Source organism: Gymnodraco acuticeps, unplaced genomic scaffold (genome assembly GCF_902827175.1).
Source record: "Gymnodraco acuticeps unplaced genomic scaffold, fGymAcu1.1, whole genome shotgun sequence".
NCBI classification, from domain to species: Eukaryota; Metazoa; Chordata; class Actinopteri; order Perciformes; family Bathydraconidae; genus Gymnodraco; species Gymnodraco acuticeps.
This window is the reverse complement of record NW_022990313.1, coordinates 4,047,440-4,119,528: the sequence shown is the minus strand read 5'-3', so window position 1 is coordinate 4,119,528 and position 72,089 is coordinate 4,047,440. Positions and strand designations below refer to the sequence as shown.

The window sequence follows — 72,089 nt, the reverse complement described above, 5'->3', positions numbered from 1 at the left end:
AGACGAGCCGCTGCATTCTGGATGAGCTGCAGAGGTCGGATGGCACATGCAGGTAGACCAGCCAGGAGGGAGTTGCAGTAGTCTAGGCGTGAGATGACGAGAGCCTGGACCAGAACCTGAGTCGCTTTCTGAGTCAGCTGGGGACGTATCTTCCTGATGTTGTAAACCGTGTATCTGCAGCAACGGGTTGTAGCAGCGATGTTTGCAGTGAAGGACAGGTTGTTATCTAGGGTCACACCCAGATTCCTTGCAGTCTGAGTCGGGGAAACAACTGAGGTGCCGATGTTGATTGTTAGGTCAAGAGTGGGACAATCTTTTCCCGGGAGGAAGAGCAGCTCAGTCTTGTCAAGGTTGAGCTTGAGGTGGTGAGCAGACATCCACTGAGAGATGTCAGCTAGACAAGCAGAGATGCGTGCAACGACCTGGGTCTCTGAGCGGGGAAAGGACAGAATTAATTGGGTGTCATCAGCGTAGCAGTGGTAAGAAAAACCATGCGGGCTAATGACTGATCCGAGCGAGTTTGTGTACACGGAGAAGAGGAGGGGACCAAGAACAGAGCCCTGCGGGACCCCCCGTAGTTAATTGACAAGGGTCGGACTCAGACCCTCTCCAAGTCACCCTGTAGGTACGGTCTTTCAGGTATGAGGTGAGGAGGGGAAGTGCAGAGCCTGAAACTCCAAGTTTTTGGAGAGTGCGAAGGAGGATCTGATGATTCACCGTGTCGAATGCGGCAGACAGGTCCAACAGGATGATGACAGAGGAGAGGGATGCAGTTTTGGCAGTGTGCAGTTCCTCCGTGACAGCAATGAGAGCAGTTTATGTGGAGTGACCTGCCTTGAAACCAGACTGGTGCGGATCCAGAAGGTTGTTCTGATTGAGATAACAGGAGAGTTGTTTAAAGACAGCGCGTTCAAGTGATTTAGACAGGAACGGGAGGAGAGAGACAGGCCTGTAGTTTATAACATCAGACGGGTTGAGAGTGGGTTTCTTTAGGAGATGGTTTACTCTTGCCTCCTTGAGACTGTTTGGAAAGTGACCAGAAGTTAGAGAAGTGTTGATGAAATGGGTGAGAAACGGTAGAATATCAGGAGCGATAGTCTGAAGGAGGTTTGAAGGGATAGGGTCCAGAGGACAGGTGGTAGGGCGGGCAGAGGTAATGAGGGTAAGAACCTCACTTGGAGAGAGAGGGGAAAAGGAGGTAAGTGTGTTGGTGGTCTGGTGACCCAGCGGTGAGTAAAGGTGAGTCAGAAAAAGAAGAGCGAATATCATCAACCTTTTTTTCAAAGTGGGTAACAAAGTCGCTTGACAGAAGTGAGGAGGGGGGAGGAGCTTTTGGAGGGTCCAAGAGGGTGGAGAAGATGGAAAATTGTTTTTTAGGATTGGAATAGGAAGATTGGATCTTATCTTGAAAGAAAGTGCTTTTTGCCTGAGAGATCAAAGCAGAGAAAGAGGAGAGGAGAGCTTGATAGGTTAGGAGGTCGTCACGGTGTTTGGATTTCCACCATTTCCGCTCTGCTGCCCTAAGGACGGTTCTATTAGCACGCAGTGCATCATTTAGCCAGGGAGCAGGAGGGGACTGACGAGCCTGCCGAGATGTGAGAGGACAGAGCGAGTCCAGAGTGGATGAGAGAGTAGAGAGGAGAGTTTCTGCAGCAGAGTTTGGAGGCAGGAGATGGAACGAATCAGAGGAAGGGAGGGCTGAGGTAAAGGTAGAGGGGGAGAGGGAGCGAAGGTTACGGCGGACAAGTGCAGGATGGGAAGAGATTAGTTTGTTATGTTTGGAAAGGGATAGAGAGAATGAAATGAAGAAGTGATCGGATGTGTGGAGCGGGTTTACAGAGAGGTTAGAAGTAGCGCAGTTCCTTGAGAATATGAGATCAAGGACATTGCCAGCTTTATGAGTCGGTGGGGACGGAGACAGTGAGAAAGCAAAGGCGGTTAACAGAGATGTTAGTTCGTCTATCTTCCCCGTCTGGAGGTTGAAGTCTCCGAGAAGTACAGCGGGAGGGCCAGTTTCAGGGATGAGTGAGAGGAGATTATCTAATTCCTCCAAGAAGTCCCCCAAGGCGCCTGGTGGACGGTAGAGAACAACAATGGTTAACTGTATAGGATGGGTTACTGTGACGGCATGGAATTCAAAGGTGAAAGGAATGAAGTTAGGTAGCTTGAAGAGGGAAAAGCTCCATTTGGGAGATAGCAGGAGACCAGTGCCACCTCCTCTGCCAGTGGGTCTGGGTGTATGGGAGAAGGAATATGCAGTGGAGAGAGCTGCTGGGGTGGATGTGTTGGATGGAGTAATCCAGGTCTCAGTGAGAGCAAGGAAATCCAGAGACTGCAGGGAGGCGTAGCCAGAGATGAAGTCAGCCTTGGGAACAGCTGACTGGCAATTCCACAGGCCACCAGAAACTAGATGTTGGATCTCAGTGGAGCACGTGGGATAGACGAGAGCAGGCCGGTTATATTGATTAGGAGATACACGGGGCCAGTGATAATTGCGAGAAGACACATGAACAGGAATGGAGAAAATACACATGATTATAGCATGAGGGGCTAGAAAACTAAAGAAAAGATAAATAAGACACCAGCTCAATCAGAGTAGGATTTGCCTCCTCTTTGCCTCCCTCGTGACTCCCGCAGGACTCCAATGTCTTTGTCAGTCTTACTCCCGCAGGACTCCAATGTCTTTGTCAGTCTTCGGCTGTCTGACGCTGAAGCTGACGCTCCAGGAAAGAGCTACCCAAAAATGGACGCCTGATTGCTCAGTTCACAGAGCTGTAGGGCCACGGCCCTCTAATTAGTTAACTATCTACAGCTGATGGGCGACAATAGACTGGCCGTGCCTATATTAATGCAGGCTTGAGTGCTGAGACCTGTAAAGCAGGTTTCACCTGAGCAGATCTGAGATTTAAAATCTCTCAAACGCGATTTAGCCGTTAAAGCTACAATAACAATTTATACAGAGTCGAATAAATGAAACAGAGAAGTCTAATTAAACAAGAATATAACTTACAGTGGTTGCTGCGTCAATAGGTAATGTCGTCACCGGGTCCAGATGCACACTGAGTTCATCAGATTTTAAATGCGGTATTTAAATGCTTTTTAAGGTACAAAATGACTGAGTCACGCGGTTGTACTTCACGCTATCAATAGACTGGCCGTGCCTATATTAATGCAGGCTTGAGTGCTGAGACCTGTAAAGCAGGTTTCGCCTGAGCAGATCTGAGATTTAAAATCTCTCAAACGCGATTTAGCCGTTAAAGCTACAATAACAATTTATACAGAGTCGAATAAATGAAACAGAGAAGTCTAATTAAACAAGAATATAACTTACAGTGGTTGCTGCGTCAATAGGTAATGTCGTCACCGGGTCCAGATGCACACAAACTACAAAACATGTCTGAGTATTATTGTTGCCAGAGTTGGGTTCATAATTTCCCTGTTATGAGAAAGACTAATAGCAACAACTTAAAAACATTGTTTGTTGACTTAGAACCTAACAACCAATTATTTGGTCATATAAATTGTAAAATAACCGTTTTTTACACCCAGAATAGACCACCCACAACCCAGAAACGTTAGCCCCTATCCTCCATTGTGTGAGACAGTGAAGTACATATGGCATGTTTGAAAGGAATGAGCAACTTTCTCTTTAGTGTTTTTCTTGTAAAAAGCACGGAATTAACTTTTTATTAAAACTTCCAGCTTCTACGAAACATGACAAGTGTACACTATGTTTAGCTAACCAGTCTAAATAAGGTACAACGTTTAATATAGTTTACCAAAGTTAACATAAATGAAGCATGTTACAAGTTGCCCCCACTCCGAATTCTTGTGGGCAAGAAAAAATCAATGGTGACAACTTGGGAAATAATGATGGAATCAACCATCTTTTGAAGTACTAGTTATATTATTTGTTGAGACAGAGAACATAGTCAAACCTTATTTATGAAAGACATGATGGCATAACTGTAAATAATCGTCAAAAACACATTTTCTGTTGGCTGAAAGTGACCACGAGAGGGGGGTTGGAAAACACTTTAAATCCCTCATGGATGCATCTCAACATATTAACATTTGGCAGCTACAGTCAAGCTTATGTGACATGCTTGTTCAAGAACAAAACTAATTAAATAATTCAAGGAAAACAAGATAATATCAAAACCAAGCCAAGTACACACATTAACACAAGAGGTCTGAGGTTAGGCTGATTATTAAATCCCTACCAATAAAACTGCAGGGAATGAAGAAACAAATATTATTTAAAACTAAAATTGTACCTCAGACGAAGTTGGCATGTTCTAGTCCTATGTATTCATCTTCCTTTTGAATGCCATGATTCTGATGTGAATGTAATATTTGATGGCAACCCAGTCCCTGTCTTTCAGAGCTACTGGCTCTGCCTTGAGACAGGAGTCACAGTCCTTTTTACCTGGTACTCTGCAGCTTGTTATGAAATGATACAAATGCCGCTCAATAGCCTTCACTTCATCACCTGTCCACTTGCTTTCATCTTCCCAGCTGTCATAAATGGAAACAAGACACAATGTATTTGAGAAATTGCTCTGTTAAAGTGAAAAATGGGGGATATGATAGAAAAAAGTATAGTTTGTAGTTAAATGATAGCATCATCAAATGTGTGTGAATGATGGCCTCTGTGATCAGTGTATGAATGGTAAAAAAATTGGCATACATTTGCATGTGAATGGGTAAATGTTGGCATGTACTGTAAAACGCATTAGTTGTACAAAAAACTAGAAATGTCCTTTAGAAATCCAGTTAAGATGAATTCATTTTCTAATAGAGTAATGTAAATACAAAATGCTTATTTACCTTGCATTCCATTGGAGCACTTTGAGGAAGCTTTGTTGAAGTGAAGTGTTGTGTTCTTCTGTGAATCTGAAAGGATAAATTAGAATATAATGCATGATAAAAGCACATACTGCCATTCCTTCGAAAGCAAGACTTAATAATTGTTTTCACCATAAGTATATTTACATCAAATATTGTGTTATTTGGGTTCCAATTTAGAAATAGTTTGAACTGTACAATATCTGCTACCAAACAATATGAGGACGATCTAACACACACACTCTCTACACTCGTTGGGTTGTACCATATGGGGACGTTCTCTGAAAAACATCATGACTACACAACCTAAAGACGTTATCTGCTACCCAAAAATATGAGGACGATGTAACACACACACTCTACGCTCGTTGGGTTGTACCATATGGGGACGTCCTCTGAAACACAATATGACTACACAACCTAAAACAAAATGAGGACATAACTGAAGTTACATAAAGTCAGTGTTCCTGACTTCTGAGTTGTGCTGTTGTTGTTAAAAAAAAACTGAAACCCCCATAGTAATAAGTATGGATCTACTTCCCTATTAATTAAATAATGTAATCTGATAACACATTAGGTTAAGTTGGAAAACACATTTGCAAAAGGAGAAAAAAAACTGAATTTAGGGGCAATAAAAATCATTTTCATGTTATAAGAGGTAGATACTGCTATCAATTGGTAGGGTATATCTTTCTACTATGCTATTTAGAAACAAGTAACAGTTATATTGAGATTCTACAATTATTAAACAATATATTAATTGTAATGAGGTAAACAGGCATTTTATGTAGGCATTGGACTTGATTGACACATGAATTTACCTTGTATAGAAATAGTCTACAGTAAATGTTTAATTACCTGTTGGAGGGATGAGGTGGATCTCTGGCTCGCTTCAGAGTCAGCTAAAGGCTGAGCCGTGGTCATGTCACTCAGTTTCTGCATTTTAAAATACAACAATAACGTGTCAGAAATCCATTGACTTTTCATGTAGGGGACACAGATTTTAGTAAAAACAATTCACATGAGGATCTGGGCTTGTAACTCAAGACTCTATAGAAATAGTTTGAACTGTACAATATCTGCTACCCAACAATATGAGGACCATGAAACACACACACTCTACACTCGTTGGGTTGTACCTAATGGGGACGTCCACCAAAACACATCATGACTACACAACCTAAAGACGACATATTCTACCCAACAATATGAGGACGATGTAACACACACACTCTACACTCGTTGGGTTGTACCATATGGGGACGTTCTCTGAAACACATCAAGACTACACAACCTAAAACAAAATGAGGTCATGACGACTGAAGTTACATAAAGTCAGTGTTCCTGACTTCTGAGTTGTGCTGTTGTTGTTAAAAAAACCTGAAACCCCCATAGTAATAAGTATGGATCTACTTCCCTATTAATTAAATCATGTAAACTGATACACATTAGGTTAAGTTGGAAAACACATTTGCAAAAGGAGAAAAAACACAGAATTTAGGGGCAATAAAGATCATTTTCATGTTATAAGAGGTAGATACTGCTATCAATTGGTAGGGTATATCTTTCTACTATGCTATTTAGAAACAAGTAACAGTTATATTGAGATTCTACATTTATTAAACAATATATTAATTGTAATGAGGTAAACAGGCCTTTTATGTAGGCATTGGACTTGATTGACACATGAATTTACCTTGTATAGAAATAGTCTACAGTAAATGTTTAATTACCTGTTGGAGGGATGAGGTGGATCTCTGGCTCGCTTCAGAGTCAGCTAAAGGCTGAGCCGTGATCATGTCACTCAGTTTCTGCATTTTAAAATACAACAATAACATGTCAGAAATCTATTGACTTTTCATGTAGGTGACACCGATTTTAGTAAAAACAATTCACATGAGGATCTGGGCTTGTAACTCAAGAGTCTATAGAAATAGTTTGAACTGTACAATATCTACTACCCAACAACATGAGGACGATGAAACACACAAACTCTACACTCGTTGGGTTGTACCTAATGGGGACGTCCACCAAAACACATCATGACTATACCACCTAAAGACAATATCTACTACCTAACAATATGAGGACGATGAAACACACACACTCTACATTTGTTGGGTTGTACCTAATGGGGACGTCCACCAAAACACATCATGACTACACAACCTAAAGACAATATCTACTACCCAACAATATGAGGACGATGTAACACACACACTCTACACTCGTTGGGTTGTTCCATATGGGGACGTTCTCTGAAACACATTAAGACTACACAACCTAAAACAAAATGAGGACATGACGACTGAAGTTACATAAAGTCAGTGTTCCTGACTTCTGAGGTGTGCTGTTGGTGTTAAAAAAAACCTGAAACCCCCATAGTAATAAGTATGGATCTACTTCCCTATTAATTAAATCATGTAAACTGATAACACATTAGGTTAAATTGGAAAACACATTTGCAAAAGGAGAAAAAAAACTGAATTTAGGGGCAATAAAGATCATTTTCATGTTATAAGAGGTAGATACTGCTATCAATTGGTAGGGTATATCTTTCTACTATGCTATTTAGAAACAAGTAACAGTTATATTGAGATTCTACATTTATTAAACAATATATTAATTGTAATGAGGTAAACAGGCATTTTATGTAGGCATTGGACTTGATTGACACATGAATTTACCTTGTATAGAAATAGTCCACAGTAAATATTTAATTAACCCTTATGTTGTGTTCGGGTCTCCCGTGACCCGTTTCATATTCAAATGATATAATAACTACGCTCTAGTTTTTTTTTGTATCGGAAAAAGGCTTCATGATATCCTCCACAGCAGCTATATAAACACTACAAAACTGATTTTGACAATTTTAGCCAAGTCTGAATGTCTCTAAAAAAAAAGTGTATAATTTGGTATTCGGGTCTGGGTAGACCGAGCAGAATTGTTGTGGATGACTCGGAGTCAAATTTGGCCCAATCAAGATTCATCTTTGACTTTAGACACCCCACCCCCACCATCCACTGTAACAATATTTTTTTTGCAACATGCACCTGGTCTCCCATCCCTCTGGCCCCCCTCCCCCCACGGGAACTTGACCTTTCACAAAGAATATGTACACTAACATTTGAACCTGAACGGGTGCAATATGTTGTGTAATGTGTTTTAGGGCCATTCAACAAAATTACAACAGGATTTTACGGTTATGAATTCATTAGAAGTGAGTTATGATGTAGTTAAAACAATATTGGATGATAGTCATTATTTGTGAGTGTTTTGGACTGAGATAAATCATGGGTCAAAATTGACCCACGAACACCATGAAGGGTAACAGCTTTCGAACACAACACAAGGGTTAATTACCTGTTGGAGGGATGAGGTGGATCTCTGGCTCGCTTCAGAGTCAGCTAAAGGCTGAGCCGTGATCATGTCACTCAGTTTCTGCATTTTAAAATACAACAATAACGTGTCAGAAATCCATTGAATTTTCATGTAGGGGACACAGATTTTAGTAAAAACAATTCACATGAGGATCTGGGCTTGTAACTCAAGACTCTATAGAAATAGTTTGAACTGTACAATATCTGGTACCCAACAATATGAGGACCATGAAACACACACACTCTACACTCGTTGGGTTGTACCTAATGGGGACGTCCACCAAAACACATCATGACTACACAACCTAAAGACAACATATTCTACCCAACAATATGAGGACGATGTAACACACACACTCTACACTCGTTGGGTTGTACCAAATGGGGACGTCCACCAAAACACATCATGACTACACAACCTAAAGACGATATCTACGACCCAACAATATGAGGACGATGTAACACACACACTCTACACTCGTTGGGATGTACCATATGGGGACGTTCTCTGAAACACATCATGACTACACAACCTACAACAAAATGAGGACATGACGACTGAAGATACATAAAGTCAGCATTCCTGACTTCTGAGGTGTGCTGTTGTTGTTCTACTATGATATTTAGAAACAAGTAACAGTTATATTGGGATTCTACTTGTATTTCACAATATATTAATTTGAATGAGGTAAAAAGGCATTTTATGTAGGCATTGGACTTGATTGACACATGAATTTACCTTGTATAGAAATAGTCTACAGTAAATGTTTAATTACCTGTTGGAGGGATGAGGTGGATCTCTGGCTCGCTTCAGAGTCAGCTAAAGGCTGAGCCGTGATCATGTCACTCAGTTTCTGCATTTTAAAATACAACAATAACGTGTCAGAAATCCATTGACTTTTCATGTAGGGGACACAGATTTTAGTAAAAACAATTCACATGAGGATCTGGGCTTTCAACTCAAGAATCTATAGAAATAGTTTGAACTGTACAATATCTGCTACCCAACAATATGAGGACGATGTAACACACACACTCTACACTCACCATGTGTTCCTCAATTAGCAAACATCTACATGGAAGAATGACAAAAGGTCAACAAGAACAAATACAAAATACATTAAAAAAAATTCAAATTTATTTGTATCAATTGTGTTTTATAAAATGGTATTATTTATTCTTTAATTATAACTTACTAACACATGTTCTCACTAATGCACGATCACATTAGCTTGATAAGCTAACTTTTCAGTGCAAACCCTGGGCAACTGCAGTTAGAATTGTGTAACTTCAAGTTACTTTAACACCTCAACAAATAATGTTACAAGAGCACAGACAAAGCGTCTTCAAAGGTAAATACTGTTATAAAATTACTAAAACACGGTAAGCTCCACAAATAACATGACTTACTAGGTCTACTGATTATCTATGAATTTGGTGTTGAATTGGAAACCACTGTTACAATTCACATTTTAAAATAATATCTTGTGCTTCAGTAACAACATCTTAGAAAAAGTAATGAATTACCTCAATTTAGTGTGCAATCCTTCCAGTTCTGTTGAGAGAATCTTCCATGTGGCAGGGGTCCTTTGCATGCAGTTAGCTACGTTAAGCTAATAAGCTAACATTAGCTCATCTGGCTATTCGATGTAAATAAAAGTAATGATGGAATAACTAGTTCTCTAGATTAGAAGGCAGGTGACTAAAATCAGCAGTAATTAATTGTTGATGATTTTAGTTGTCTCTGAGTCCATGGAAATAGATATATATTGCAGTAATACTAAAACCAGCTTAAAACGTTGGAGTGTGTTTGAACCTGACAAATATGAGATTTATGAGGACCTTTTGAGTCATGTGACTAAAGTGTGTGAAAAGTGTGTTAAGTTCCAGAAGTGACCACTAGTTGGCGTATTCATAGATGAGCAAAATCCATAAACACACTCACACACTTCATGTCATGAAATTGTGATATTTTAGGACGTTGAAGATATTTGGTGTAGGGACATTTGGGGGAGTTTAAAACACTGTAGTGAGTTCAGAAAAATGAGGACGCCAAAAATGTCCTCATTTTTCCGAGTGTCCTGATAGTGAAGGTGTGTTATCATAAAATTGTCGTTATTTGTCATGAAAACAAGTGCACACACACACACACACACACACACACACACACACACACACACACACACACACACACACACACACACACACACACACACACACACACACACACACACACACACACACACACACACACACACACACACACACACACACACACACACACACACACACACACACCATTTTTATTGTATTAGGTTCCAGGTTGAATTGAGGCGAATATTTGTAATGTTCAGAAGTTGTGTTTAATATTCATGAGAATATTTGTCATTGTTCAAATGATAATAAACATTAGCATAAAGCATATTTGTCCACTCATATATTGATAAGAGTATTAAAAACTTGAAAAATATTCCTCTAAGGTACATTTAAAACAGATCAAAAATGTGCGATTAATTTGCGATTAACTATGGAATCATGTGATTAATCGCGATTAAATATTTTAATCGACTGACAGCCCTAATTATAACAAATCCTAGGAGATATAATGTTTTAGCTTGATCGATGTTCCTGTTTATGAGTGAAGTGCAGTGTTTCCGCCAGACCAGGACGGAGAGGGCGTCTACCGCGAAAGCGGGGGGTGGGGGGGGTGGTGACGTCCAGGGGCGGATCTACCGGGGTGGCATGGGGTGGCAACTGCCACCCTAAACAATAGCCTTGCCACCCAGCTGCCACCCCAGTTGGCATCTTTGTTTTGAAAGAAAAGTTGTGGCTCATCGGACATTTATGAGAGAACGTCTCTAATGTCCGAGTGCAAGTGAATGCAGCACAAGATGCACGTCATGTAACCCCTCCCCCGGTCCTGGCGCGAGAGTGGAAATATGATTGGTGGCGAATTCACTTGAACGGGGGGACGGCGCAAAACGAGAAGCCTTTCGGACCCAAGCACTGAAGGAATGAGGTAGTTGCGGTCTACACTGACAGAGAAGAGACTGTCAAGTTTGGCTGTACTCAGTTTTGAATCAAAACGCACTACAGCTGTTGATCTTAATACGTTTGTGAGGCGTTTTGCTGAACAAAATAGTAATCGCCGCATTCAGCTGTAATAGACAACTTGATGCTCTGCTCACGGATGACTCGATGAGAATAACAAACTGTTAAGATGATGACCTTGTATGCGTGTATATATTGTTTTCTTTGAGGGGGTCTGCCCCCAAAACACAGTTTTAAGTCCTGAGAAAGTAAAATAAGACGGTGTGTAAAACTACACTGCCCAGCCAACAGAAAGTAACCACTTTGATTTAACAAGGCCAGTAGGTAAGGACCTTCCACTGGATAATAACTGCAGCGATGTTTTAGCTGAATACACGTTTAATCCTAACTGATGCAGTTAGTCACTTCTTTAATGTTTTTTCTTTCTGATGTAAAGTCAAGGTTGTAACTGTATATCAATAATGATATAATTACTTGTTTTTCAACTTTGAAGGAGGGTGAGCAAGCATCTTGATGAACATTCATCATTAACTCCTCCAAAAAATATAGTTTATTCAATAATAAATGAATATGTGAATCATAACAGTTCTTCACTATATCTGTAAAGCGTCTTTGAGCACCTGTAAAAGCGCTAACAAATTAAATCTATTATTATTATTATTATTTATTAACAGTGATTGACAGCTGATAGGAATAATACGATTGTTAATAGTATCATATTCATTCAGACAAACATCGATGAGACAGTTAATTAATGTACTTATTGCAGCAGTCTGCATAGATTTGGTTCCCCTGCTGGTCTAAGAGTGAGACAAACTCATTCAGTTATTGTTCAGTTAAAATTCATTAAATTACGTCTGCCACCTTGTAAGGCTTTACTGATGTGCCACAATAATATCACCTATGTGATTGAGTTAAAATATGAATATTGTGGCTTTCCAAGTTAACATTGATTGTAGGGGTGTAACGGTTCACAAACATTTAGGTTCGGTACGTACCTCGGTTTTTATGTCACGGTTCGGTTCGGTACATTTTCGGTACAGCAGAACAAATTATCACAAAACATTAAATATTTTTTATTTTTAATTATTATTAAACTGTGACTAATGTATTTAAATAAATACAAAATATAGTAAAATAAACATTAAGGTGCAGCATTTCGATCAACTGAAATAATCTGTATTTGAACTGTACTAGTACCTAAGCAGCCAGCTTGACATTAGGACTTGCTTGTCATTGTATTTTCATGTTGTTTAAAGAAAGATGAACTTGTCCACATTGCTTGCTGAAATGGCAGATCTGCTGGCACTAACAATGTCTCCTGCTGTGGAGAACACCCTCTATAGGGACAGAGGTAGCACAGCCAGGTAGCGCTTTGCTAACATGGCAACATAAGGATATTTGGCGTTTGTAATAGCTTTGGCTCGGTCTGAACTCTCTGCGAGTGGTGGAGGCTTACATGCCAGTGGGAGTTGGGTTTGCACTTCAGTCTTTTTTCTTTTGGTACCGGTGATATTCACATTCGGATGGTGCCTTTTCAAATGATTGTGATGTATTGCCAGCCGCGTAACCAATGTTAGTTGAACAATGCCGACAAACAGCTTTGGTTCGGTCCACCTGTCTTTGTCTGTCATCCTTGTACGTAACTGCAAAACCAAAATGTTCCCAAACCGGAGACTTCAATGATGCTGGAGGATTTTCAGCTCAACTTTATCTGCGTTCGCCATTTCGACAGTTCCTCTGACTACATTTAAACGCATCCCTGTGACCAGCTCTCATAGTATGCCTCTCGTCCAATGAAATGACTTGGTCGCTCTATGATATATACCTGAGATTACTTCCAGAAAGTTGTTCATGTTCTCAATTTTGTACGTTTAACGCTATATTCGTTCGGTACACACGTGTACCGAACCGAAGGGCCCGTACCGAATAATTTCAGTACGGGTACGTGTACCGTTACACCCCTAATTGATTGATATGATTGCGATTTAAATCAGCATATACTTCTGTCAGGGGATGCCACCCCTCAAAATCTCCTGCCACCCTCTTGCCACCCCATGAATATTTGTCTAGATCCGCCCGTCACGTTGTGACACGTGACTTGAATTTTGAATTGAGCCGTCCCTTTATAGATACTATCTCTTTACGTATTAGTGATGGGAATTCCGGATCATTTGGCTCGGCTCTCTAAAGAAGAGCCGGCTCTTTCGGCTCCCAAACAGCTCTTCATGTTACCACAGTTTACCACGGAGCCTCAGTTTCTCCGCTGCGAGGCTCCGGAGCTCACAGTTCACGCGCGTGCTCCACTAGCACCCCCCGTCAAGGCTCGCCGGCAGTACACTTTCCATCACAGGAACACGCTTTGCTGGCGGCGAAAATAATCCCACCAGACTCCTTTGCCCCTCCAACAGCGGGATGTCCTTGTCCTTTTTCCTTTTCGTCATTTCAAGCGATAAAAACTCGATCTTCTCTCGAATTATTAATTTTTCAAATGACGGCAAGACGCCCCCCTGGCGGAAACGCTGGTTAAGTGTATGGCAGGATTTGTCCAACTAATAAATACGGTTATGAAAGGCGCTATATAAATTCAAGTTATTATTATTATTACTGTTGTCCACTTTAATGATTGTTGTAATTCTTGTGTTATGTTTTTATGTAGCCCTGCTGCCATTATTTCCATTTTTTCCATATTAATTTTACAACCCAGGACAATACTCTTTTACCACCCAGAAGCCCAACTGGCAAATAATATATCTTTAGTTCTGTGACTATCAATTCTGATCAAAAGGTGACCCAGTGATCTTTGTTGTGTCTCACGGGCTAATTTTGTTTTCATATTGAATTTTGCACAACAAAACCTTTCTTTACGAAGTGCTTTGAAATATAAAATAATAGTAACTAATCAATGTAACAAGTGAAAAACATATACATATATCCTCCTGGGACCCAGCCCATTGACAAATGTCCACTGTAGTGGACTCTTTTGAGCTACTCTACCAATCTCTACTGCACTGTACAGAGGACATCCTGGTCTTTCCAGTGATATGTCATTGGTTAAAATTGCATGATGGGAAGTTCCTCTTTCTTTTCATGCAAAATGGCTGGCATACCAAAAACAACATGTTATAGAAGCAGGAGAAGTCAAATATTGTTGAATAATTGTTCTTGTTAACATGAAAATCAAATATGTTCTTTTTATTAACATGTGAGGAACTATATGATTAGGTCGGAAAGCAATTCAATCATTCAAGTTTTGAAAGAACATTTTATAAATGTCCATTCTAGTGGACGTCAGGACTATCTTCATGGACTTTATGACTCAATATTGTTGCAGGAGACGGAACTGAAGCAGATATATTCTGTACCAGGTAGTTCAGGGAGATTCAGGTTTTGAGCTCTCAGATGATGAGAGAGATGAGGCTTTCACACCTGGGATAGAAGAGGGTCAAGAAGAAGGGGGGGAAAGATGCAGGAGGCTCCATGAGCGCACAGATAGATACATAGAGACAGATAGGGACGAGCGGTGTAGTGAAAGATTTGTATGTATTCATGTTAGCAAACTATGGATAAGCTTAAAATGGGAATAATTTGGGTAAAACTGTGAGCTGGATTTGGGGCCTGTTGACATGTGTTTTTGAGGACAAAGAAAGATGGGGGAAGGTGAGAGCATGTCTTGATTTGCATTCAACTTATCTAGCTACAGTGGTTGGGGAAACCTAAGGTCGGAGGTGTCTGTGATATTTGGGCTGCCAATCAATGAGCTCCAAATGGGAGGATCTGATAACTCCTCCCATTGTCAAAGAGTATAAACACAGACACACACGCGGTGTTCAGCCTCTTTCCTCTGGCTGGCTCACGTGCAGGTAAATTCGGGATCCCAAAGATTAACTGTATTGAATTTGTACTGTATTGATTGTATTGTATTGTCATATTACCATTAAAGTAGATTAACGGTTACTTGGTAGCTCTGGATTTCTTCCTGTATTAACCAGCTTGATAGGGACGCGCAGAGATTTGAAAAGCGGACCAGATATCCCTTTGAATCTCTAACAGCGGGAAAGACATGGCATTATTTTAAGTGGAGCCATGAAAAATGAGAATTGCCTCAGGAATGCCAAGTTTGTTTCTATGAGCAGGTCAACTGGAGACCACAAGATGACCCTGTAGGGTCATATATTGAGCAGAGCATATTGAGACCAAAACTCATATACAACAACTGCCTTACTTGCAATAAATAAGCACTAATTAGAGGGTTATTGAGGAAAAACTCTCAACTAATGGCTTATTACTTGTAGAATATGGTCATGTAGAATAAGGCATTAATAAGTGTTTTATAATGACTAACAAAGAGCCAATATACTGCTAATATGCATGTTAATTAACCACTAGTTGATGTTTAATTTGTGTACCTTAATATAAAGTGTTAGCAAAAGTGAGGATTCATTCAGGGGAGTGAAGGCCTACTGGCTGGGGAGGGGGGCTGTAGCCTTGTCTCAATACACATGATATACTGGAGTCAGCAAAAAGAAATCAAGCTAACTATGGGCTTATTGCAGGTGCATTTGTAGCGGATTTCCACTGGCCTGCTACATAGAAAGAGCAAAACACGCCCACTGTCTTCAGTCTATTCATTCTGAGATTGACTAGGTTTTATTTTTTCCATATGAATAAACCTCTATGCATCAAACTCTTATCCCATTTCTTGGTAGCGCGCATGTTCCAACTTAACATGCAGCCTGTGGCAGTTGATCCTGTTAGCTTTCTTATTTGAGCCAACTTGTTATATTTATGTTAATATATTCTAATAGTAACTTATCAAGCTGTGCCATCTCAGAATGTTCTTGTAGAAAGGGTTCTATTCGCCATTGTTGCCTGCATGGGCGTCGCCTGGGGTAGGCATCCGGGGCTTTAGTTTCTGAAGATGGACATTAGACATTTTTTAAATAAAAAATACGGCAATTCTCAAGTGGTGGCTCACACAACAACCCCAGAGCCACCACCTGAGCCAGGTGAACAAGGTATGTAAATGTCAGTAAACTTACAAGTTATGCAAACATGTAAGCAAAGCATAAATTACAGCTACGTTGACGTTACTTTGAATCGCGCGGGTAAGCTAAACCGTTAGCAAGTAGCTATAGCTAGCCAGATATATTAAATAAACACGTTGTCATACAATCTAAATGTTGTGTTTTTTAGCGTTACCTGGTGATTTCAAAGAAAGCTCTCTGGGAAATGTTGACTTACTGTCAGTGTTCGACATGAAGCTAGAAGCTACCTTACAGTACACAGTTGATCCTGAGTCCTGTCAGTTAAAGTGTTTCATAGTTAGCTTAGCTAAGCATCAACCTAGCACTGAAATATATGGATGTTATGTTACGGTATTTCTGAGGAAGAGTCAGCTGAAATGGTGGCATAGTTGCCACTGCTTTACGTGTCAACAGCATGTTTGAACGTATTTGCAGCAGTAAATGTGGCTGTTTGGCCACTGACGTTGCCATAACAACACCTGCATTTAAATGTACAACCTCTTTTTGCGACAGATTTTTGCATGAAATTATAATTCTTCTGATTGATATTCCTATTGACAGCTAGTTTATATGTGAACATTATGAGATGGACAACCAGCTAACAAGCTTTTTATACAAATATTTCAGATCAAAGCTAATCCAGTGGGGCTCCTGAAAGGGGGCAAGGGACACTATGCTCCCAAATATTAAGCCTTGACCCCCATCTTAAAATTGATATGATCAAAAAATGATCTGCATTGTCGGAGCCCTTTTTTCCTCATTATCATGTCAAATTGTACAGCTTTCCTTAGTGTTGAATGCAGGAAGATGACTATATTAGAGTATTAAGTGAAAATGACTATATTAAAGTGTTAAGTGAATATATTAAGTGAATTACTCAAACTGCATTTGTATAGGAATGATTCTGTCCTATTGGCAGATAACTACTCTTAACAGTGATATCTACAAGAGGTTTCCAATGTAAATTTAACTATTTTCAATTGGTTAGTATTACATTTTGTGACACTCATTTTAATGAAGACAAATTTAATTTAATTATCTTGAAATTCATTTATTTGACAGAGCTGGAAACTGATTGACTTACATACTTGTTTGTGTTTACCTACACAGTCATCACAGATGAGCCAAACAGAGTAGAGGATGAAGAAAGGAGAACAGGAGAAAGGGACACACAAGAAGGAGATACAACAGACAAGAACGACAATGGAGACAACAATGAACAGGAACACCAGAACAGACAAGAGTCAATGAGTAACATGACTGATTTAGGGACTGCAGATACAGGGCCAAGGCAAGTGAGACATCACTGCTTTCCATCCAGCATGTTTGGCCAGCAAAAGAGATCATTTCAACCGCAAACAGCAAGTGATGAGGGATTATTATTTCCTCCTTCCATCCCTTTTTTCTGTTTAATCTGATTACTAACAACTTCTAATAATTTGACATAGTTTATGATTTAATTGGAAAATGAAGTGTTTTTAAATAATAAACCCGTTTCTGATTCTGATTCTTTGATTTATTTTTTACATATGGGTGTTGAGAGATGTATCCATATCTCTTAATGTTGCTCTCAAAGTGCACAAGATTGATGCTTTTAACCTCAATATTTAAAAAAAGTCTTCCTGGGGGACCCCAGAGGAGGTGAGTTCCCCCCAAAATAGCACTTTATCTCTGCTTATGTAACTCCGGTGTAGTGTCCCCTCGGCAACAGATCACTCAGCGCTGGTGATTACTTTCCTGCATTTCAATGGACAGCATATAAAAAGGACACGTGAGCTGCATTGCTTAAGAGATCCTCTCATGCTATCTCTTTTACAAAATAAGTGTCCAGTCAACAACAAAACATCAGCGATCGTATAGTGGTAGTATATTTTTCACAAGCAATGTGAAACATTAAACTTATACAAACTGGTGTACAAAACTCACATACCTGCGTTGATCTCCTGGAGTGTCTCTACTCTTCTTCTCCACATCTCTTGTCCACCATCAGAGATTGCAAACATTTCAGAAACAGCTAGAGGTAGGGGACAAACAACTTGTTCGCTGGGCATGTCAAAAACCTCCCTACTTTGATCAAGACTTTAGGGAGCCTTTCAGCCCCTCTAGTAAAGGGACTGGAAAGCAAGCTTTGAAAATTCAGTACCATCTACATGCTGTCATGTTCCAGACACTGCTCTCAACCACTCAGGGCCTGCACAAATACCTGCAGAAAGAAACAATTGACTTGGTGCAGGCAGTAGATTACAAAACAGCAGTTGAGAACACACCGAAAAGTTACCGAAGTAACGAGAAAGCACATGAGGTATATGAAAGCACATTCCGGCGCAGACTGAAAACTCATCTCTTTCGACTCCACTTCGAGCGATATAACTATTAACAAAGCACATATATACTAATAAAGGACTGGCTTACCTAAAGCCAGTTGAGTAGCACTTGAAATGTTTTTGCTCTATGAAACCTGATGTACTTATATGATTCTGTTTTCTTCAAGTTTGTATCTTGTTGGTCGAACACACTTATTGTAAGTCGCTTTGGACCAAGGCCCTGTGCAATGATCTTGTTATTCCCGAAACTGTGACACAGAGGAAGAAGCGTCGAAACATGGAAGACTTTGTAGTCGAGGCATCATGTGGAGCAATGTGAAACATTAAACATAAATAAACTGGTGTACAAAACTCACATACCTGCATTTCAATGGACAGCATAAAAGGACTCGTGAGCTGGGTTCTGGTGTTCAGATTAGCTATTGATGATCACGTTGATAAATCATATAAAACAAATAGCCAATCACACAAATACATGTTGCTGTGACTGTGAGCATTAAACAATTAACATTAAACTAAACAAACACAACAGTACGTTATTGTCCTTATAAAATAAAAACATACATTTTGTCCACCGAGATAATACAGGCACCTTACCCTCAAGAGATCCTCACGTGCTATGAGAATCTCCCACAATCCATTGCCGTAACAAAGCTAATGCAGTGACACCAGATGGCGCAATTGTGTATGTGCGTGTGGGGAGTCTTGCAGTAGAAAATTCGACTGTAGCGCCGCCACTGTGGGCTAAGCCCCGAATGTTTCCAGGTCCAGGCGACGCCCCTGGTTGCCTGTATGTCCACATCATTGTAGCGACCTGATGACTGCCTTGTTTACACAACGAACAGCTGATCAGGCTAACCGGCTAGCATGGTTGTGGAAACAATGGTTATCCCCACTGAAATCAGGAGGACACAGAGGATGCACGGTCAGGAATCGAAAAAAGAGGAGAGCTGGCTCCAGATTCATGGAGAAAAGAAGATATAAGCAAAGTCCACCCCCTCTCATCATGGGCAACGTAAGATCACTAGCTAATGGAATGGACGAGCTAACGACGTTAGCTAGTAGTCAGACGTGTAATTTGGAGTGTGTTTCAATGTGCTTTACAGAAACATGGCTGCACCAGGACCTACTTGACGACAACGTATCCATCGATGGCTTCCGCACTGTTATGCCAATTTTATATCGACAACATTGTCATCAACAACGTCCCCATCAATATAGTTTTCAATGGCTTCCGGACAGTTTGGGCCAACAAGGATTTCGCCCGCGAGCATCAGCATGTCTTCACTGTGAGTCTTCAGAGGGTTCCTGTGCTGTGGAATTTGCCGTGCCTAAGATGCTGTGTCCCAGTGGCTACAAGGACTTTTATTATGGTACAACTGTCTTCAAACCTAATTTCCCCCTGGGATTAATCAAGTATTTTGATTTGATTTGATGAGACTCCAAGTGCTCCTCAACGGTACTGATTATTCAAATGTTGGTGCAGAAGTCTGTGTTTATAATCAGGCCCAAACTTGGACTTTTCTTATCTCCGCAATTTGGTCTGATGCCATTGATTTTTACGTTTCAAGCATCACCGTGGTAACAGCGCCAGACAGCTTCTCATATTCAGCCTACATGTTCCCAACATCTTTATCAATCTGACAAAACTGCATTACCTCTCCCAGAGGAACAGAGAATCACTTTTACTGGAGAATGTTTGTTTGCAGAACTCGCCTTGAACAGAAGCACCATGCATCACACTAATGGTAAAGCAATAGAAGCAGCTGTATAAAATGGACGCCATTGAATTACCAGTCAGTGTGAACAACTGTTTACAGGGCAACTGAGCGTAGAGACATCCTGTATGCAAAGCATGAGCAATGTGTCTTTATGATGTGTGGGGAGCCTAATTATCTGCAGTTACCCTCTCTTTTGTTTGTATTATAACGGAGATCTAATTAAAGTATCGTGCTCTTCTCTGTAGACAAACACAAATGTTAGTTTCTCTTTCCCATAACCACTTTTACAGTTTCATTAGTAAATTGTAGTTTTAAGTAGAATGTATTTACATAATCCCATAATTACTTTAAGTGTATTACTTTTCATTATTTCCCATCAACTTCCAGGTTCTTGAATTATTTAACCTGTTCAACCCGGAGGCCCCCGCCCCGTTTTTTTTCTCACGAAACTGTCTCAGGGCTTCTTAACATTTAAAAACCTATTAATGTGTCATACCTACTTAACGGGAAGAAACTCAGCTAAGTGACGATACGAACCATTTTTACCGAAACTAAACACAAGTCTCACAAGAAGCGTCTAAATGAGCCCTGAGCGAAAAAATGCAAACACACTCAGCACAGAACTCTAGGTATAAATGCCCTTATTACATATCGATTAACAAGCTGACATTCCACAGATTCCAGAAATATAAGTATCATCACTAACTTGCGACAGGGGAAGCAAACACAGACATCACAACACAGCTTTACAGAGCAAACACGGGAGAAATATCTTACCTTTTGCTGTTTCTGATCAAAAGTTGTGTTCAATGGCATCAAAACGATAAAAACGCTGCTGAAGGTTAATTCAATGTGTCTGTGTCACTTTGAAATTATTACTGATAATCCATCATCATATTTAATAGTTTGAGCCTAGGTTTCAGTTTCCAGAGCGTAACATAGCTTTCGACTGTGTGTGTGAATGTGGAACTTCCCCTTCGATTCTATTGGCTCTAACGGTTCAAAAAAGATGTCAATCACCAAAATCGACCAATGGGTTCCAGAGAAATGGCAAATACACCCAAATGACCCCAAAGGTGGGTTTTTTTCTCTTCTAATTCTCTCTAAAAAGGTCAAATGTCACTTGTTTTGCATCAATCTTGATACAGGGTACTTATTATATGTTATAGTTTGGATTCCTAAAGCTTTTAGTCTACTATCCCATCATTCAAGGGTGGTTTTCACTATGAGTAATGTTTTCTTTTGGGACGGATACTATAATTTAATTTGTTTTACTATGTTCAATCTGAATTTACTTTAAAATAAAAACATTCATATTGATTCTGACTTTTCTACATCCAACTCACAGGTGTATCATTGCTTTGAGAAAAAAGATTATTAATTTAATCCTTTTAGAAGTGAAGATATAGTCATTTGTTCTGGAAATGTCATTTTCGAGCCTGAGACCTGAAAAACAGGCTCAGGGTTAATTGCATTCTTTTGCAGCCGGATTCTATGCTGTTTTACTATTATAATTGTGACTTAAAGTTTCTGCAGTAATATCAATTCAACGATGAATATAATTCATAAGTTATGCAATAATTAGATAGTGCGGAAGTTTATGAAGAGAATTATGCAGAAGATGTGATGCAGCATATTTTTGGTATATTCATTTTAATCTCACCAATATATAAGAGGTGTATTGCATCATGTTATCCCTAAATATATGTGTGGGTATATACATTCCTGTGTATTAATAGTTGAAGGAACAAAATACATTGTTCCTCTTAAATATAGAGAGGTTTTTTATAGATTCCTGAAACAATGTTCCCTTTTTCTTTAAAGTAGATTAGCGCAATAGTCTTTTTCTTTCACTTTTACCCTTTTCATCAAAAGGGTGGTTTAAGCTATTTTTGAGGGGTAAAATGCAGAATTACTTGTGAGTTCTGTTTTGAGTGAAAAGATTACCCTTTTGAGTGTTTTTCTTGGTTAACCATTAGATATAGTGGCTAAATTCGTTCTAAGTTAATTATGCGCATCTTGCAGGCCTTGAGAATTTAGTCACACAGTTAAGAGAGACAATGGTCCTTTTAGACTAAGGGTGAGCTTACTTCGGGTGAATAAAAGTTCAGAGATGATTGGGGGGGGTATGAAGACAGTTAGGCTTGTTGGTGAGCTAGGGCTGAGGATGTCATGGGATAATGACTGTTATATTCCCAACAAGTATGGCTTTCATAAATAAACACATGACTTGGGTGATAAGATGTGTTTTGTTGTAAAATGGGCCCGTTTGGTTTTCTGCTGGCCAGCGCTGGGTCACTGTGACAAAGCATATTTTGCGTCTGCCAATGAGGGGACCTGAAAAGATGACCAGCTGACCTCACCCCTTCCTTCTGTCTTCTGGTATATATTCTGTTGATTCCTGAGTTCGGCCTCTCTTCACATGCTGTCAGGACCGGAAGGATCTCCGCAGCACGCGAACCAGGGCAGAAGTGGCCGGCTACTTCTTAAAACATTACAATATGATTTTAGTATATTGTATTATATGGTATTGTAATGTATTATAGTGCATTGCATTATTACCTTTGATAATTAAAACAGATTGTTTAAACTGGTATCTGGGTGTTCTCTGTCTGATTTCCTTCCTGTTATGATTTTAAGCAGGACTCGTCAAAACGACACGCGGAGCCGAGTGGGGTTGTAAAAACCTCAAAATCCAACAATAGAAACTTATAAGACATTACAGTTAATTCATTTATTTAAATGGCTTTAGGTAAAACACAATATTTTCCATCTGTTATTTTTCAAGCAATAACTTCCCGAGATGTTTCCTGGGAGGAAAATAATTATTAGTACTAATTGAGGGGGAAATGGAGACATTGTTTTATTGGCACACGTCCAGCTGATTAATTTGAAGTAATTGTTTGTGTAACCTTGAGAGTCAGTTTATAATATTTAATGATAAATGATTTTGTTTGAATCCAAGTTTGTTATTTCAAGGACATGTTCCCCTTATACTTTCAGAGCTGTAGACTTGAAAATGGGACTTCGAGTTGCAAAAAAAAAAAAGTGTGACTTGGACTTCAAGGCAAAGCTTGGAGAACCATCACTATTTAAAAAAAATGCCCTGATGGGCTTTGCAACATTTCCATCACTACTTGCAATAACATATATGCCTTTAATTCCTCGTTCTCTTGACATTCATTGCACTGCTTACATTTTAAAAGGAAGTTTCTGCTATTTATGCTCCTGTAATTGGCATTGAAAGATCAGCGAAACTTGCCAACTGATTTACAACTCACATTTAAATGCTTTGGGGCTTGATTTAGACAGCCCTTAGACAAATTAAACATGACTTGGTAATCCCTTTGAAGTCATGGACTTGATTTGGACTTCCCCTAGAAGACTTGACTTGAACTTCCTTTCAAAGGCATGAGACTTGGGTTGGACTCTCCCTCAATGACCAAAAACACGACTCAACCTTCAAAGTCTCGGGACTTAATCTGGACTTGACTTGGACTGGCTCTCAAAGACTTGAGACTTGAGTTGGACCTTCTCCAATGACTTGAGACTTGGACAACCCCTAATGACCTCAGATTTGATTGGGACTTGCCCTAGAAGCTGTTGGAGTACCTTTCAAGATGTAAGGTTTGACTTTGACTTGTTCTCACAGACTTGGTACTATTCAGACTTGGTACTATTCATCGATTTGCTTGGAACTTGGAAGTTAAAATAATTTGAAAAACGCTTATGTTCAGGAACGTTCTGAGGTATTATGGAGGAATTTATGTGGGCCAAAAAATAAAGCATTCATGTTAAAAAAATCCATGTTATAAAAGGCATATTGGTGTTTCTCTCTGTCTGTACTTTTAAGACGTTTCGGCTAAATACCATTGAAATTCACAGTGAATTTCCAGGATTAGTAGAAACGGACGTTTTTAAGAAAAAAGTAAGTGCATTTTAAGCCATTTATATTCAAATGCTTACATGGCTTACCATTCCCACTGATACATTATTTTAGCAGTAGTAATTTATCAGTATTAGAATGAATGATGTGTGACATTGTTCATTTGTACCTTAAGAAATGTTCTTTACCATTGGATAAAAGTGAATGTATGAAGAACTGAATAAATTAAAACGGCAACAATAAAATGTCTTGATGCTTCACATGTCTTTCCCAGTCCCAGTGAAACATTTCACCATAATCGTCCTAAAAGTGCTAAGGGTGTGTTTTTTCAGGTACAGGGTCCATGCTGTTACCTCCAGCAGAGAAGAGTGAAACAGTGTCATTTTATTTTTCAATCTCTTCCCTTCAGAAAGCTTAGCATCAAACAGATGGCCTCTGGTGGTTTCACGCGATGCACCCCTTCACATAGCATATGCCTTGTTTTACAGCAATCAGATTGGAAATGGATACTGTATACAAACGCCTGGCCCTTCATTTATCTATGAAAGTCTACAGCCTGGTGTCTAAACAGATGCTTTGCTCAGGTACAAAACTAAGTGTGTGTGTGTGAGTATTTGTGTCCAATTTCATTTGTTATTTGGTTCACAGTTGTTGTACATACAACCAGGAATTATGTGCAACCTTAATCTTTCTGGAGGTGTTAATGTGTGTGAAAGTGTGTCTTGGCATTGGTGAGCTTAAGTCCAGCAGCGTGTGTTGATGGCATCTCCATGCTCATGCTCCGTACATCTGTTTGTACATGAGTTGAATTATCTGAGCAAACTCTGCATCTATGTGTGTGTGTGTGTGTGAGCATATTTTGTGTGTGTGCAATTGACAAGATTTTCTTCTCACAAGATTTCCCATCTTCAAAGCAGAAGCAGGTAAAGGCAGCGATGGCTCTCCCTCTTTCATACGCCAGTCAAAACAGCCCTGAGGCTCTGCAGCGCCCAGGACATGCTGAGCTAACATATTGTACATAAACAGACACACACACACACACACACACACACACTTTTCTTTGGCTGGCTTATTTAAATGTGGGAAAAGCTGATCGTGATCAAGCTGGCTGACATGGCAGTCGAAACAATGGCTATCCCCATTGTGGAGAAAAGTGGCTAATGCTGGCTAAGTGTTGCTTGTATATCTAAAGGGTGCTAGATTTCTAGCATCCATGCCTTAGAGCTCCAGATCTCTACAGCCATATTAGCATGATAACATTTATTAATAGCAATAAACACAAAGCACAGCTGAGGGAGACAGGAGTATAAATAAAGACATTTAGACCAAATATCAATGAGTCATGCTGTTGCATTGGGACATCTCCCTTACACAATGGAGTTTGTTATAATTGAATCCCACACACCGTCCTCTAGCAAGAGACTCACTAGAGTTGATAAACCTGCTTCTTAAAATAGACCCCAACAAACACATTATATGGTGGTGCAGGGATGAGTCCTAAACCCAGAAATGAGTGAGCATTTGAGTGCTTCTGGGTTCCCTTGTTTTGAACAGTTTTTGAATGTGCTTTTGGTAGGGCTGTCAAGTTAACGCGTTAATAAAAAATGAACGCCACTAATTATTTTAACGCGATTAACGCATGTGTATTTTTTTTCCTCGGCCGCCCCGTAGTTTCAGAGCGCATCGAGTTTAAAATACCATCTACAAGCTGATGCTGACAGCCCCGCTCCTGCCGCCCGCTTGTGGCAGACCACACTTCCACGCTCACCGGCAGGCACCGACTGGCTATTGGGAGGACCGGGAGGGTGTGTGTATGTGTGGCTCGAGCGCGAGAGAGACCTTACGTGCATTGTTGTTGTTAGCATCTGGTGCTAGCTAGCTGCGCTAACAGATATAAGGAGCTGCTTAAATGAAAACAGAGGAGCGACATTTCGCCGACAACTGCGCCGAGCACTTGACTTTATGCAGGAAGCCAGACAGTGGGACATTGTACGAGAAGTCAGCACACTCAGCACGGATAGTGCAACATGATTGCAGCGTCCAGGCAGCTCCCGTTCGAGCATATGCCTTGAGTTGCACAGAGCTCCAACGATCCATCTCACACACACACACACACACACACACACACACACACACACACACACACACACACACACACACACACACACACACACACACACACACACACACACACACACACACACACACACACACACACACACACACACACACACACACACACACACACACACACACACACACACACACACACACACACACACACACACCATTTTTATTGTATTAGGTTCCAGGTTGAATTGAGGCGAATATTTGTAATGTTCAGAAGTTGTGTTTAATATTCATTAGAATATTTGTCATTGTTCAAATGATAATAAACATTAGCATAAAGCATATTTGTCCACTCATATGTTGATAAGAGTATTAAAAACTCCTCTAAGGTACATTTAAAACAGATCAAAAATGTGCGATTAATCGCGATTAAATATTTTAATCGACTGACAGCCCTATCTTTTGGTAATATACCTGAAATAAAGTCTGGGAACCATCATCGCGCGAAATATAGGCCGCCTTTAGCTTAGCATTGGTGAAGTGAAGTCATGTGATCGTTATGTCAGTTTTTCATAGTATTATGTTAACCTTTTATTTCTGGTGTTTGCATTCACACTTCAATCATTAAAGGGTTGTTGATATGTCGAGATTATTCTGCTGAACAAAACATGTCCCTATCATAAGCGTTTGTTTGCCAAAGATCTTATTCTGTAATATTACTTTTTGCGGAGGGGGCCCTTGTGATGCTGACCTCCGGGTCAACTTACAAAAATACAAAGATGCCACTAACTGAAAGAACACTAGGATTGCAAAGACAGGATGGGAGGTAGAAAAGTATTTATAGAACTAACTTTCTCTTTTCCAGTTTAGGTTTTCTATAAGGATGTGCAGACATTGGAGGAAGGATAACAAGATAAATCCACCAACCTAGGACATAAATGGCTGCTGTGACTCAGAAGGTAAATGGTCCTCCTCCAATCAGAAGGGTCAATGGTTCAATCCCCAGCCCCCTACAGTCAACATGTCGATTTATCCTTGGGCAAGATACCAATGGTGTAAGTGTGCGTGAATGTTAGTTTCCCTGAACCTTATAATAATTATAATAACTTGGATTTATATAGAGCCTTTCATGAAACCCAAGGACGCTTGACAATAGGCTGCCTCTGTGTGAATGAGTTTGAATAGGTGCATTTTTGTCATTTGACCATGTAAGGTAAGGATAGGTAGCTGGGGTTGGCAACAGTATGCAAAAAGATCGGGCAAAAAGTCCAAAATCACAACGAAAAGGCTGGAGCACTACAGCAAGATTACACATCTGGCAGGGCATGCACGACACTGGGTAGTATTGGGACTCATGGATTCTGAACTTCACATGTCCCATATCACTTCCTGTGCCTTAACCCGAAAGAGCAGGTGGGTGTGGAGATCAGGTGATGGGAAAACTAGTAGTGGCCGAATCTGGAATTAAACAGAGATGAATGAATGGGGAAAAGGCTAGACAACAAGAATGAACGAGAAATATGAAGGTTGATTCAAATGAAACACGCCATCTCATTGTCCTGTTATCCAGATGAAGGATTCTGACAGTAATTGGATTTTTCAGGCCTAAGTATATGCGCAAGGATGCTCCATTATTATTGTATTGTTGCAGTGTAGATGACAAATCAGCCACCTGAAACTATTATAAATCCATGAATTATGAAAAAACACAAATTATGTTTTGTTTAGTTTAAACTATTTGTTCCAGCTTTTAGGTAACTCACGGAGATATGGAAAAGACAATGTTTTTACTTAATTTGGGGCCACCTTCAGCTTGAGTTTAATATTTATATATTGTTTTTTTATAAAATTCAATATTTATAACTATTTTATCGTGTTTATTTTCATACTTTATTGTAATTTTCTTCTGTTTTATATTTTCATGATTTATCTTAATATTTTTAAGTTATTGGTTGAGACTTATCTAAAAAAGAAAATTGCAACAAACCTCATGTTACATGCTCCTTATAACATCCCCATCCACCAGGTGGAGTAGGATCTCCACAGTTCACACACAGCATCCCCTCCTGCCATAGAGAGTCATTAACAATTGTTTAACCTCAAAACACAACAGCAGTGCGTTGTTTTATTTAGTCTTTTAATTAAATAAGGTACTAAGATGACTCAACACAAAGCAGTTCATCTTTAGCTCTGTGTCCCTGAAGATGTACAGTAAACAAATCCTTGGTGATGCAGAGTTTTGATATAGAAAAATACCACTCAATTCTGGTATTTAAGCTCTGATAAACTATAATCCTAATAACATGTAATTTTTAACAACTGCTATCCTAAAGTAATGTAATATTGGAGATGTTTGTTTGAGAAATCACATGTTTGGGGATTATGTTTTCCTATTGCAGGAAGAGAGGAGGTTGGAACAAAGACAGATGGTCCGGGGCGTTTTTATGACATCACATGAAGGAATTCCCTACTGAGTAAATTATCTAGGATTTATTGTTAACGCAGGCACCTGGCTTAGATGATGATGTATGTAAGTGATGCTTTGATGTAACCCTTTTGAAGGCTGTCTGTTGCTGACTTCTGTTTGCTACTCTCTAGGCAGAAATCATCTTATGATATTATGTTATTTAGGGTTTTCCCTGTGTTATATAGGTTTGAGTTTGAGTGCATGTAAATGGTCTGCAAAGGCTAAAATACCTGTGCTCCCTCCAGAGGGAGTTTCTCTCCCACACACCCCCCCCCCCCCCCCACCCCCCTGCCTGAAGTGCCGCCAGGTCTCCAACACATGGTAACTGATGGCTAAGGGGTGGGACATCTCTAAAGGCCCTGACACACCAAGCCAATTTCAGCTGTCGATAGATGTCTGGCCGTCGATGAGCGTCCTGTCGCCCTTCTGTGTGTCAGATGTGTCCAGTGTGTCCTCACCGTCGTGTACTTTTAGAGACTCTAAAAGTACAATGGGATATTTGATTGGCTGTTCAGCTTAGCGAATCAGTGCATGAGAAGCTAAACGGAAGTGAGGTACGCAAACAAATGATTAGGCACACACAGACGGCTATTCTTTTTCATTTACATTATATACTGCTGGGTAGCTTGTGAAATTCACCATGGGATCAATAACATTTTATCTTAACTTATAATACATGATAAACTATTTCTTGATTATATTTTGTAGTATTCTGAATCTTCAAAGTTACTAAAGTTATCAAATAAATGTAGCGCAGTATAAAGTACACAATGTACCTGAATGGGAGTGGAGCATGTACTTTGTTACTGTCTACCGCTATTCATTGTTCAAGATTGAAATGTAAATTTGCAAGACGGTTTCTGCCCCTCTATTCACATGTAACCTTTCATAGGTTGGCTTCATTCTCCCATGATCCTCCACAATCTGCCTAGAAGTATTTGAATGTTGTAGCTGTTCAAGATGGTCATTTTAAAATGTTTTAAAAATATACTGTTAGTAGTTAAACCAATAATAATGCTAGGGCTGCAACTGACAGTTATGTAGGCACATTTTAATTTGTTCTTACTGAAAAGGCACTGCACCGATACTGTTAACATATTGGCATAGTTCATCCCTGTGCTGCTTGGCTCGAGCTGTAGCATGTAGCTATTTGTTGTTTGTATATATCACGCAGTCTGTCTTCCGGTTGCCTCTTTTGAACGGAGAATACACACTACCGCCGCCTGCTGGTAAGGAGAGTTATTGCCACTCGCGCAGTGCGTACGACGTGCTACTTGGCCGTCGGCTGAAGTCTTTGCGGTGTGTTCCAGTGCGACTGTTGGCCAAGACGCAGAGACGTGAGGCGACACAACAGTCGGGTCCGTCGGGATGCGTTCTTTGGTGTCAGTTTGGTGTGTCAGGGCCTTAAGATGTTGACCTTTTACAACAGAGCTGGCCAGCCATCCAATCAGAGCAGACTGGGCTCTGGTTTCAGACAGAGGGTGAAAAGAGGTTCTGCAGCACAGGCAGTATGAGAAAAATAAAGAGCTTTTTGAACATTAAAGCATGGAGACACTACATACTGATATACACCTGAACATCAGCAGGAGAGGACTCTTTAAAGTAGAGGCACTACATACTGATATGAACCTGAACATCAGCAGGAGAGGACTCTTTAAAGTAGAGACACTACATACTGATATACACCTGAACATGAGCAGGAGAGGACTCTTTAAAGTAGAGACACTGCATACTGATATACACCTGCACATCAGCAGGAGAGGACTCTTTAAAGTAGAGACACTACATACTGATATACACCTGAACATCAGCAGGAGAGGACTCTTTAAAGTAGAGACACTACATACTGATATACACCTGTACATCAGCAGGAGAGGACTCTTTAAAGTAGAGACACTACATACTGATATACACCTGAACATCAGCAGGAGAGGACTCTTTAAAGTAGAGACACTACATACTGATATACACCTGAACATCAGCAGGAGAGGACTCTTTAAAGTAGAGACACTACATACTGATATACACCTGAACATCAGCAGGAGAGGACTCTTTAAAGTAGAGACACTACATATTGATATACACCTGAACATCAGCAGGAGAGGACTCTTTAAAGTAGAGACACTACATACTGATATACACCTGAACATCAGCAGGAGAGGACTCTTTAAAGTAGAGACACTACATACTGATATACACCTGAACATCAGCAGGAGAGGACTCTTTAAAGTAGAGACACTACATACTGATATACACCTGAACATCAGCAGGAGAGGACTCTTTAAAGTAGAGACACTACATACTGACATACACCTGAACATCAGCAGGAGAGGACTCTTTAAAGTAGAGACACTACATACTGATATACACCTGAACATCAGCAGGAGAGGACTCTTTAAAGTAGAGACACTACATACTGATATACACCTGAACATCAGCAGGAGAGGACTCTTTAAAGTAGAGACACTACTGATATACACCTGAACATCAGCAGGAGAGGACTCTTTAAGTAGAGACACTACATACTGATATACACCTGAACATCAGCAGGAGAGGACTCTTTAAAGTAGAGACACTACATACTGATATACACCTGAACATCAGCAGGAGAGGACTCTTTAAAGTAGAGACACTACATACTGATATACACCTGAACATCAGCAGGAGAGGACTCTTTAAAGTAGAGACACTACTGATATACACCTGAACATCAGCAGGAGAGGACTCTTTAAAGTAGAGACACTACTGATATACACCTGAACATCAGCAGGAGAGGACTCTTTAAAGTAGAGACACTACTGATATACACCTGAACATCAGCAGGAGAGGACTCTTTAAAGTAGAGACACTACATACTGATATACACCTGAACATCAGCAGGAGAGGACTCTTTAAAGTAGAGACACTACATACTGATATACACCTGAACATCAGCAGGAGAGGACTCTTTAAAGTAGAGACACTACATACTGATATACACCTGAACATCAGCAGGAGAGGACTCTTTAAAGTAGAGACACTACTGATATACACCTGAACATCAGCAGGAGAGGACTCTTTAAAGTAGAGACACTACTAATATACACCTGAACATCAGCAGGAGAGGACTCTTTAAAGTAGAGACACTACTGATATACACCTGAACATCAGCAGGAGAGGACTCTTTAAAGTAGAGACACTACATACTGATATACACCTGAACATCAGCAGGAGAGGACTCTTTAAAGTAGAGACACTACATACTGATATACACCTGAACATCAGCAGGAGAGGACTCTTTAAAGTAGAGACACTACATACTGATATACACCTGACAATGAGCATGATATATCCTCTTCAAAAGATCTTAGGTGGATGAAATTGCTAAAATTATCTTGATGTGGATACGTTGACTATGTCATAATTTTAGGTTGCGATAATGCGTTAATTAAAGGGAGATGTTCACTTGCATTTGAGCTATGCTGTGTGTGACATTCATACAGTTGCAGCAGCTCAGTTGCAGAACTCCTGCTGCTTCACACAAGGATCTGAGGGCCGTGACGAAGGACTCTTCAGCAGTGGCTGTGGAGGAGAGAGGGAAAGCATTACCAATTTATCTGGAGGCTCTCATGCACTCATGTGTCCCTGATGGACAGATGATCTCTCTCAGCTGCCTCTTCAGACAACACAGTCTCATTCCCTGATCGTCCAATAGCGACGCTTGGTCAGGGTCCTTTGGCGTGCAGTTGTGACGCACCGAGTCTCCTTCAGCTTCATAAACGGACGCAAAGAGCTTTCAACTGATTGCAATGTATTCCCATCGGCGGCGGTATTTGACGCTCAGGGACGCACCGCATCGGTCCATGTCGGCGGCAGTTAAAGGCAATGTGAGCGTCCATTCCCATTGGATAACGGAGGATTTTAGACCCGGAAGTAAGTATTCTCCTTACTGTCGATTGATTTTACAGTGATATCTGCACTACTCGTCGACTAAAACACACCAGATTATCCTTGTTAATTACACTACATTGATTGGTTTAAATTGTGTACAATGCTTTTGTATTTTCCCCCTTCGACTCTGAGAAACAAATAGTTGTATCTGAGTTTAGGATAGCCGAAGAAACTACACTACCCATAATCCTCAGCTATCGTTTGAGACTACACCATGCGCTTTGCTCGACAAACCCCGTGATTAGTCCTTAAGGGTGAAGGATGAATTGTCATAATTGAAAACAAAAAAACTGCTTTACAGGTGCTCTTCTTCTGTGCATAGAATCTCCTGGTATCGCGTAACCAAATATAATATAAACATGAACAATGAAAAATAATACTCACTTCATAACAAACTAGCAAATGCATTCTTTTCATGCATCCCATTGGGCATGATGGTATCTAGGTAGTGTATCTAGTACGCCTCCCTTTGAATAAGAACATTCATTTATTATGTTATGCTTCCAGATCATGTCATAAGTCCATCCTTTTCACCTACAAGGAATTAGCCCAAGCCTTTGTTTATGCTAACTTGGATGCAAGAAGTGGGTTTGTATTAGCTCCCAGGAAGTGATGTTCACAAATGTCATCAATACACCATTAGAAGGGCACTCGGGCAACGAGATCTCCAGTATGACCAAATGCTATATCTCACAATGTGAACATAATGAGTGTATCTGCCCCTTAATTCAGAAGCTGTTGTATATTGGTCTTTATTGACCCCTTCTACACCTTTCCAATTGTTTCACAAAAAACGGTCTAGCAGCAACCAGGAACATGACAAGAGTAAAGAGAATAACCTAGGAGTGTTGCATAAGTGCTATTTCATAATGTAAGATAAGGTTAAATGTGTTGACCCTTCACTAAGGCCTATTCCACATGTGACAAAGGGCTGAAATGATAACAGGCATTTTGCACCACTTAGACAGAGTGAAGTTTAACTTAGCTGTAGCTAATTAGAGTTTGGATGGACAAGTGCAACTTTATGTACATAACTACTTTAATTTCCCTAGATGGATATACAAAAGTAGGCTATAATTATGTAATATAATTAGGCAGCAGAGGCACAGGAAATTGGACTGGTATCTTCAAATCTTGAGGGCAATGATGAAATAAATTATAACCTTCACTAGAACCTGTCATTTCCTACCTTAATCCCTCCGTTGTGAGACGCAACACTCACAGTATGAAATATGTATTTTATCCACCAATTATCGTGTAATTTGTTTCACTCAAACGTACCTATTGGTCCAGTAAGACATTGTTTTTCCATATCTAATGACCTCACCTTTCTGCAACGACGTGAAGAGCATGACATTAACAAAACAATCCAAATGTCAAGGATTTTCTTTAAAAAGGTTAAGTTAAATAATGAATTAGAGATTAGGGAACACAGCGCTTCAGTGCCATGCTGAGAGACAGATCGATGGGTCCAAGGTCTGGCTGCAGACAGACTCACTCCTCTGCTGTCTGCCTCCTCATTGACATCAGATCAGCGCGGCTCAGTGAGGATCAGTAGCCCGGAAATGTCAAAAGTGTCTCACTAAATCAATTCAAATCAGCAGGTCCTGACTTCATAAAGACTGCGACTTAAAGCCTCTGAAAGAGGAGATGAGGTACATTTCAACTATGGACATGAGTAGCTTCACTTGACTACAACATTAAATCTGTCCTAAAAGTTCTTAGAACTGTCCGAAGATGAACTTGTGTTTCTGTTTTTAGCTACATTATTGTCTCAGTTGACATGAAACAGCTGTGATTTATTGAATATGAACAGAAGGTTTTATTTATTTATTTTAACGAAAATATGAACGGTAAATGTCCCTGATACCTCTGAAGTTACACAAAACAAGTTGCTGCATGTCAGTTACAGTTGTTTATCTGTGAAAATAATTAACTTTTATATCTCTGCCAAGGAGGGGATCCTGTGTGTGTGTGTGTGTGTGTGTGTGTGTGTGTGTGTGTGTGTGTGTGTGTGTGTGTGTGTGTGTGTGTGAGAGAGAGAGAGAGAGAGAGAGAGAGAGAGAGCTAACATTTTCAATATAGAGACAAGCACACATTAGTAAAAAAAAATTGAAATACAGTCAGATAAGTACACTTCCACGGTTAAAACTAAGTAGCGGCATTGTGAACATATACTGTTGCTGAGATTGTATATATTGCACTTAACAGTGATATTTGCACTATTGCTGAGTGAAGTCGTAGCACAAAAACAAGAGTTGAATGCAAAGATACACATAGCAGGGTAATTTGTAATAGTCTGTATTGTGTGGTGGTCTAAACTTGCGGTGTACAACTGTTTCAGCTAGAGATTAGGAATTCAAACCCCTAGATAAGTCCAGCAATGTTTCAAATCTGTTTTATATCAACAACACTGATGCATTTGACCATCTGTCAATGGATGAGTGCAATGTTTCAAATCTGTTTTGCAGCTGCTTTTAATTGAACTATTCACATCTTAAACTGCACTGTAACTGTTATCCATGTATTTTTTCTTTTAATGTTTATTTTATTATCTTTTCTTTTTAATTACTGATTTTAAATGCCATTTTCTTAATTACATTACATTACATTGCATTTAGCTGACGCTTTTATCCAAAGCGACTTACAATAAGTACATTCGACCAGGAAGACACAACCTTGAAGAAAACAGAATCATATAAGTACATCAGGTTTCATAGAGCCAAACATTTCAAGTGCTACTCAACTGGCTTTAGATAAGCCAGTCCTTTATTAGTATAAAAGTGCTTCGTTAATAGTTCTAACGCTCGAAGTGGAGTCGAAAGAGATGAGTTTTCAGTTTGCGCCGGAAGATGTGCAAGCTATCTGCCGTCCTGATGTCAATGGGGAGCTCATTCCACCATCTTGGAGCCAGGACAGCAAACCCACGTGTTTTCGCCGATGGGAACTTGGGTCCCCCTCGCAGCGAGGGCGCAACGAGTCGTTTGGCTGATGCAGAGCGTAGTGCACGCGCTGGGGTGTACGGTTTAACCATGTCCTGGATGTAGGAAGGGCCAGATCCATTCGCAGCATGGTAAGCAAGTACCAGTGTCTTGAAGTGGATTCTAGCAGTTACCGGAAGCCAGTGAAGGGAGCGGAGGAGCGGAGTGGTGTGGGAGAATTTAGGAAGGTTGAAGACCAGACGAGCCGCTGCATTCTGGGTGAGCTGCAGAGGTCGGATGGCACATGCAGGTAGACCAGCCAGGAGGGAGTTGCAGTAGTCTAGGCGTGAGATGACGAGAGCCTGGACCAGAACCTGAGTCGCTTTCTGTGTCAGCTGGGGACGTATCTTCCTGATGTTGTAAAGCGTGTATCTGCAGCAGCGGGTTGTAGCAGCGATGTTTGCAGTGAAGGACAGGTTGTTATCTAGGGTCACACCCAGATTCCTTCCAGTCTGAGTCGGGGAAACAACTGAGGTGCCGATGTTGATTGTTAGGTCAAGAGTGGGACAATCTTTTCCCGGGAGGAAGAGCAGCTCAGTCTTGTCAAGGTTGAGCTTGAGGTGGTGAGCAGACATCCACTGAGAGATGTCAGCTAGACAAGCAGAGATGCGTGCAACGACCTGGGTCTCTGAGCGGGGAAAGGACAGAATTAATTGGGTGTCATCAGCGTAGCAGTGGTAAGAAAAACCATGCGGGCTAATGACTGATCCGAGCGAGTTTGTGTACAGGGAGAAGAGGAGGGGACCAAGAACAGAGCCCTGAGGGACCCCCGCAGTTAATTGACAAGGGTCGGACTCAGACCCTCTCCAAGTAACCCTGTAGGTGCGGTCTTTCAGGTATGAGGTGAGGAGGGAAAGTGCAGAGCCTGAAACTCCAAGTTTTTGGAGAGTGCGAAGGAGGATCTGATGATTCACCGTGTCGAATGCAGCAGACAGGTCCAACAGGATGATGACAGAGGAGAGGGATGCAGTTTTGGCAGTGTGCAGTTCCTCCGTGACAGCAATGAGAGCAGTTTCTGTGGAGTGACCTGCCTTGAAACCAGACTGGTGCGGATCCAGAAGGTTGTTCTGATTGAGATAACAGGAGAGTTGTTTAAAGACAGCGCGTTCAAGTGATTTAGACAGGAACAGGAGGAGAGAGACAGGCCTGTAGTTTATAACATCAGATGGGTTGAGAGTGGGTTTCTTTAGGAGAGGGTTTACTCTTGCCTCCTTGAGACTGTTTGGAAAGTGACCAGAAGTTAGAGAAGTGTTGATGAAATGGGTGAGAAACGGTAGAATATCAGGAGCGATAGTCTGAAGGAGGTTTGAAGGGATAGGGTCCAGAGGACAGGTGGTAGCGTGGGCAGAGGTAATGAGGGTAAGAACCTCACTTGGAGAGAGAGGGGAAAAGGAGGTTAGTGTGTTGGTGGAAGGAGGGTCTGGTGACCCAGCAGTGAGTAAAGGTGAGTCAGAAAAAGAACAGCGAATATCATCAACCTTTTTTTCAAAGTGGGTAACAAAGTCGCTTGACAGAAGTGAGGAGGGGGGAGGAGCTTTTGGAGGGTCCAAGAGGGTGGAGAAGATGGAAAATAGTTTTTTAGGATTGGAATAGGAAGATTGGATCTTATCTTGAAAGAAAGTGCTTTTTGCCTGAGAGATCGAAGCAGAGAAAGAGGAGAGGAGAGCCTGATAGGTCAGGAGGTCGTCATGGTGTTTGGATTTCCACCATTTCCGCTCTGCTGCCCTAAGGACGGTTCTATTAGCACGCAGTGCATCATTTAGCCAGGGAGCAGGAGGGGACTGACGAGCCTGCCGAGATGTGAGAGGACAGAGCGAGTCCAGAGTGGATGAGAGAGTAGAGAGGAGAGTTTCTGCAGCAGAGTTTGGAGGCAGGAGTTGGAACGAATCAGAGGAAGGGAGGGCTGAGAGCACCGACGAGGCAAGGTAGAGGGGGAGAGGGAGCGAAGGTTACGGCGGACAAGTGCAGGATGGGAAGAGATTAGTTTGTTATGTTTGGAAAGGGATAGAGAGAATGAAATGAAGAAGTGATCGGATGTGTGGAGCGGGTTTACAGAGAGGTTAGAAGTAGCGCAGTTCCTTGAGAATATGAGATCAAGGACATTGCCAGCTTTATGAGTCGGTGGGGATGGAGACAGTGAGAAAGCAAAGGCGGTTAACAGAGATGTTAGTTCGTCTATCTTCCCCGTCTGGAGGTTGAAGTCTCCGAGAAGTACAGCGGGAGGGCCAGTTTCAGGGATGAGTGAGAGGAGATTATCTAATTCCTCCAAGAAGTCCCCCAAGGCGCCTGGTGGACGGTAGAGAACAACAATGGTTAACTGTATAGGATGGGTTACTGTGACGGCATGGAATTCAAAGGTGGAAGGAGTGAAGTTAGGTAGCTTGAAGAGGGAAAAGCTCCATTTGGGAGAGAGCAGGAGACCAGTGCCACCTCCTCTGCCAGTGGGTCTGGGTGTATGGGAGAAGGAATATGCAGTGGAGAGAGCTGCTGGGGTGGATGTGTTGGATGGAGTAATCCAGGTCTCAGTGAGAGCAAGGAAATCCAGAGACTGCAGGGAGGCGTAGCCAGAGATGAAGTCAGCCTTGGGAACAGCTGACTGGCAGTTCCACAGGCCACCAGAAACTAGATGTTGGATCTCAGTGGAGCACGTGGGATAGACGAGAGCAGGCCGGTTATATATCGATTAGGAGATACACGGGGCCAGTGATAATTGCGAGAAGACACATGAACAGGAATGGAGAAAATACACATGATTATAGCATGAGGGGCTAGAAAACTAAAGAAAAGATAAATAAGACACCAGCTCAATCAGAGTAGGATTTGCCTCCTCTTTGCCTCCCTCGTGAATCCCGCAGGACTCCAATGTCTTTGTCAGTCTTACTCCCGCAGGACTCCAATGTCTTTGTCAGTCTTACTCCCGCAGGACTCCAATGTCTTTGTCAGTCTTCGGCTGTCTGACGCTGAAGCTGACGCTCCAGGAAAGAGCTACCCGAAATGGATGCCTGATTGCTCAGTTCTCACAGCTGTAGGGCCACGGCCCTCTAATTAGTTAACTATCTACAGCTGATGGGCGACAATAGACTGGCCGTGCCTATATTAATGCAGGCTTGAGTGCTGAGACCTGTAAAGCAGGTTTCGCCTAAGCAGATCTGAGATTTAAAATCTCTCAAACGCGATTTAGCCGTTTAAGCTACAATAACAATTTATACAGAGTCGAATAAATGAAACAGAGAAGTCTAATTAAACAAGAATATAACTTACAGTGGTTGCTGCGTCAATAGGTAATGTCGTCACCGGGTCCAGATGCACACAATGTCTTTCATTTTTTGTAAAGCACTTTGAATTGCCTTGTGTTGAAAGGTGCTATATAAATAAACTTGCCTTGCCTTTATATCAACAACACTGATGCATTTGACCATCTGCCAATGGTGTGTGTGTGTGTGCCTATCGTGTGTGTGGTTGGGCATTCACCCCGCGTTTATGTGCATAATGTCGGGGGAAAAGAGATAATCACAGTTACGCTGTTTAATGTTTACATTGTGTATATTGCAAGGAAAAGTAGCTCTGCTGTACCTGAGCTAACACCTAATATGAAATAATGTATTATGTCCTGGTCGGTCCAGTAATAGCGCAAGACAATGACCCCCACATTTGAGCAGTATTTCTGATAACTTTATTCACTCACTTGATAATAGCACTGGAGGAACTGGCCATTTTCAAATGTTATACAACTCTTATACTTCATCTTTTAGAGTAAAATAAACCAATAACAGAGCATTAATAGGCTAACGCTAAACATGAAGCTAGATATGGAACCAGAGCCTGTAGATAATTAACTTATCTTATCAATGGCTAAGCTAATAGATCCAAACATAACTCCAATGTGTAATCCTTCCAGTCCCTGCAAAACCACACCTTGTATATCAGATAATATGTGTTTATTATGTGTGGACAGAGTTAGTTTCGCTAAGCTCTTTTGCCCACATTTCTTTTAAGGAGTGATATACAGTATTATCTGCTCGCTCTCAGAAAGGACAAGCACAATCCCATAAGGTCTTGATTACAATTCATAAGTATAAAGTCATATAGGAATACTTACACTTATACAACACTTATTTACTTATATTCTCCATCTACTACAAAAAATAGACTACAATCGTGTCACGACTCTTGGAGCTCATTCTAATGCATAATTATGTAAATACAGGCTTGGATTGAATTTTGATTGAAATATTTCACAATCTTAAAAAGATATGTCCTGCTCTGGTGACTCAGTGAGCTGTTTTCACAATGTGCTACCGGCATCATGATAACCTTTCTTATGTTATCGTGCAAAATATTTGTATTTTTCCTTTACTCCCTTCCGAATTTTTTGGGAAAGGGCATAGTTTTCTGAAAAACATAAAACTGTGTCGTTTTTCAACTCAGATGAATCAGCGTGTGAGTCAGTTAATGGCCCATTACAAGGTCCTGTATTTTTTTAAACTATGGTAACAATTTGTGGAAATGCCAAGAGGGATTTAGTGTATGTCCCAGAAGGCAACAGCGATTCTGCTAATGACTCATTCTGACTTGTCCTCAGTTACGATAGATGAAAGATAGACGACTTTCTAAGAATCTGATGGAAGGAACACGATACAACCTTAGAATATTTAACATATGTAATTTAAAGTGATCACACTTGAGTATTCAGAACATCAGGTTATGATAATTGAATCCATATGAGTATGTAATGACAACTTCTGACTTATCTTTATACTTTTCACAAGTTTATACGATATCAGGATTGGGGTCTAATCGCCAAAGATTATTTATATTCTATCGTATCACCTGTCAAAAGCTTTTCTTCAAACTAACAATTAAGTCTCTCATCTGAAAGAACTCATTTACAACATAGCCGAGTAAACAAAACTATCAAACAATTTGATCAGAGCCAAATCGGTACAACTAAAAGTACAACAATAAGTTGAACACAATGAAAAACACAATTATAAAACTGGGTTTGATGAATACATCTACATTTTATACAGGACAAATATATCTTTCTGTTTGTTGTTATTCTATGATATTAAAATGAATACCACATTATTATACTATTTATCATTATACATTTTTTTATAAAAACATAATAATTGATCTTTTCATCTACAATAGCAATAATAAGTCTAAATCTTTTTTCGTAGAGTCTTAACATTTTGAATATTTTTGTATTTAAAAGCAAACTCAATGGGTAGGTGTTTTCCCCCTAACCCAACCCTTTGACAATAGCTGCGTCTTGATATCAAATGTGATCAACTGCATTAAAAACTACTCCCTGTCTGCCACCCTGCAATAACATACTCTTTCCACATGCTCATGAAATATCTTCTAAGTGATTATATGTCTTCTTTTGGACTACATCCAACCCTTAAGTGCTTCCAGGGAAATCCAATTCAATTGAGGTTAATACAACAAGAATAAATAGTTCAAGGTATTTTGTCTGAGGTGCCCTTGTAGGAAGATGGGTCTGCATCCATTGAGGCCCCCAGCTAATTTAATATTGCGACTACACTGTAAGTCATAATCAGGTGCCATCCAATGCGGCCTGAAAACATACATACAGTTTTTGCTGAGCTGTCCTTGTCAAGGGACTTCCTCTTAGAAATAGTGTGTACACTGTCGCCTAACAATTGGTCCCGTCCCATTCGGGGCTCTACTGAGCACCTGAGCTCTGAACAATTCAACCTCTGAACTTTGATGCATCTGCCTAATGTTATGTTCTATATGTACCATATTCATTATTATCTTCACAATGCAGCGAGAGAGGTTAAGTTGAGGGCTTTTGAGGGTCTCTGCCATGCCCACAATAACACTCCGTTCCTGCCTGAACCTCTACTGACTCCTTTGACTCTAACTCTGGATGAGAGCTGATTATTAAGTCTATTAATAGGTCTCATCCCAACAAGGATCAAAACATATGACTCCCCTCTGCCTGCTTGAACAAATGCCCCAGAAGCACAGAGTAATTTCAGTAAATGACTCTTCGGCAAATGAGCTCATTGATCAAGTTAGTGTTGGGCTATGAGAACTACGGCAATTACATCTCAGACGGCCCCTTCATTTAGTTTACAGCTGTGTTTTTTTAGTTGAAACAGAATTCTCTGGTTGAGTAATGTGATGCACCGAAGAAGAAACAGTATCCATTCTGCCATTTGAACAACAGTCATCTGTCAAAGAGCCAACCCGCCAAGAGATCAGGGTGAGAACTGCTCGTTTCTCACTGTGCATCCAAAGATGTCTTGAAGGGTTCTTCCTACAGTAAGCCGTGATCTGTGTTCTTGATATTGTTCATTAAACCGTTTCTGTATAATCCATGTGATGTTAGGTTGCAATGAACTATTATGATTTTGCCGTTGTTCATTGGGAGTGTTAGGAAGGTATCTTTTGATGTCCTGGATTACTTTATCAACCAATGACTCTTTTAACATAAATAAGGTGGTCATGTCAGTATTGTCTTAAATCTGATTTAAAGAAATGTGAACATAATACCTGTTGCAATGAATAAGATGTGGCCAGTATTTAAGTCAATAACATAACAAAGTTAGTAACACTATCAACATAATATTAGGACAGATTCAACAGAATTGACTTACTTTGGGAAAGAGAGGTCAATAAATCAGCGTATCTTTAAAAAAAATTAAGTCAACTACCCAGTACAAACGCTTGGTTAGCCCTCCTTAAAATGATTTGGTTTGTAAAATGCTGTCCAAGCTGAATCTAGAGTTATTTTCCCTCTCCATTCATTTGACTAAGTCCAGACCAAATGTCACAATGCCGTTATGGAGCAAATTTGAGGCGGGGCTTATGGAAAATGCAAGTGTGAATGCTCAATGGGCCCAATCTCCGGAAGATCTGGGTCATTTTGTTCTTTCGAGTAGTGCTGGGCGGTAAACCGTTTCATACCGAATACCGTGAACTTTATACCGTATGATATTTATTTTTCATATTCCGCAATACCGTTGAAAAAGTGGCGAGAGGCGCTCAAGCAGTGCAGCAGTGAAAGCTGCCGATAATTGCGCGGAGGAGAGGAACTATGTCTGTCGTTCGGAGGGTTTTTGGATTTAAAAAAATCTAAAATACCGTGATATGAGTTTTTTGTCTTCATGCATTACTGCATAATTTTCAAAGGAATGACAGGGTCCCACCTCCAATGCTGTATCCAGTTCTCTTCATACATCCATAGCATAGAGCTATCGGCAGCCACAGGACACAGATGTAGCATTAGTTAGAAGGTAACACTTCAATTGTTGGCTCCATCTCCCGGGCCTGATGACCGGTTCCCTGAGCGGCTGCTCTCCTGGATGTGGGAGGAACAGGACAAAGATGCAGGTCTTTTGCTCTCTTTGGATTTAGTCCAAATATAAACATTACACAGACTTTACTGCCCCCAGTTAATGTTAGTGCTACATTAAAAAAAAAATGGGTCGAATACACTACCTGCTTTTATAGAGTTTAACCAGTGTGGTAGAATTGTACATATTCTTGCCCTTATCTTAGATGTAGCAGAGATAAAATGCTGCCCCCTATTTCTTTGAAACAGATGGCTTGGGAGAACACATTGCAACTGTAAGAATATGTTATGTTACAGAGTGTGCTTCCTCTATTTCTTTTTCTACGGATATCTATATTTCTTCTAACAAAAGGTGTCTTAAAATGCTGTGAGAGGTGTGTTACTTCCACAATTTACTCATATTTATTTCCAGGATAGTAGTACTTTTGGCCACTCGCATGCCTCCAGATGCGTTTTGTTTTTAAAATCTGAGTTTATTTGCTCAGTACCCTACTCGGCCCATCCTGGTTTAATATTTTTAGATTTGTCAGTCCGCTGCATCAATAATCTCGCCCACCCCCCCCCCCCCCTCCTTCTCAGATATCCACTTACATTCTGATGGGCACTGAGCAGCAGGACATGTGAGCAGCCTCTGGTTGACCTTGAGCGACACAAAGACACAGGGAAAGAGACAGACACAAGCTTTCCATTATAAGTGTGTGTATCCCATTCAGCAGCAGGACAATGGGCTAAATGAACCCCATGGAAAAATAAATGAATTAGAAGCCCAATAAGACCAGCCTGATAATAAGAACAGTATACGTATATACTGTGGATATTGTCCCATTCTTCCGTTTCCGACACTGGACCTTGGAGACGAGCCAGTGTGTTAACCTGTGAGGTCGTTTTATATCCTCTTGATCTTCTAAATATATTTTGTAATCCTTCTCTTGAGAACAATGCCGTTTTATGTGTTCAGACCCTGGGCAGAGTTTGCCGGCCCACAAGGACAATAATACTTGTGAGAGTGAAACAGTGAGGGAAATGTAACTCAGGTCCAATCACGTTAAGTGACATTACCAAATCAAGAACCGCTTTGCGAAGATAAGGAGAATCCAGAGCTCCTAAGGCTCATGGATAGGCTGGCGGCTAAGTGTTTATGGATAAGTCACATGTACAACAACTGTTCCTCCTAACAATCGTTGTGGGTGCAGCCAAAGCCAAGATATACTGTATCTTATTCCTCGGTGCCATAGAGCTTCATTGTTTTACAAAGGCTATTAAATACACATAAATGAGACACACTGCTGCATTGCGTGACATGATTCTTTATTATGATATACACATAATACAGAAGTAGGCCCCAATAAATGCTGTGTTTACTCTCGATAAGTAAAGTGTGCTAAAAAACGTAAGTTCTCTGCTGTATTTGTAAGACGGCAGGTTTTTTTATGCCTTTCAACCTTGACAAAGGCAGCGCATGCCTTGCCCACTAATATCACCTTTCACCACAAAATAACTAGACAAAGAATAACACCATTATGTAACACTTGTGCTTCTATTGACTAGCGCTCCAACACATTGTACGTGATAGGCTAAGGGGCGGGACATCTGGGCTCTGGTTTCAGACAGAGGGTGAAAAGAGGTGCTGCAGCACAGTAGGACACAAATAAAGACCTTTTGAACATTAAAGCATGGAGACATGTCCCAGTAGAGGCATACATGCTGTATCAATCTGCAGAGGAGCATAATAGGCCCCCTTTAATGTTCTTGGTATTGTCTATTTGCCATGCCACTAATGTGTCAATTCTGTCAACTCGACTTTCCATGTCCTCTTGAGCCTTCCATGCACGTCCCTCCAATTCAAAGCTTTTTTCCTTGGTGCTTATTTATTGAAATAATTTCTCTTTGCCACATACAAGCTACTTAGATTTCATTTACTCCAATGTTAGCAAATGGACGGATGTTTCATGAAAATGTATCAATATGTCTTCAATGTGTGTATTCAACAATTCCTGTTTTTTTCTTCTATTCTTTAAAAGATAATTCATGTTTGTCTAGAACTCAAAAGTTGTTTGCTCCGTGTTCTTTGTGTTTCTCCTCATATTTGTGATCTGAGCACTTGCAGAACACACAATGCCATCAATCACTCTTTTCCAAGCATTAAATAAAGGTTAAATAAAGAAAAGATGGATGTGACCTTCCTCAGCCATGGCTTTAGCGGTGGCAAACTTAAATGAAGTCTTCCACCATCACGCTTGTATATAACTCTGCGGCAGAGAAGAGAGAAGCTTTACCCATCTCTCTCAGACCTAAAGTGATTTAGCAGAGATTGCAGTTTGAGATGGCTGACCCTTCTGTTTTACCCACCGCTGACCTTCTCTTCAGACTCCCAATTAAAGTCCTTCATTTAGACATGGTGGTTCAGCTTAAGTCTCTGTAGATGTTGACCTTGCCTCTATCGAAACCTTAAGTCGAGAAGTCCACACTATTATCCTCAACAGCATGTAGTTTTACAATACTTTTTTTAGAAAGAAGATATGCTATTTGCATGAGAATGTACTGTATTTGGGTTTGTTCTGAAAATGTTGGTTTCATTTTACACAACAAAGCTCTTTCAAAAATCAAGTTTTTAGTCATGCTAATAACTGCAAATGGAAGGAAGACAGCTATATATTATGTCTGAAGCCGAGGCTATAGGTATACACTTTATTATCCATTTCTATGTCGTCAAAGACAAGCTGAATCTCACCTGGAGTCTTTGATCAGAAGTCCTGATTCCACTGACTCAGCTACACTAGCACCATCATTGGTTTGAGTGAAATGTGAGAGTTAGCACTGAAATAATGTTGATGTTCTAGTACAGTATCCTATGTTCCAGGCATGATGTATAAAGGAGAGGGGTCTTCAGCAAATCAGGTTGTTAGAGTTGGTATGATATGGATGTGTGTTTCCCAATTCGAGAACACGAAAATAGACTTTCTCAGTAATGAGGATTTATTCAAGCTGTCTATAACAATTGACTTTACACAATCAAATGAATACTCATGCACAAATCAAACATATCCACAACGACTTACTGCTAGCTTGATGCTCTACACGAGGCCAACAAGTAAAATACATTACCGCCATAGAATGGCTTTAGCGCCAATTAGCAATAGCATGGACTGCCTTTGTGAGTATATTAGATTGCATTTAGCTGCTAGCTAGCTGTTGTAGTCTCTTTGTCTTGTTTTGCAATACTTTGCCATTTACATTCTATATATATATCTCACTAAAAAGTTAGAGTTGCAAAGCTTGGAAGCCCATGATTCATGAGATGAATGTGCTGAAAACAACACAGAGTGCAGCCATTTTTTAAATTTGCGAAAATGTCATCATAATAATTTAAAGAAATTCTATAATCACGTAAAAAATAGCCCATTCAACACATTGAGGCTGATATCACCGCATATATTTCAGCATTTGGCCTGGGTCGCATATTCGTCTTGATGAGAAGAAAAACACAAAGTACTGCAGTCTGCAGGGGGATGATGAATGAGAGAGAGAAAGTAAAAGAGAGTGATCATCCAAAGCCAAATAAGAGTCACCCCGAGGTGGAGAAAGGGAAAGACATACATAGAGAGAGGAGTAAGAAGACAGCTAGATGAGAGAGGGAGAAGCAGTCATGTGCAGAGATTGAGAGACAGACAGATAGAAAGGCACAAACACACACATCCAAAGGGGGAGGGGGCTTTTGAAGGCCGGATAGATTGCTTTGAGGTGAGGATTGAAGCTGTGAGGGAGGCTGCCGAGAGCTCTGCCCCAGAATCAGCTGTCTGAACTCAGCTGTCAGCCATGAGGGATTACAGCAGGCCGGGTCAAGGAGAGCACACTCTCACAAACAAGGTGTCACTTAGAGCTGTATACAACTTGTAGAAATAATATTCTTCACCAAAACAGACCTCCTTTATTTCCAGAAGGCTTCAGTTTCCTAATATCCTATCTGCTCCAAACTAAAAAAGTCATAAATCAGGAACATAGGACTCTGCAGGCCCGGGGGACGATGAGGACTTGGACCACAAGACACATCCTTACCATTTTTGGCATTGATTTTTTTAGTTGACTACATGACCCGACAACAAGCCACTAGTAATTACTTCAAAGTGATTTTCAAATATGAACTAAAATGTCCCCCGCAGGACTCAGGGCTTGTTCTTTTAGTTGGTCAGAATTGCGAGAAACAACTCTAGTCAGACGCCAGGCCAATGGAGCAACCTGCCACAGGATCTGAGGCTAACTGAAACTCTGGGCAAACATCCGGCCAAGCTGCAATGGAGACAGTGGGGTTTCAGTCTTTCACAGAAGATATGTAGACTTTAGGCTGTTCTGATATCAATAGGGAGCATGTTTTACCATTGGTAACGGATTACATGTAACTGCTTTACAGGATACAAAATATGTTCCTGATTGTGTGCCTCTACTGTAAAGCTGCTACATGTGCAGTAGCTGGACACTGATCTATTAAACAAAACTACAACTTGCTTTAATTACCAAGGTAAACTAAAATAGCATTTGTAAACCAACTATTCTTAAGTCCTAATTTATCATGTATTAGGATACATCTTTGATATTGACATTCTGATGAAGGTACTTCAAAAATAAATAAAGGAAATACAACAAAAAAAATATTTTATACACATTTTTCTTTCTGTAGTTTTACAGAATGCACTTATGTAAAAGCCATCCTATATATATTTTCTTCTCTGGTCTTATTTGCATTGGGTCTGATATTGAGGTATTCCAAAGGTAGTGGAAATAAATAGGGTTACCATAGCAGCACTTTGAATTGCTGTGTGCTGAAAGGTGCTATATAAATAAACTTGCCTTACATTACTTTAATATTTGGATAGTTAAATAAGGTTACTGATCATTTTTTTCACATGAATATGGTCACAAAATAAATGTTTAAAGTAAACCTCCTAAGCCTGTTCGCAAGTGAGCCGATTAGTCTATTAACTGCAATGTCAGACTTAGTACACTTAACTTTTCATCAAAATCTTCACATGCATTCATGATGAGTTCTTATACTTGAACTTCTTATACTGTAATATAAAGTAGTATGAACCCCACTGATCTCTAGTCTGAACGATAGATTTAATAACTCAAGGATGAATCATTATTCAACATGACTGCCGTTCAGGATGTGTTTTTTCTGCAGATTGTTGGAAAACGTCCAAGATGTTCTTGTTAAAACAGACATTTGGTGAAAATCAAATCAATAATCCTGAAAGTTTGATGATGAAATTACATTCTGAGGATGTGGTGGTGCCTTCATCAGGTTTGTCATGAACATATTTGCAAGACTCTAACTGACAGCTTCTCTTACTGCCTGGAACATCCATCATGAATATTTCATGAAGTGAAGAAAACATTGACAACATCCAAAATAAAAAAAGAAATGTCTGGATTGGCGCATATGTGGAACCTATGGACCTTGTCTGACTAGAACTATAATATGTAAACCATGAGGTGATAGCTGCCTGACACAGAAATGAATTCTTGAGTCATATTTTCTCCAAAAAATATTTTTCATGGAGGTGCTACTATATCTGGTTGGAGAAGGAGTGAGCATACTGTAAAGCCTAAACTTATCTGTTTTACTCTCTTAAATTCATTTGAGAATAAAAAGGTAGCTGCCACTTACAGGGTGTCTGAAAAGTGAGTTTAGTTATTTTTCTAGTGTGGGAAACATCCATCCAGCAAAACTAAATTCCCAATTAAGTTTAGATACAAAAATTAGATACAAAAATGTATATGTATCTGTTGTGATTTGCCAACAGCTTAGAGATCACTTGCCCTTAGCCTATCGTGTACAATATGTTGGAGCGCTAGCCAATAGCAGCACAAGAGTTACATATGTGATGTAGAGGTAAACAAAGGAATCCAGTTTGAGTCCAATTGAGGTGTTTCAGGCAGGGGGAGGGGGGAGGGGGGAGGGGTGTGGGAGAGAAACTCCCTCTGGTGGGAACCAGGGAACACAAGGATGTTAGCCTTTGCAGACCATTTACATGCACTAAAACCTGGATAACACACTACAGGGAAGGGAAAACCCCAAAAAGCACAATAGGGCCTCTTTAAGTTGTTAATTTAATTTAAAAATACATTTATTGTTGATTAAGAACATTATAGTTAGAACTGATTTGGAAAATAACTTGAATAACGCTATGGGAATAAAGAGACCCTCCCTCAAAACCAGACAGTTCCGTCTTTGCCAGTGTCATGCAGCTCACACAGATCTAGCAATAAATTAGCCCACATTAAAGAAAATAAATATTCAGAATTAGCCTAGCTAGTGCAGTAAGGAAGCTAGAACCAGCTAATTGGATAGGTCTTACTAAATTAAAGGGTGTTCCCTCTGTGGTCCCTAGAGGCCTGAGCCTGGTTCCCTCTCCTCTGGTTCTCCTTCACTCATGTATATGTCCATATCTTTCAACTCAAGCTCTGGATTATGATATGACAGCCTGCTAATCAAAAGACACCTAAACAATCGGCGTTGCTAAGCAACCGGGCATTGAGCGAATGTTCAGAGCTGCATTGTACAACTGTTTTTTATAGGGGGTCAAAAATAAACTCATATGCGGTTCTAGGTAAAAACTGTGATATTTGTTTGTCTTTAAATGCCAAACCCCCCATAATTCAGTAGATAATAAATACACCCATTTAAGGAAATGCCATGAACTGAGGGATTTGTGGGTTTGATCTAAAGTTGTACATGTATTTTGAAACGCAGAGGGATAATAATGACCCCTTGGCATCTCTAGTACTAAACAAAGGCTAAACGTTGCAAAGAACTGTGTATATATTTTATATTGAGTTGTATTGAGCCAACACATGTATCTCAGTCTTCACCTTAGCATGGACACCATTGTTTAATATGCAACGTTTCTAAGAAAGTTCAAGAACATGGTAAATACATTAGCTGCAGATAGTGAAACAGTAAACTATATAACCATTGTTAAATTCCTGTGAAATTCCAAAACACACTGTCTGAGGAACAGAACCTCAGTTAATAACAGGTCATTATCCAAGGTTTTGTAATATGTGTGACCATAGAAGTATTTGTGAACTCATATGTATGGTTTATTGCAATTAAACACTTTGGATTCTTGAGCACCTGTTTGCAGTCTTTTTCTTACGATATCTAGAAATACATGCAACAATTTAGCTTAAGGGGACAGTACAAATGTTGGTTCTAACCAGGGTGAAAGTCTCGTGATTTTTTGACCCACCCATCCAACCCAACTTCCTGTACAGGTATCCTTTGGCACCATGTTCTACATTGAAATCAAACATAATTCGGAGCAAATGGGTTTACCTATAAATGTAAATGAAAAGCAGTTTCATGGCATGGGAACGTGATTTACAGGAGTCCATGCTCATATCTCATCGTGTAATAATCTCCACCACAACGTGGAACCAGCAGCCTGTCCTCACACTTCATTTAGACAAGCTCCCAGCAAAGCCTGAAGCTCCCATTTGAACCTTGACATTAAACAACAACCTCAAACAGTCGGTCTGCTGTGTGAAACCAGCTGAACCATCAAGAACCTTTGAGCGGAAGCCTCCCAGGGTTCCACACAACATCAAAACAGCACTGTGCTTTAACACAAGTGATCACAGAGTGCCCCGAGTCTTAACTCTGCATCTCCCTTCTTGTGTCTCACGGAGCTGTCCGCTGTGATTGATGAAGTCACTTTGACCCTCCGTTGGTTTCTCAAAGCCCATTTCCCCTCTAGCTACGGGCAACTTCCCCTCTGCCTTTCTCGGTCTCTCAGCTCCTTTCTTTTAGTCCCCTTTCTCTTCCTTTGGCTGTGGGGTACCATTTTTCTGAGTGTCACTTCAGTTTCCCCTCCTGCTTCGGCTGGTGGTGATGCCGTTGTTGAATGTATTTTCGTTAATTTAACATCTTTAGGCAATACTGCAGCCTTCTGAGTCACGACTGATGGCCATGTAAGGATGAAAGAGCAAAGAGAAAACTATTATCACCAGGACACGAACAATCACAATGAAATATATTTAGTTTTATAATGATTCCATTACATAAGATTCCACTGTTATGATGAAGTTCCATCACACACAAAGGTCTTTTGAAATTAGACTTATCACCAAAAGCTCAGATTAGACAGAATTTTTGTTTTTTTTTAGCATCATTTTGCAGGCCATGTTTGGTCATGAGTTTGACATTTGTACCCTTATCCACCAATAGCACTACGTTTTTGAAGTTTGCTTTTTGAGGCTGAATTCTTCAAAAAACTATTGGTAGTTATTGGATATTTAGTTTGTGCTTTAACCAAGCGGCAAACTTTGGGGTAGAGCCGGGACGCCAATAAGGAAGTGCTACAAACTGCAGTTCATCTATTGGCCGATAGGCGATGGCTGCAGAAAGGATGAATTTCCATAGACCCCCATGTTAAAATGCCCAACTTTACAACAGAAATAGACATGTTTCTACCCATGGATGCAACAAAAATTATTCGGGATATAGTTAGGTTCCACCTTTATGATTATGAATCTGTGAGTGAATTGTTTTATAACGCGACCCTTTTATTTATATTAGGTCTTAAAGTGTTTGCATAAATTAGGGCGTGGTCACTTTGAGTGACGGCTCTGTCCAGTGACTGCTGCTGCTAGCTTCTTGTCTCTCTGCTAGCTGCTCCGTGAAGCTACAGGGACTCTGCCTGCTCAGCTCATCCAGCAAACACAACTTGAAGCCGGCCGTGGTTGTTTGTTCTTCATGCTTATATATCGGACTATTGTGACTCGCTCTGCGGTTAAAACAGACGGTGCATGAATGCGGTTTTGCGGTAAGTGAAATTTGAGTACTTTGTTTAAGGTGTCCAGGTGATGCAGACAGGCTGGACCAGAGAGTGAGAGACAGAACCATAGACTGGACAGAACTGGACTCCTCACAGCAGTGAACTTCAGCTCAGGTACAAAGACTCTTTTGTTCATACTGTACTATACTAAATACTAGATCACCTACACATCAGTTAAGTTGAGTGTTTTTTCCATGCAAAAAGTTACATTTAGATGTTAACAAGCAATATGACTTTGTCAGCTTTCTAATGTAATGTATTGAAGGCAAATATATTTAACACATAGTGAGAACTGCTACTATTTATCTCTCAATATTGTCTGTAAAAAACGTGGTAAAAGTTATTCTTTCAGTGAGACAACAGAGCAAGCTTCTACAGTTGCACTACGTTTTGATAACAGTTCAATATTATTTTGATAATAACATATATTTCAATGTTGATGAACTTCATACTGTTCATTCATAATCTGATTGTCTTTGTAGCTCACTGTTGAAATAAAAAACACATTACAATTACAAAATAATTATATCTACAGCCCCTAAACACACAAACACACCGCTTTCATAAATAACACACTTGTTCTGCAATAATATGTTTTATGTTTCCTGTCATTTTTGTTAGGAAAGGACATGCCTGAAAGACAGGACATTTTCTCCTTCTCTGAGGGTCAAGAAGAACATCCAAGAGGAACATTAAAAGCTGATGTTATGAGATTTTAAGACCAGTACACTAAGAAACTACTTTTATTGTAAAAACAGTCAGCTGATCGAATGCACCTATTTCCACATCTACACTCCATCAGCTGATTATTTATATTTGCCTCACTTTATGAGCTTCACATCACTTGTGCCTTGTCCCGCAGAGTTTGCAACGTCACAAATAAATGGGGCCAATCTTCAGTCAGATGTGAATGTGTAATCTAACATTTTCAGTAAGAATAATGGACGAAAGGAGTGCAAATACAAGTATCAGCTTTGCCCAGCATGGGCTCCTCCATCAGGCCTGGTCCTCCTCGCAGAGGAAAGACCCTCAGTCCTCTCCAAACCAACAGACAGGACGTCCATCACACGGAGGTTTCTCCCTGAAGTCTCTGCAGCTCTTTGGACACCATGATGTCTCAATCCGTCTCATGAATATGAGAGGGGGAAAATGAAAATAATAAATGCTTTAGACCAGGGATGGTAGTACTGATACCGTCCACTAGACTCCTAGTTACGTCGCGAGCTGCGTAGATTATTTCAAATACCGCAAAATAATCTGTGACGCATTTGTGTGTATTGTGTTTGTTTCCCGGGGAAACCCTCACAAGAAACACCGGCTGTTGTTATGCATGCTGTGTTAAGTTGCCTCTTGTAATTATGCCTTTACAATCTTAAAAGTTGTTTTTATCATCTGAATTTGGCAAAACAAGTTTAATATTCTTAAAGGTCACATGTCATGGCCATTTCCACTGATCATAATTCCATTGTTGAGGTCTACTAGAATAGATTTACATTGTTCAATGTTCCAAACTCACATTGGTTTCGCATACAGCATCTCTGTATAGTATGTGTATTCAGCAGTATTCACTCTCTCCACTAAACGGCTCGTTGCAGCTCTTGCCCCCCCCCCCTCCCTGTGAGCCCAGTGTGCTCCGATTGGTCGGGACCAGTCGGGACGTTGTGAATCGCGCTGAGCTCCGTGGAGGTGTTATTTCCTTGTTTAGCGATACACAGCCAAACTCATCCTGAGCACACACAAAGTCACAGCCGAAGTAAAAACAATAAGTGTGGCTTGATATTGAGTAAGACAAAGGTTGATAAACGCTGTGAGAATGGGTCTGCAGAGAGAATTTCGCCGCGATCCCAACTGTCTGTTATCAGCCTGCAGCCCGGGAGGAGAGATCAGCAGAGCTGCCTGCACTGAGTGTGTGAGGAAGTCGTGGATTGGTCAATTTGGACCAATCAGCGCGGGCTTAACGTAACGGCTCCGCGGACGTAACGTAACGGCGCCACGGATTGGTCCATTTCGTTCCGGGGGCGACATGACATCATGATGTACCCGGAAGAATCAAATGGACAGTGACGTATCTCCAACGAGGCGTTTTGAGGAGGTATTTTCTGTTTTAGAGTTTTACTCTCTACATGGTGTACTTTGAGGGTTTTGACTCTGCACACCGTTTACATGCATAAAAACCTTCATAACACACAAGGGGACGGGGTACTAACCGGAAAAGCATGACATGTCACCTTTAAAACCAAGACTTTGTTTATTTGAAATCAGATGAAAACAAACTGCCGTGTTATCTATGATTACTACGCTTTTCATTCATAATTTCAGCGGGAGGGAGGGGGAGTGGTGCTGAGGAACAGCAGAGTGCGGGCTGACAGGTGTCTGTGTTGACATTCCCCTTATTGTGGAATAAGGGGAATGCAGAGACTGGCTACAAGGGTTTTAGTTTCAAGTTAGACAACTAATGTCTGGGTTAGTGTTCATGACTTCATGTGTATGTCATCTAATGGTTAATCTCAATACACACACATTTTCCGTGCTTTCCAATAGTTTAAAATAGTTTTATTCCAGTTTAATAACCTGTTCAATACAAACATGCCACTTGTAAAAATGAAAAGAAAATTCTGTGAACTGATATTTGTTTAGTGAGCTTATTAGAGGATGTTCCCATTTTTTGGGGATGTTCCCTTTGATTGTAAAATGTCAATGAAGATGTCAGACTTAGTATATTTGTTAATAATGACATACAACACATGGAATTTTTGTGTGTGTGTGTTACAAGTGAATCTGCGGCCCCCTGGTGGCCAGTACATCAATGATGTGGCCCCCACCACCATCAAAGTTGCCCATCCCTGCTTTAGACAATAAGAAACATAAAGTTGAGTTGCTCAGTTTTTTTAGATTGTCAATACTATTACTGTATAACTAATATCTCAGGTTAAAGGTGGGGTAGGTAAGTTTCAGAAACCGGCTCGAGATACACTTTTTGTTATATTCCATGGAATGCTCTTAACATCCCGATAGCAATGAATATCTTAAGTGCTTTGACAAAAAATCCATTAAAAAATGTCATCTGTGGAAGCCGTAGTACTGTAAAAAGCACGACCAATCCGTTTAGCCGGGCCGTCATTGGGCGTGCATTGCAGCAGTACTTCAATGACTCGCCAGCAACAGACGGCCACTTTCACCAATCTGCTGACGTCATGTGCGCGTTCATGTGTGTTGGAGGAGGTGCTCTGTAAGGAAGTCTGAAGGAAGGGGCGGATTCTTTTCGGCTGTGTACTTTCAAATTTTAGTGCACTCGAGACGGTTTCTGAAACTTACCTATCCCACCTTTAAGAAGCACATTCAAATAAAGATTGGTCTTTAAATACATTTTGTCTTTTGAATTGTTTGTCTAAAGTCAAGGATCTAGAACTGGTACTTAGTTTTAATGATACAGTCTGGTTATTATGCTGTTTGGAGGAGGCCTCACAGGTAAGAGCACTAACTAGCTACCATCACATGTACCTTAGCTTGACTTAAATGTATTAAACGTATAGTTAAGTGATATCAAAATATAATTAACTAATGTCATGCAAACATATTAATATTTGCTTGATTCCAGTGTTGAATTTAGCACAATTGCTTAAGGGATTTTAAGATTCTGAAGTATTATGCTAAAAGCTCAATAACTTAGATTATTATTTATAGTTTTGCTGAATAGTTTCATGTCCGCTTACCTTAGAAACGTAAAATGCCACGGCAGTGTGCAGATCGGGAGCATATTAGCTTAGCTTGGTAGCTTCAGCTAGCTCTGGAACTTCCAGCTCGGTGGCAGCAGGTCCCGCCTCGGCTCCGCCTCTTTGCCCTTATTTGGAACAGGCGGGAGTTGAAATCTGACGTCACTGTCGAGCCGTTAGTGGCCAACTCCGCCTACTAAGGACTTCTCGGCAACTCTGCAGAATCCTATGGGTGACGTCACGGACCATACGTCCATTTATATATACAGTCTATGGCTTTAACCAACCACTCATGACATACATGTCCCTCTTTTTCTATGTAAAGTCAACACAAATACCATTAGCTTTAGTGGTTAATGGGAGCAGTAATCACTCAGCACGAACATCAAATACGACAAAGCTGCCAAATCAAGTCAAAAACGGTAATTTCTCCGTGAATTTTTTCTGGCTCTGGCACAGAAGAGTTGATGTTTTCTTCTCGATTCAACCTTCAATGTTCTCATGGGCTTTGTTGTGTGTCCAACCACAGAAACAGAGATGAGATGCTAAAATGTTGATTTTATTCATGGGACTTGAACCAAGCGAAAGTTTGTCGTCCCAGCAATGAGAGCTGTGTTACACATAATACAATTACTTGCTGGCTATAAGAAAAGGTTTTTGAATAATGTATTGCTGCAGTCCTTACACCTGATTCTAGAAACTGCTTTTCACACACCAATAAATTCACTGACATTTGAGTAAGAACGTGCATGCTGGAATGTCCCAAACACTGCGGTTAAGTCTGAATTAGCTCTAAGGAGCTTTAATGTGAACAGACTAATTAGTATTGTTGTTCTAATCATCTTTTTGTTACCAGAGTTTTGTCACTGATAGCCATCGAGAGTGCTCACAAGTTCTAATGTCAGATAGATTAGCCCCCAGTTTAGTGAAGGTACCACCTTCACGTGCCTTTGCTGAGGGCTATTAGCAGACCATAGTGTTTTGGAGTGTTTAAAACCATTTACAACAAATTATGCATACATTACTGTCAGCTATTTTTCAGCACAGCAAAATACTTAGGATTGATGAATGGGACTTTTGTACCCCCAAGGCAGCCATTGGTTTCAGTTAACGTTGAAAAGGTCACAAAGACTTGAAACTTTCTCCACATAGTGAGATCAGTGTCATTTTTAAATCTTTGTCAAAGTTGCATCATGGCTGCTAAACAATCGTTTATAGGTATTACCATTTGGTCTTGGCTTGGGAACCCGACGTTTACCGGATGATCAGTGGTTCAAGTCAAAATCTATTAATTTGATTGGTGGACTGAACCCATAACTGCTCCTGGGTGCAGTGGCGGTTCAAGCTGATACGGTGCCCTGGGCGGTGCACCTTTCGTCGTTAAATCAATAACGGTTACAGTGGTTGTTTATAAGGTTTTTATTGCAGGGCTACACATTATCGTTCTGAAGTAAGACGGTTTGAAATGATCCCAATGTTAGTTGATGAGCTGACGACGAAACACAGGCAGCTAACAAGCAGCAATGGAGTTAAGGTTACCGGCATAATTGAATGACATGCTTAATAAAGCCCAACTAAATAAATGAGATGTTACAGGTGCTTACCTTTTTATCTTTTGAGCGTTTCTCTTCTTCTTTCCTTTCTAAACTGGGCCCCTGGTGCCTTGTGCCTTTTTTTCTCCATCACCGTAGGTATTAATGTTCGACCCGAGAATCAATGCATAGCGTACCCCTCCCCCAACACTGTCAACTACCTGTCAAGACGGTACCAAGTTGCCGTAGTCAGTTTTTAAATAATTCTTTATTGTTTCATGAAACCCAGGCCAGGAAAAAATATATAATATATATATATAGTATGAATGAATTTGGTGGCATTTCGATGCGTGAAATTAATTTGACTAATTGCAGTACTACTTTATAAACATCGAAAGTGTTTATTTGATTGAGATAGTTTACCCGCCGCCCCCCTATCTCTCCCCATACTGAGGCGACCTGAGATCACCCCCGCCCTTCTTTGAGAGTGAGACCTTCCATCCCAGCTGCCTGCTGTCAAAAGGGCCCCCTTCGACCCACAACAACAACAACAATACACTATATGACATTTTCTTTTCTTCATTGCGCTTGTGCCGCCCCCAGTCAAAATGCCGCCCTGGGCAACCGCCCATGTCGCCCATATTTCATTTCATTTCATTTCATTTTTATTTGTCCCGCTCATGGTACACAAAACCAAATGTACAATAATTGCCACAAAACATGACTCTACCATTGAGCGAAAAGGAGCAGGGAGAAGAATAAAATCTTATGTGACCTGCCCCTTTCTAAAAAAAACAAATAAATACAAATAGATGGTCTGCCCTTCATAATAATAATTTTTTTTTTCACAGCCAAACATAACAGTATCTTAGGATACTAAGAGAAACACACCAAAAAAAAAACCTATTTCCCACTTGACGGTTAATGGAAAGAAACAAAACACCAAAACATCACATGTATAAGGAAAAGAAAAGTGCAACACCCTCATCTGAGTCCTACTGGAGAAGAAGGTGGAAAGCGACACATGATGATAATAACAATAACAACAATAACAATGACAATGGGACCCGCAAATACAGAGGAGACATCACATCAAAGACATCAAAAACATAAAGGACCAGAGTACATAGACTTATTCACATTCTGCTTCATATAGTCCCATCTTTCTTAATTTATACATATCAATATCCGCCACTGCCTGGGTGCCAAAAACATGGCAGCTCTTTCACTCTAACACCTCTCCATTAATGCATGTCTTTGTGCATGTGTGCATCTGCCAACAGTGACAATTGGCCAACTTTATAATCCCTGAATGTCAGCAAGCGGTCACAGTTATGTTCGTCACTTTAGTCACTTTAGTGTTTCTGTTGTGTTTAGTGAAGCACTGTTTGTAAACCCTGGGCATGTTTAGTCAAGTTGGTAAAGATGTTTCTTCATTTTCATGTGTTTTGGCAAATGTGTGTCATTTATATTTGCATTGTTTTTGAAGCTGAAGTTCATTTTTCCTAATGGAAATGTTTTGAGCCGTTGTAAATCATGTGCACCTGTAGGCCACCATAATTGTGGGCCTAATGAACTATAACTGTATATAGACAGAGTGAAACCTGAATTTCCCCTAGAGGATAAATAAAGTATGCTTCGTCTTCTTCAATTCAAAAGTTTGTTGGTAAGATCCATTATTGTTCTTCTCATGTAACTCTTGGAAAGAAATCGAACAATGACAAAATATACTTTTTGTTTACTTTACTGATGCGTTTAAGTCCTTGTGTACAGTTCCATCATCCGACACTTGACAGCCCATGGAACCACAGTGTGTGGACTGCTACTTGGAGAGGTCCCAGTTCACCTCCTACCCTGCCGTGGTGCCCTTGAGCAAGGCACCAGACACCCCCCTTCCCCCCTCACTCCCATTGCTCCCCGGCGCTGTACAATAGCTGCCCACTGCTCCTAGTTCTAGACTCCTGGTACTAAGATGGGTTAAAAGCAGAGAACACATTTCACTGTGTGTGCTGTGCATGTGTGACCATTAAAGAGGGTTTCATCCCTCCCAATTCTATTCTTCTTCTTCTATATATTTCACAGTATTGTCAATGTCTGCTTGTCTTTTTAGATTAATTCTGTAGCATGACATATTCTGACTGTCTGACATCCAACTCTCCGGGGAGGACTTTTTAAATGACAGTCTAAATCCTGTTTCCTGTTCCTATGCTCTGGTCATTAATCCTCACTGTATGTGGTATATTAAAGCCATAGCTGTGGGAATCTGACTCTTTTAGCCCACATTTAACTAAAGATGGCCTCTCTGTGTGATATCTATAAATCTCTTCCACTCTCATTATGGTTCTAACTCTGCCACCCAATGAGGACGGCGTCCTTTTCCCACTCTCCACTGGGAGATTAAAGGGCATTTAAATATATTTCATTAGTACAATCAGGCCTTGGCTCCACTTTAGCTCTCTCAGAAAATTGAAACTTAATTGTAATGATTAAGAGTCTCCAGTCCCTGCTGTCATTTCAGATTCTCCTGCAGTGGCTCTGTCAACACAATGTGGGAAAGCTGTTATTAACCCAAATGTGGTATATTTAGGATACTACAGGCATCAGATTAGATTAACAACATATAATATAAACTGACATTTATTATTTCACAGCTTTAGATGGGGAATGTATATTGAATATATAATTCTACAGTGACTTTGAATGCACAGTTGCATTAATATAAATTCTTCATTATTCTTCAAATTAATTAGACAGTCAGACAAATCAGCTAAAGGGGAGTTGAAATAATTAATGTTTTGAGTGCTTTGACCTTAAAATGTCACGAATGTGCAACCTTAACTTTTCTTTGTATATGCCAGAGCAATTACAACGTCCAAGTCTGTCATATGATGCCATTAGGCCCAAGATTACCTTTTCCCATAGACTTACATTGGGAAATAGATTTCTGTTAATTAACTGGATACCTTTTTGAACTCTTCTGAGTTAGAACAGTTTAATATCCCGTGTTATAATTATGTCCTTTAAGTCTTACAAAAAAATAATCTAGAGGTATTTTAATTATTTGTTTGAATGAGCCTTGGTCCACTTAGTCCTACATTTGCAATAACATTTGATATTGTAGTACATTTATATTTGCCAACAACTTATAAATTACTTATAATCTACCTAACCTACCTTGACCATTTTCATGCACAAAAACCTATACAACACACTACAGGAAAGGGACAACCCTCAAAGCAATAGGGCCCCTTTAAGTGAAAAGAAGGAAGCATGGAAAGGTGACTTGCTCATCTATGCAGAAGATCTTCAGAGATTCAGGTAATCTCATCAGTCGGCAGGCAAGCCATTTTGTCTTGTTGCTCCACTGAGCAGCTTTCATATGAATGTACGTGAGCCCGCCTCCAATGCTGTGCTCAGTTCTCTTTATGCATCTATAGTCTTATTACATACTGCTTGTCAGAAAAATTAATCTGTGTGTGATTTTCTAATGTCAAACAGACTAAAGGAGAATGACACGATATTAATTGCACATGAGAGTATAATGGCACATGCTTAAGAAATGTGCAATCTACTGTAAACAGAAGTGCATGTCAAGTCTCTGGCGGTGTTTGTCCCAGTTGTCAGACGGAGTCTCCGTGCACGCAGTGAAGCGTTGTGGCCCTCGGGTTTGTTGTGTCTCCCTCTTTGATCCAGTGTTTAATGTCTTTGCTCTTTCTGTCTCTGTTCCACTGTCCCCAGCTGTGCAGCATGCAGTCAGGTAGTTTGGCAACGCAAGAACCTTTGAAATGTAAATCGCACCATCGTGTGTGTGTTTGTGTGAGATGCAAAGGTTGTTGGCAGACAGAGCGAGCCTATGACTACAAGAATTTGAAATCCACAGGGGCCCACTTTCTTGGGAGCCACTCGTTTTTTGTATAATTTCAATAAACATGTTTAAAACTCTTGCAGCATCTATTAACCCTTACAGCATGAAGCTGGTTTGAAAGGCTTTATTTTCACTTGTGGTGATTTTCATCAGAGATATAAGCCATTCAAAAAGTTGTCATGCTGTAGATAAATTAATAAAGTATATGTCTGCCACTATTATCAGTTACAGCTGAATATTAGTCAGCAAACTCACATTGTTTAGATTCTGCCTTTATTGAAAAGGAAAAAAAAACTGTTTCCATTTATCTTTATTCTTAAACTGGCATCAGAATATATTTCAAACATACCCTGCATTATGGAAAGTATAACTCATTTCTAAAGATGGAGCAGCAGGAGGACCGTGGGAGTTTTCTGGATGGCTTGATTTTCGAAAAAGTTGTTTCTGAAGTCTGACTGTCACCATGCCAACTATCATTCGGATGACCCCAGCAACATGTGGGCGCTGAGGTTGTAAAATATGTACTTAAATTGGCACGAAAGAAGCAAGCAGACATTATTATATTGCATTTGTCAAAGCAGAGGTTTTTGAACCATGTGTAGTTATATAACTCACTTATATAAAACATTATGAGGTGGGGTTTTAATTAGTGGAAATACATTTCTTTCAGACACTGATCAAAGGTTGAGTCCTTTGAACCCTCCATATACACTGTTTTGAGTAATATTTCGCTTTCTTTAAAGTTCATATGGCGAACATGACAGCAAACATTAGATGTAATTTAGCTCTAACTGCTTAAATATAATACACAATTAAATACAGTTGACAAAACGGGAGAAATGTGTGGTTGAGAGTCCTGCCCAAGGACACATGTTGACTGCAGGGGGTGGGGATTGAACCACTGACCCTCTGCTTGGTAGAACACCACTCCACCCCTGAGCCACAGCCATAGCAGATACAGAACAACCTTATCAGTCATTATAAGCAAAGACCTTATCTAAGAAATTGACCAGGTCATTGTTTATGGACTAATGTTGTGAAACCTTGAGTGATTTTTTGACTGTCGACATCTTCTTTTGACGTCACCATCTTCTTTTGACGTCGCCATCTTCTTTTGACGTCGCCATCTTCTTTTGACGTCGCCATCTTGATTTACCTTGAAATAACGACTAGATTACTATTCATGTGGCACGCGTAAAAACAAATAGTATGACAAAAATCTGGGCAATCAAAGGACTAAAAGGTTAGGCTGAAGTGTCCCATTGAAAAGTCTGGATCGGTAGCCGTCTCAGAAATAGGATTTTAGGAAAACTTGTTTTTTTGGCTGTGCACTGACTCAACGCTCTACATTAAAATGAAATAACTGCTGTTTGACATAATACTTATAGTTTATGAACGGCCCTGTTTGTAAAAGAGTGGTCTGGGGATCAGAGTGACAACAAATACACCCTTTTGTTCTTGTGATAATGTTTATTTTATATAGGTAACATAACAATACTACCAAAATGTATTACTTTGTTACTGCATTACTAAGATACTTTTTGTAACACTGTTAAAGTTAGCTGTGTGTGAGGCCTGACTGAGATAATAATACATGCCAAACAACCTCCAGACCTGATTGTTTTCTGACATTGTGCATGCAGTTACTCCTGACATGAGCATTTGTTTTTCCTTATCAAGATACGGAGTCCAGATACATGCTAATGCCAATGTTTGTTCTGATTCTGGGAGTGAATCAATAGAAACTGAATGTTAGGTCCTCAATGTGACAACGGTGAATTATTAGCTACGTACTTGTAAGTGACCTTATATAGATTGGATTTTTTTGTCATTGATTTCTGGGGCATTTGGCCAAAAACAGAAAGCTTGCTGCCTTGGGACAAATGGCATTGGGACAAACATTAATCCTCTACATCAGGGGTCCCCAAACTTTTTCCTGTGAGGGCCACATAACTTTTCCCTTCTCTGATGGGGGCCGGGTCAGTTTGTAACAGAAAAAGTGTGACGATCGCATGGGTGTCTAAACGTAAACATTTATTGTTTTCTAGAAAGCCACACATAACCAAATATTAATAACCCTTTCCGGGATCTTCACAGAAAAAAAGTCAGGAAATAAATAATAACACTATTAATGAAATAAATAACACTATTTATGAAATAAATAATAACCAAATAACCCTCTCTGGGTTCTTCACAGAAAAAAAGTCCATTGAAAATTACTGTAACTTTCTGTTGTGCCTTGCACAATCTTAACAGGTAAAAGTTTAGCTTAGTTGTCAGAGCAGAATCTCTCAAAATAAACGTGGATTTACGTTAAAAAAACTATTTTTTCGGAGTTCGGGTGTTTTGTTTGATTTTAAACAAACAAAGTCTTGGCTTTCCGAATATGAAACTTTTATTTCCAATTTATTTATTTCTCACTCGCAATCTGCTCTTCCGCAGCGCCGCCCCCCCCCCTCACTCCACTGAAATTATGAATGTAAGAGTATAGTAATCATAGATAACACTGCAGGGTCCGTTACAGTTTGTTTTCATCTGATTTCAATTAAACAAAGTCTTGGCTTTCAGAATATTAAACTTGTTTCGGCAAATTCAGATGATAAATACAACTTTGAAGCTTCGGCATAATTACAAGCGGAGAACGGAGTAACTTGACGTCACAGCAGGCATAACAACAGCCGGTGTTTCTCGTGATTGTTTTCCCCGGGAAACAAACACAATACACACAAACGCAAAATTACACAAGCACACACACTCACACACACACACGTATACACACACACTCGCGAGCTTCCCCTCCAAACAAAAATATCTTCCCTCGGTAGTATTTTGATCATTTGCTCCGCTAATAATCAATCAGATCGATGGATTCCAGAGAAGAGACAACTTTGAAGGCCTTTTTCTCAAAATGATGACTCGGTGACAGTCATTATATAATGTGACATATTTCGCTTAATATTTGAAGTACAAAAACAATCCTGATATCATTAGAAAGCTAGGAATATCCTCTTTCCAACAGTGTATTCAACTCAAAATGTGTCTTCGGGTCAATGCGACTGATTTAGATAGAGCAGGTCACAACATTTTGACAGGGGCTAGTCTAGGATTCGCATGGCCAGACTGAATTATTATTATTTTTTTTTAAATAAAAAAAAAATTTAATACAAAAAAAAAAAAAAAATCATAATGCGTCTCTGGTATTGTTCAGGGGGCCGGGTCAAATGTGGAGGCGGGCCGTACCCGGCCCGCGGGCCTTAGTTTGGGGGCCACTGCTCTACATCAACCTCATAATGACTTGTCTATTGGCAGGCATATTCAGAGTCACAGCTCTGTAAATGCTTGGTTGTAATTTGGTGTAATATTACAGCTGACAGGAGGCCACTGAAACAATGAGGAGCTAATAATAAGCGCAGTGTTGATGCTCATTTTGTTAGCTCTCCAAATTAGGCCATTGTTTGCTGTTTTGCAAACAACATTTTATTCCTGGACCTGTTTCTGGGTTGCTGTAATTGTATTCATCCTGTAGAGATGAATGCTGTGACAACTCAATAGCTATGCTTGTTTCTCCTTTTGGTAAATAAATGAAGAAATGCTATAAGACATTCTTATTCAACACGGCCAAGCTCGGGTTTAAAGCGACGTACTCTACCTTTCAAACGAGGAGCTAGAATTTAAGGTGACATTTTACTCAAAAGTTGGCAGTGTGTTCACACTTTAACATGGGCAAAGAAAATGTTGTTATTTATGGCTAAATAATTGCACTGCCACTGTGAGAAGTGTTCATGTTTGTCACCCTGGGGCTGTCCGTGCTCAAAATACAGCTTCGTAATGCCATTTAAAGAGACTCTTTTATTTTTTCTGGTGTTTTCCCCTCCCTGTAGTGTGTTCTTTAAGTTTTTGTGCATGTGAATGGACTGCAAAGGCTAAAATCCCTGAGTTTCTCTCCTACAGCTTTTTGAACATTAAAGGTAATCTGGAACAAACTACCAGAAACCTGCAGGTCCGCTGCAACTCTGACTACTTTTAAATCCAGGCTGAAGACTTTTCTTTTTGCCGCTGCTTTTAATTGATATATTCATGTCTTAAACTGCGCTGTAACTTTTATTGTCTTTGCTTTTTAATGCCATTTTCTTAATGTCTTTCAGTTTTGTAAAGCACTTTGAATTGCCTTGTGTTGAGTCCCCCCAAAGGTAGTCATTATTGGGGTTAGAGTCCCCTCGTAGGTGGTTAAAGTCCCCTACGTGTGCCGTTTTGGTTTCAAGACTCTGGTTCACGGAGGACACCAAAAAAGTCCTAGAAAAGACAACTTAAACTTAACTAATGTGCATTTAAAGAAAAGAGGAATAGTTTTGGCGAAAACTAAAAAGGTGCCATGGGGTACAGGAATCCGTTTTGGTTTCAAGACCCTGTTTCACGGAGGATACCAAAAAAGTCCTAGAAAGACAAGGTAAACTTAACTATTGCCCCTTTCACACCAACGCGGTTCCCGTTCTAGCGCCGTGCTAGAGATTTTCTGGTTCGGAACCGGTTTTTCTTTTCAGCCCCCGTTTTGTTCACATCGCCCAGAGCCCGACTGGTGCTGCCGCTGCTGCGTCATGACGTCACCGTTTACGTCACTGATTTTCTCCCCAACGGCATTACGGCGCTCACAACAACAACTGCGTCGGGTCGATGATCGTGTTGCTTTTAATCATACGAAGCCAGATTAAATTAAATAACGACTTCTCCAACCTTATACTTTTCTCCAGAGTGCCGTGGTTCATTGTTTATTAATGTGTTTCAGCGGTATTTACCGACCGCTGCAGTGCTGGCTGCTCTTCCACCGGAGTTTATTCTCCCGTTAGCTCCGGGTTAGCTCAGACGGCAGCGGCCGCTCTAAAGTATTCACTGTCTGACTGTCACACAAGCAGCTGATAAATATCCCCAGTTCTCTATAAGTGAATGTGTGTCAGTCTGAATTGACGCTGTTTGGCATCACAACGCTGTTATGAAAGTTTCTCTGGTATAAAATGGGTGATGTTAGCATAGCAACCGAAGCTAAACTGACTATCTTGACTACTTGTTGTCGCTATCCTATTGTGGCATAAGCCGTTTTCTACAGGCACATTTTACCGGCGTATTTTTCATTATGATTCCTCTTGTGATAGTCGGACATGACAACCTGTGCAGCCCATGTATTGATTCCATCCAATAGCTGCTATAATACAAAACAAAACGTCTGTCTCTCTCCACAATGATCAATAACAGCTAACGGATGGTCAAAGTAAGGTACAAATAAACAGAATCACACAAAGCCTTGTTAGTGTTGCCTGACTTTTTAAAGTGTGTTTTTTTTTTATAAGTGTGTGGTTGCATTCTAGTCACTTTGCTCAGCACTACTGCTTGTTACAACTTGTATTTGCCGTACTCGCCTTTAACGGCCCGTCCACACAGCGGCGTGCGTTGAAAGCTTCACCATTCACTTTGAATGGGGTGACCATAGTTAATCGCGATTAATCGCATATTTTTTATCTGTTCTAAATGTTCCTTAGAGCAGTGCTTCTCAAAGTGTGGTCCGTGACCGCCCCCTAGTGGTCCGTGAGTATATTGGTACAATTTCACATTTTAAATAAATTAATAAATTAAAGTTGTACGCACTCTCGCGGGAATATCTCCGCAATGGAGCGAGCTTAAGTTTCACTTTCGATGGTATGATATAGCCCCGCGCAACACCTTCATCACACATGTTGCCACTTGTTTGTACCATTTTCAGGCTATTTGTAATCTGTTCTAGAAAAACGATGTGATTTTGGATATTTGTGGAGTTAGGTGGTCCGCGAGTGTTTTTTTATTGGTTAAGTGGTCCTTGGTATGAAAAAGTTTGAGAAACACTGCCTTAGAGTGATATTTTTCAAGTTTTGAATACTCTTATCAACATATGAGTGGACAAATATGCTTTATGCAAATGTTTATTATCATTTGAACAATGACAAATATCCTCATGAATATTAAACACAACAACCTCTGAACATTACAAATATTCGCCTCAATTCAACCTGGAACCTCTCATACAATAATACAATACAGTGTGTGTGTGTGTGTGTGTGTGTGTGTGTGTGTGTGTGTGTGTGTGTGTGTGTGTGTGTGTGTGGAGACACTGTGATGGATCGTTGGAGCTATGTGCAACTCAAGGCATATGCTCGAACGGGAGCTGCCTGGACGCTGCAATCATGTTGCGCGCACTATCCGTGCTGAGTGTGCTGACTTTGCTCGGCGCAGTTGTCGGCGAAATGTCGCTCCTCTGTTTTCATTGAAACAGCTCCTTATATCCGTTAGCGCAGCTAGCTAACAAAAACAATACACGTAAGCAGGGCCGGCCCTGACCAATTTGCCGCCCTAGGCGAGATTTTAGATGGCGCCCCCCCCCAAACTTTTTTTTTTTTTTAAATTCCAATGTTAATACAATCACACAGAAGCTGTATACGTTTTTTGGGATATTTTTTTATTTTAACACAAATACAACATTAAAACCTATAATTGCAGTCAGCAGCCTCGCCAACACACCAGTGCTTTCTAAAGGCCTATTCACACATGGCCCCTCCACTTGCTCCCTGCTGAGGTCAGACAGGGCAACAAGTTGCTCCTCTGCTGACAGGCACACAATCCACCTGTACTGATATACAGTCCGTGAGAGACTAATTGCCTCACCTTAAGAGCTGGATGTGTAAGAAGTACAACCCAGAAACATTTACTAATTTAAAACAAAAGCTGCTTTGCTGAACACTTAAACATACTACTTTTGGGTACCGAAATATTTGCTATCAATCACTTCAGTCTTGGTTAAAAGCAAGATTTAGCCAAAATCCAACCATTAAAATACTACAGGCCTCAATCTCACACCTCAACACCTTACCTTAGCCTGACTCTCCTTGCCTTTCTTGAAGCAAAATGATCTATGACATCATCATAAGACAGCTGTTTTGAGACCACATGGTTGATGCTTATGATGGATAGTCCACTGAGACGTTCTTGTCCCATAGAAGCTCTCATGTAAGTTTTGACCAGTTTGAGCTTTGAGAAGCTTCTTTCAGCAGCAGCCACTGTAACAGGAAGAGTGGCAGAGATTCTCAGAGCAACCCACAAATTGGGGTACATTTCTGTCAGCTTCTTCTCATGAAGGAAGGTCAATAGTTCCATGTTTGTCATCTTCTTTGATGGCAAATGTGGAACATTTTGCATTTCTGCAGCAAGTTCCCTGCCATCAATGTCTGGTTGTCCATCATGGGTCAGAGCAGAGCTCAGGGTTTGACAGTGCTTTGGCAGTTCTTCGTTTGATGTGGTGGGAAAGTTGATGAGCACTCCAAACTTGTCATTTACCTCTTCAAGGTGCTGAAATCTCTCATCAAGTGAAGAGAGGGCTGTATCCACAACCACATTAAAAAATGTGATTTCCATTTTTTTAAGTGCATCATCAATAGGCTCATCTGGAGACTCATAACCAAACTGCCGTTTTGTGGATCTCAACCGCTTTTGCTTGAGAACAGACTCCACGTTCATCTCCTCACACATCTCCTTTGCAGTTGTCTGTGCATCAGAAAATCCAGTCCTTCTGTAGCAGGTGAGGGAATCTCCTGTTTTCTTCAGCAGGTCGACAGCCACATCTAACTGCATGGAGGGTGACTGCATCAGTTTGCTCACATGCTGGATCTTGTAGAGGATGTCATACCATATGGTTGTGCAAATGATAAAACGGTAAGATCCAATCTCCTCAGCCAAGACTGGGCTTCAACTCTCACCACAGGGTCTGCAGTTGTTTCCCTCACCTCCAGAAGAGCCTCTCTGATTTGCCCAGCCTGGTACATTACTGCCTCAACGCTTTTTATCCTGCTTTCCCATCTGGTCTCTGACCACGATTTCAGGGTTGTTTTGACATGTTTCAGCAGGATGTCCCATCTATGCGTGGAGGCAGAGAAGAGTTTGTACAACTTTGTTAAATAGCCAAAGTAGCCTATAGCATCTGGTGAGCTCTTTGCAGCATTAGCTACCACCAGATTTAAGGTGTGGAGCACCACAAGGGACAAAAAAAGCTCTTGGGTTCTGCTGAAGCAACCTAGCCTGAACACCTTTATTCTTACCCCTTCATGTTGGCACCGTTGTCATACGACTGTCCTCTGCAGTCTCAAAGGGGATGTTAAGTTCCCTCCAGCCTTTTGAGAATGAGCAATGTCAACTTTCCCCTGTTGACTGCTCTGCCACAAGAAAGCCCAGGAAATGTTCTTTAACCTGTGGTTTGTCTACTAGTGATACTATCCTGACAATAACAGAGAGTTGTTCTTATGACTCAGATCAGGAGTGCAATCCAAAATGATGGAGAAATACTTACACGTTTTTATCTCTTCCACAATTGTGTCCAGTATTTTAGAGCTGATTGAGTCAATCAGTTCATTTTGAAATTATTTTGCCCATATAATGTGTGTGACTGCCAGCTCCACTTGCCACCCTACCAACATGCCTGCTTTATGACTGGATCGAATTTGGCCATAAGCTCCACTTCTTTTAAAAAGTTGCCATTGTCTGGTTGGTTTAATGTGTCTGTGGACCCCCTCAGAGCCAGGGTTTCTCTCTGCTAAGGACTGAATTATTGCCACGAATCGGGTGGAGAACGTCGCGCCACCTATTTCTCTCAGCCTGAGCAAGGGCCATCTCTTGCATATCTATTGTAAGCCCCCTGGCAAGACGGACGTCTAACTCCTTCCATGTTGCCATGTTTGTGTTGTGCTCCTTGCTTTCTTCATGTACCTTGAGCAAGTGACTTGCATTTTTCCAGTCCTTTAGTCCTTCCCTATTGAGTATGTAATTTCTCTGTGAAAACATTTTGCAGCAGAAGCAGTGCAAGCTATCATTCTTTTTTGAATACATCAACCAGCTTCTTTTGATTTTTTCTCCGTTGATTAAGACTCTGTTAAAATAGTCTTGCTGACACCTTCTCCCGTCTTTTTGTTTGGGAAAGATAAAACTAGGTTTCATTTGATATGGTCCACTCTGAACAAACTCTGTCCTGTCATTATCAGTAAGAACAGATGGCCAGTCGGCAGGGTCTATTGGTGAAGCCTTTATCCCTGATGCTGTATAACTTGGCTCTGCTGAGGTGGAGGGGACAGGAGCGCTTGATGCTGTATCACTGGGCTCTGCTGAGGTGGAGGAGACAGGAGCGCTTGATGCTGTATCACTGGGCTCTGCTGAGGTGGAGGGGACAGGAGCGCTTGATGCTGTATCACTGGGCTCTGCTGAGGTGGAGGGGACAGGAGCGCTTGATGCTGTATCACTGGGCTCTGCTGAGGTGGAAGGGACAGGAGCGCTTGATGCTGTATCACTGGGCTCTGCTGAGGTGGAGGGGACAGGAGCGCTTGATGCTGCAGGGCTGGGCTCTGCTGAGGTGGTATGAGGCCCAAAAAATTTCAATAGTGCATCTGGAGAGAGAAGAGAAGTATATGTGACCATCAAGAGATGTATTATATTTGCTAGACCAAATTATATTATAGAAATCAGAAAACAGGAGCAGCTCACAAAATAATTAGAATATCATGGAATATATTGCCTCCATGTAGAATTGATGCATTTATCTCTGCAAAAGGAGCCCCGACCAAGTACTGAGTACATATTTGAATAAACTTTTCAGAAGATCGAAATATCTGTATTATAAATCCTTATCTAATATTATACTAGATACAGGATTATTGATTTTCATGATCTGTAAGCTGTAATAATCACAATTAAAACAAAAAAGGTTTGAAATATTTCACTTCATGCATAATGAATCTAGAATATATGATTAATTGTTTTATTAAATTAAAGAAAAACAGTTCTATGATATAGTTATTCTTTTAGATGCACCTGCATATTCTGCGACTTACCAGATGGCAAAGAAGCAGCTACATACATTGTAATATAGCATATTAAAGATAAAGGCTAAGGTATGCAGTATTTACAGTAGTGACAAGCATTTTAACACTGATGTAAACGTTACACTATTGATTATTGAACATACTTTAGACAGCATAAACTGTAAGGCAATACAATTAAAGGCCTACAACTATAAATTATTGAGGGGATGTAAAAGGAATAGCATTTTAATGACTATCATTATTAGCCTATTACTACAAGCAGGGCAAACATTGGCTCACCTCAACAGATATAGTAGATGATATATAGCAGGTGATGTAACTCTTTCCAAATGTCCCTGAATTTAAGGTGGGAGTAACGGTAATAATTGACGTTAACTCTAAATGTAACTATTGATTAGCAAACAAACGACCTTGCTATCGTCTAAAAGTAAGCTAGCAAGTTTAAACTGTTCCATCAACGGTAACTACAATCAATTTTTTGACTTTGTTTAATCATCATCACATTAACGTTACTGTACCTTTGTCTTTCTCCCGTTTGTCCTCCTCCTCTTTTCTTTTCTTTCTTCCCTGGGCACCAGATAACTTTGTTCTTTTCGACATGCTAATTACCGTCTTTGTTTTCTTCTCCCGAGTCAAAGCAGGTCAAAGGCGGCGGGTCAAGTGTCAGTCAGTGACACTTGACCCGCCCCCCTCGCTCCTTGAGGACATAAACAGCCTGCGGGGCTGGGGCAGTTCAACTTACCTGAATTAGGGGGGGGGGGGGGGCGCCATAGTGTATGGGCTCTGTACGCAATATAGACGTAGTTCTGTTAAGATAAGATAATAAGATGTACTTTGTTGATCCAAAATCGGGAAATTGTTTTATTTAAAAAAAAAAAAAAATCACAATTGCATTTTATTTTTTTTAATAAAATATATATTTCCCCCAATTTTCGGCGCCCCCCTGGCTTGATGCGCGATTCGCCTATACTGCCTATGCCAAGGGCCGGCCCTGCACGTAAGGTGTGCCCGTTCTCTCTCTCGATCGCGCCACACATACACACACCCTCCCGGTCCTCCCGATGGCCAGTCGGTGCCTGCCGGTGAGCGTGGAAGTGTGGTCTGCCACAAGCGGGCGGCAGGAGCGGGGCTGTCAGCATCAGCTTGTAGATGGTATTTTAAACTCGATGCGCTCTGAAACTACGGGGCGGCCGAGGACAAAAAATACACATGCGTTAATCGCGTTAAAATAATTAGTGGCGTT

General features: G+C 40.5%; 1 protein-coding gene across 1 annotated transcript; it reads right to left on the bottom strand.

The window, feature by feature from the left end:
- Positions 1-42,964: 42,964 nt before the first annotated feature.
- LOC117550463 lies at positions 42,965-68,970 on the bottom strand. Its single transcript, XM_034222898.1, has 4 exons — positions 68,738-68,970; positions 67,855-68,606; positions 43,607-43,655; positions 42,965-43,021 (listed from the first exon to the last, which is right to left on the bottom strand). Exons 1-4 carry the CDS (start codon positions 68,801-68,803, stop codon positions 42,965-42,967), a joined length of 924 nt encoding a protein of 307 aa, XP_034078789.1. The 5' UTR covers positions 68,804-68,970.
- Positions 68,971-72,089: the final 3,119 nt, after the last annotated feature.

Bases quoted from the DNA above. Each gene is read 5' to 3' on its own strand.
- LOC117550463 (XM_034222898.1), bottom strand. From the start codon at position 68,803: ATGTACCAGGCTGGGCAAATCAGAGAGGCTCTTCTGGAGGTGAGGGAA. The intron at 68,607-68,737 runs GTGAGAGTTGAA...CCCTCCATGCAG, and splicing joins AAACAACTGCAGACCCTGTG to TTAGATGTGGCTGTCGACCT. The intron at 43,022-43,606 runs GTAAGTGGATAT...TCCCACATCCAG, and splicing joins TGCTCAGTGCCCATCAGAAT to GAGAGCAGCCGCTCAGGGAA.